At 43.6% G+C, this 72,089-nt stretch overlaps 1 protein-coding gene across 3 annotated transcripts; it reads left to right on the top strand.

Annotated features, from left to right (window-relative positions):
• Positions 1-24,810: 24,810 nt before the first annotated feature.
• Positions 24,811-63,300, top strand: LOC144797646 (uncharacterized). 3 transcript variants are annotated; one of them, XM_078668349.1, is made up of 5 exons: positions 24,811-24,926; positions 35,680-35,856; positions 43,698-43,841; positions 53,585-53,752; positions 62,832-63,300. In XM_078668349.1, exons 2-5 carry the CDS (start codon positions 35,692-35,694, stop codon positions 62,961-62,963), a joined length of 609 nt encoding a protein of 202 aa, XP_078524475.1. In that variant the 5' UTR covers positions 24,811-24,926; positions 35,680-35,691; the 3' UTR covers positions 62,964-63,300. The 3 variants fall into 3 exon arrangements, with proteins under 3 accessions (XP_078524475.1, XP_078524474.1, XP_078524473.1); XM_078668348.1 differs by lacking the exon at positions 24,811-24,926 and adding an exon at positions 25,249-25,427 and having other exon boundaries at positions 35,685-35,826; XM_078668347.1 differs by lacking the exon at positions 24,811-24,926 and adding an exon at positions 25,258-25,427 and having other exon boundaries at positions 35,685-35,856.
• Positions 63,301-72,089: the final 8,789 nt, after the last annotated feature.

Below are 72,089 nucleotides of genomic sequence, written 5' to 3'. Positions count from 1 at the left end.
GACTAAATATGCATGTACTTTATACCTCTTCCTCATGGAGTTAAGCCCCCGCACATTCCAGGTAATGCACTTCAGTTCCAATCTAGCCGCCATCAATGGGCACATAGCAGAGTCGAAGCCCCCGCAGTCTCACCGGCACACTGACAATACCCAGAAACTCAACAGCCCCATAACATCCCCAACGAACGCCCCTCCCACCCACCCCCAGAACAGGCATCAAACAGTTGTCACCCATCCAAACCCTACCCCCGAATACGAGGGAAACTCTGGTAAATACCAGAGACTCACGAAGTACGTGAGGTCGAGGAGGTGTCCACTCACCAGCCCGCCGGACAGCCAAAACCCGTCCCACCAGAGGTGTCGATCCCGGCTATGAGCAATCCTCCCCCACCCCCCCCCCCCCCCGGTAGCACCGCCCCACAGCAACCAGGCCCGGGGCCCAGCACCCTCCATAGGGCGCAGAGCGCGGCTGCCCTTCTGTCCGCCCAAAGTACAGGGCCCCAGCAGCCCTTAATGCTTTCACCCCACCGGGCCCGTAGATCCCCTTACTGTCAGTTACTCAGCGGTTCATAATCACTCATCTAGCAGGCCATCCGCCGTCTGCGGCGTGATCCGGAGCCGCTCCCCCAGGTCATTGTCCGAAGCTTCAGCTGATCCTCCTGGTTCCGCCTCATCCGAGTCCTGTCTCGAGCCCGAGTCTGCCACCTGAGTCTCAGGCACCACTCCAGATATGTCCGACACCGCTCGTAGTGCATCTCTCCTTTCCTGCGCAGTCTGAGAAGCCGAAGGAGACCTTCCGCCCTGCACTCTCCTCCGATTGCGCCTGCTCCTGCGCGGTCTCGGCCGGGCCTCAGCGCTCTCCGTCCAGGTACCCGAGCCATCCTTGCCCGCTCTGTATCGCTCCAACCACTGCCAGGCGTCGTCTGGGGAATCACAGAACGTCGCCACTCCGTCCACCAGCACCTTCAAGCGGGCGGGAAACAACAGAGAATATTGAACCCCTTCATCGCGGAGAGCTCTCTTGACAGCGATAAAGGAAAAGCGGCTGCGTTGGACCTCCTGGGAGTAGTCGGGGAAGATTGACACTGAGCCGTTGTCCACCTTGTAGGGGCCAGCCAATCTGGCCTGCCGCAATATACGGTCCCGGTCCCTGAAGTGGAGCAGCCGAGCTATCACCGGCCGCGGGGGACGACCCGGGGCAAGGGGACGAGCCGGGACCCTGTGAGCCCTCTCCAGAGTGTAGAAGGGCGTCAAGCCCTCAGAGACCACCACGTCCCTCAGCCAGTTCTCCAGGTACGCAACCATGTCGTCCCCCTCGATGTTTTCGGGTAAGCCCACCACTCGGATATTGTTGCGTCTGTTGCGCCCTTCTGCGTTGGCCGCCCTCCGTTCCAACTGCTGCACCCTACGGGTTAGGTCCACCAGGGCGACGTCCGACGCCGTCTGGGCCGGTACCAGCATCTCTATCGCCAGTTCTGTGGTTTTGACCCGGTCCGCGAGCTTTCCATGGTCCGCCTTCAGAAGGCCAAGGCTCGTAGATACCTGGGCGATGTCCTGGCGCAGCGCCTCCCTCGTGTCCCCAATAGCCTTAAGAATCTGGTCCAGCTGTTGCTGCTGCAATCCCGCCGTCCGATCACCCGCTGTCTGCGGCTGGTCCAGGGGGTCCAACGAATCCTCCACCTGATCCGGCTGCGTGGCGCCCGCTCCCTTCCGTGGCTTCCCCATGGCGTCCAGTCGATGACCGCGGCAACACCAACCCTGCAAGGCCACCTCAACTTAGTCCACGGCAAAGGCCAAATGCGTTAGCCCGTCAATAAGCCTGGCAGGGTAACAGGGTCCAGCACAGTGACGAGAAAAGAAAGAAGGGAGGGCAACCAGCCAGCACAGCCAGAACCCGGATCCACTGCCTCCAATGCGGCGCCCTTCGCCCCGGGCCCCTGCAGCCAACAGCGATGGCCACCAGGAATCCCTCGCTGTGCCCAGGACGGTACTGCTGGCAGAGTTCTGCACAAAGGTCCGTGAAGGGGGCAGAGCGGATCCAGGCCCCCCCTAGCGCCAGACGGTCTTCCCTGGAAATCCGCAGGGACAGGGTCGCAGCCGCCGATGGCCGCCGCAGGCCACGAGGGGCTCCTCCAGACAATTCCGGGGCCCCCCAACGTTTACGGCTACCAGTCCTGGCAATGCACCGCCAGAGCCCAGCGGTTCCGCCTCCAAAGCGGTGTCCCCGGGCACCAGGCCGGCGGCGCCTCGCCAACGCCGCCACAGGATCTAGGCACCAGTCGGCTGCAGCGCCGCCCTCCGTCGTCGGGCACCTCCGCACTCAGCAGCCGCTCCAACCTCCTACCGCACCGGAATCCAGGCGGCCTCACCGCCGGTGCTCGGCACTTCAGGTCCTGGTCGGCAGGTCCCCAGGATGCTGTCGCCCGCACCCAGGATCCGGGCGCTCGCCAGCGCCGCCCGGCAGCCTCCCCCAGCGGAGCAAACTCCGGCGGCTTCCAGAAATCCAGGCCGGGGATCGGCCGCAAGGCACAGGCCCAGGCAAGATGGCCGGCTGGCGCCTCCGCAGTTCCCACCGAAGGCCGCGATCCTCCACTACCGTGGGACCCAGCGCAGTCCCGATCAGCGCTAGGGCAGCCCGCGGCTCTCAGCAGTCGAGCCCGGGCGTCGGCGTCGCCGGGGGGGTCTTTCTTCAGGATAATTCCCGAGACCGACCCGGAGCTCAGGGCTCAGGCGTCCATGCTCGGCGGCTCCGTGGCCACGCCCCCCCATCAGATGAATTCTAGCTCTCCATTGGCTGAGCCACCTCATGCCATAGTAAATTGTGACATCTCCTTCCACATGTCCGGGCATAATTCACTAGTTCATTGTTCATGCAGAAGTCTTGGCAGCATTTCTTCAGGCTGCTACAATTTGTAGCGAAAGAAGTTCAAGCAATGCAATTTCTATCACGTCTCTTCCTTCCAACCTTGAGCCTGTCCGTTCTGAGCTCCCGTGGCACGTTAGCAAATTTCTCCACAGAGTCATCTTTTAGCAGTTCTTTCCAAAACCTTTCAAAATAAAAGCTCATAGGCTTTTCATCCTCTTCAGAATTATTTTCTCTTGTGTTAGTTTCATCAATAGGCCTCTTTTCAAAAAGCGTCATTTTTCTGCGCCAGCTTTGCTTGCGTCATTTTTTTAAAAGTGTACTATTTTTCTGCAGCCATCTCTAAGCTTCATTTGTATAACTAATATATAAACAAACACAAAAGAGAAATTAATGAAAGAAATACAGTTTGTTCTGTTGCCACCCTCCATTGCTAATGATTAACCCATTAATCTAAATTACCTAGCAGAAGCAAACAAATAAAGCAGCATTTATATTTACCATTCTTCAGGGTTCTTTATGCACCTATAGAGAAAAGAGTGACACCACATAGACAGGGAAGCAAAATAAGCACATGCTATTCTTTAAATCAGCCGCTATTAGTAATGACACAACAATCGACAAAATTAATTTATTATTTCCACAAACATGAGAATGCAACATAATGCACATTTATAAGCACACATGTTAGTTTCCCGCGTGTCTTTTGTGTATGCAACTTTAAACTAGGTTGAATTAATACACACACAGCACAAATTGTTAGCATAATTAATTAAATTATTATGGAAGTGTGACTTCATGAGTTGAAATAAAAATATTTCTAAATCTCGCTCCATCAACTCCCCCATCTGGTGATTTTAAAATCACCAAACCACACCAAAAATGTTAGCAAAAATTTTACCTAAGATGAACATGATTCGATTTCGCCTGTGTAAGTAATTCTAAAGACTTGTCTCATCAGTTTGTCTGCAATTCTCATATTGAGTTTTAGGAAACTCCTCCAGTTCTATCTCTCTCTCTTGTATCTTTCTGATTTTAAAATTTCTCTTCTTTTCCTCAAGTGAAAATGACAACTAAAACTAACTAAAGTAAAATTATTAGGAGCACACATATCAGGGACATCTTACAACATCCCTTAAAAATTGAGCATCTTGAGCTGTTATTTACAAAAACATGAAAGTATTTTCACTAAGCTTGCAAGGAAAAATAAAACAAACATTTTACAAAATTTGTCTAAATTTTCTAAAAATTTCTAACACCCCCCTTTTTCACATTTTTTTTTTTTTATATACCCTTAAACCTTCTAACAGTTTTTCTTCGACCTTACATCACAAGTTATTTTTCAGCTAACACAATTTCTTCGACCTTGTGTCACCTAACACATTTTCTTCAGCCTAATGCCAAAAACAGGAAACCCAAAATTTTTAACAGGTATGTACTTCAATCATTGTCACTATTTTCTTCAAACTTTTTCTGTCTGTTACTATTTACCTCCACTACATGTTTCACCTCTATTTTCTTTCCTGTCTCACTTTTCTTTTCAACATCTTTTTGACTTGATATCTCATCAATCTGTTTCTTTGATCTGTGTACCAATTTGAATTTTAGGCCTTCATTTTCTCCTGGCCAATTACCATCTTTTCTTGATAAATTCTTCTTTTGCTCGGTCACATTACATTCTCTTCTCCAAGCTCCTTTTCTCAATTTTCTTATTTGAGAATTTTCATCACTCTTATCAGTTTCACTGTCAGAAATTTTAATTCTGGACTCAGGTACTTCTTTACTCGGCAGCTTCACTCTGTTAGGAACATCATCTTTGTAGCTGGTACTTGGCAATTCATCTTCTTCTTCTTCTTCAATTACCTTCAACTTCCCAGTTTCAGAATTCCTGTTCCTGCTTTCAGAGCTTCTTTTCTGCTTTTCAATACTCTCCTGGTCTTCAATCACAATCTGATCAGATTCTTCTTCTGTTTCTTTTTCTGGCAGATCTTCATCAATTTCTGAGTCTTCAGTCACAACTTTCAAGTCTTCTTCATTCAAGGCTTGTTTTCTATTCATATTCTCCAGATGTCGACCAACCTGTCGATCTTCAAGATCTGGATTTCTTTCAGGCCCTTCTTCAGGATCTGAATCAGCAGTGGTGACACTATCCTCATCACGATTTTCAGATGTAGGTACACGAAAAGTATGGCCAGTGTCAATCCATCTCTTCAGTCTTTTGCACTTCACTGCATTTGTTGTGACAAGACTAACTGGCCTCCCTTTCTGCCACCTTGGCACTAGACAATTTCTTTTTAGACGAACCTTTTTCCTGATCCTTTCACTTGGTAACATATCATGTGCTTGCTCTTTTTCTCTTGTTTGCACTTCAGTTCTAACTTGATTAGACACAAAAGTTACTACATCTGATAAATTCCTGTAGTACTCCAAATTGATGCTATCATTAATAGTCATCATTCTTTTCACTGGTATGAAAGTCTGACTCATGACCTTGCCCATCATAATATCACGTGGACTTAAATCTATCTTTTTATCAGTAGTACTTCTCAGAAACATCAAAATAAGTGGAAAGACATCTGTCCACTGTATACCTGTAGATAGGCTCATTTTTGCATCTCTGTTCTTTATAGTACCATTCTCTTGCTCCACAACATCTGAATTTTCTGATCTATTTGTACAATGGAGCAGTCTGTTTTCAATATGTCTTTTGCCATCTGATAACTTTGCAACAGTAATTTCATCATTATGTCGCATAAGAAATGCTTCAACCCATCTTGTAAACAAACAGATAATCAAAAAAATGTAGCACAGTTTGTTATGCAGTGCAATCTCATTGAAATCCATTTGTAATCTGGTGAATGAATCACTCTCCTGTCTTTTTGTTCCCAATGCCACAACTGTTCTCTTAATTGTGTTCATTTGCTGGCAAGTCAGACACTCTTGGAAAATAAAATCCACAATTATATGGTACATTCTGTCCATGTCAGTTATCATACTATTTAGTAAAACTACTCTGCCATCTTTGTGTGTCCAAATTCCATCCTCATCTTGCTGTCTGTAATCTGCTCTCAACCACGTGTTTTTCTCCTCATGAGTTGCTTCATCTTGTAAATCTTTGACTCCCTGCCAAATTTCAACTACAGATGTTAGTATTAGTGAACTCAAAGCATGTTCATCATTCTTTTTGTATGCTGTACCTTTCACGACAGCAATCCTTTCTACCAATTGAATGTCATCAATCAATCCTTTAATTAAATTTGTATTTCTGATAAGTGAACCTGCAGAAGTCAATTTTTTAATCTGTTGATCAATTTTATCTGTTACTTGGATGTCTTCACTCAAAAGACCATCATATTCATTCCAAGATACTGGAAATACACGTATTCTTTGTGGTCTGTTTTCCTGTTCTTTATTTAATTCTGTATCTGTATTGTTTGTCTGCTTATTAATATAATTTTGCAATGGCATTGAAGCCATCTCAATCTGCTGAATCATCACTTGTCGCTGTATTTGTAACTGTTCATTCAGCTCATTTATTTCAATCTCCTTTTCCTTTGACCATAATTTTGACTCATCAGGTTGTGTCAATTCAATCAGGTCAATGTCAGATTTCTCACTTACTAGAACTGGAGTCATCACTCTTTCTTGCTGATTTGTAATCATTACCAGTTCAATTTCAAGTACAATAGAATAAACTTTTTCAGTAAAATTTTTAATTTCAGAATTTAATGGGACTGTTAAAACTGTAGAACTAATTTCATCTTTTCCAAACACAGGTACTGTCTTTGCTTCCATATTATTCATGGACTGTTTTAAATCTTTTGATGAATTCACATGATCAGGAATATTAATTCCAGAAGTACTAGGCATCTCATTATGCTTTTCTGTTAATTGAGAAGAAGTCTGAGCTGGCACTCTATCAATCTGATCTGAGACTTTTGGTGTTACATTAATCTGTTCTGGGGGTCTTCTAGAATTTCTGTCCTGATCTGTATTTACAACATCAATTTTACACTGATCAATATTTTCTACTCTGACATGTTTATTACTTACTTTCGCTAATTTGGGAATCTTTAATTTACTCTCACATTTAGCAAAAACCTTTTTCATTTTCTTATACCAGGAAGTCATTTTCTTTTTCTTTAGATAATTTGGTAAATGCACTTTCTAAATTTGCCTTACAGCATTTGCTGATCAATTAATTAATTAATTTAACAATATCAGGTGTAGAAAAATCTTATAACTTTGTCAATTTAATATTCCTCCTAATTTACCTGCATCACTAATTTTAATAAACCTGGAAAGAAAAACATTAATTTGCAAAAACAGCAATATTAAATATTTATTTTGCAACAAATAAAACACCTAAATGTAATTGAGTAATTTTAAAATGTATTTATTTGCACTTACACACCTTTTCTGCATCAACAGCTGTGGAAAAAGAAAACTTAATGTGTTTGCCTTTAATTTGAATAAAAAGTCTTGCTGCAAAAACCTTTAGACCCCTTCAACAATAATTTTAGCTCAAATCTGCTTTCTCTTTTTCCTAATTTCTCACTTTAATTTTGGGTAGTATCACTAATTTAATTGAAAACATTAATGAAAGTAGTCCAAATAATAAATCAAAATAAGGACAGAACTGGGTAAAAAATTTTTTTTAATTATTTTAGGCAACCTCTCTAATACACTTAGTCTAATTTAATAATCAATAGCTTTTACTCTGCTGCCAATAAATTATATGCAGCCTTGTACGATACAATAATCACACCAGTAATTAATACACCAACTAATGAAAGGCTAGGTAATGTTTATTTATTTAATTTTGTTGCACAACCCTTGCTCTCCCCCTGATAATCAGCTTTTAAAAATTACAGCTATGACTTTTAATATGACCCTTGTTAATTAGATAGAAGTATCTCTTTTAATTATCTCTAATATCTAGTAGATAGTGTTATAGACAAAGAATAGCGATGCACAGAACCAGAAAATGTTGCTTAGAAAATACACTAAACTTTTAAACAGAGCTTATTATTACTCAACGTGATCATATTTTCCCTATCACCAAAGCAGTAAAATAATTATAAGCTTTTATCCCTTAAAAAACAAAACCTGTTATTCTAAAAGACCTGAGTTGTTGGGAAAAACTGATGGAGTGCCCTGTTCCCACGCTAATAGATGACTTCAGGAAAGGACAGTAAAGTAATTACCTCATAACAAAAAAATTTACCAGGCACTAAGCTCTCAGAACGTTAATCTGTTCAATAACAGTATTTACTAGTAAACAATGCTCATTCCCTATCAGACGTTCTGTTCACTTGTTCATAATAACAGTTTTTAGGCACAAATCAGCAGACAAGAACAAACGTTTTAGTGATTCTGCTTTGGTCTGCGCTGGCAACCATAAAACGCGAGCGCGACGTCAGAAACGGAGACAATTGTAGCTTTGAAGGCTTAGTTTTATCATTATAAACGAGGGACTTGTAATTTAAAACGAAGTTCTGGGCACTAGCATTATGGAAATTAAAGTCTTAATACTCTCGGCAAAAGTAAACAACGCTTCAACCAATTACAGCGTCACAAATTTCTCGACCAATCAGAGCACTGCGGCTGCAAAATGCTCCAGCCAATCAGAGCGCTGCTTTCGCGACGCTCAGTCAATCTCAGCACGGCTGTAACTATAACATTACTGTTACTGCTGATGCTCTCTTTCTCCCATTGCGCTCTCGCGCTCAATTTATTTATATACACAATGCTCGCTGACAGTTGCCACAATAATTATTAGCTGTGACATCACTAACACAGCTGCAGAAAACTCTCTCAAATGCTTTTAAATGGCAATCTGTCACAGCCAATTACAATGCCCACCCGAGCCTCAACCAATCCGGTCGCGACTTTGCAGTGATGTCATAAACGCCCCAGCCTATCAAAGCACTGCTTTAATGATACTCAACCACTCTCAGCGCGACTTTTGCTAATGACGTGTCCTGTTATTGCAGTCACTCTCCCCTTGCATACAGCCCCTCGTTAGGAAATTGAAATTTAATACAGCACAATCGCCTTTATTTTATTTAAATTTTTTTTAGTGTGCACTCGCTCGTCCGCATCAGCCACTACACGCCTCTTCCCCGAAAACAACTGTACGATTGCAGTGGAAACTAAAACGAAGACCTATCTTTTTATTTAATTGTGAGTTCTGTATACACGAAATTCAAAACTCTCTGTAGTCAATAATGATGCGCACCAGCTAACTCGAGTGCAACCACTCTAAATACTGAAACGCCACTAACAAATTACAACGTAGCTCTTGCTCTGACGCTACGATACTTCAGCCAATCAGGTCGCGGCCCTGCTATGATACTGCGGCCCCCTGACCAATGGGAGCGCGGCGGCTGTGACGTAGACAGCCGCTGCAGCTGGCAGCTCTCCCCTTCGCTCTTTACACAGTAAACGGCCCCTCCCTTACAAAATGCATTTATTTCACGATAGCGCCGTTGTGGAAAAGAAAGAAACTATATCGGGGACACTTTTAAAATTAGAGGCAATTCATTCAGATGTAACACACACGTTATTTATTTGTGTTGCTTCATTCAGGAAAGTAATTTAAAACGGGGACGATGATATTTGTAAACCATACAGCAGCACTTTAGCCAATCAGAGCGCAGCTTTTGCCCTAATGCTCTGGACGCCTCAACCAATGAGAGCGCTGCTTCTCTATGATACCTCGGAATTTCAGCCTATTAGAGCGCGGTTGTTCTGACGCAGACAGCTGCTGCGGTTTCAGGCTCTCTCCACACGCTCTTGCTCTAAAAAACAGCCCCTCCTTCACAATTTTCGTTCGGCACACTTTTTAATCGTTTCTTATTAACGCACAATGCTTTAAAGTGTATTTAAATAGCGTGCAACACTTTATAAAGTCTTTGAATAGCACAGACTTTATCTTGAACGTTCCTAAGTACCTTAAAATTATTTTAGGTACAATTTATTAATTACATAAAACGGACTCATCTGCCTGCTTCTCTAAATAGGATAGTTTTACATTCATTCAAGTATTCTTAGCTTGGAATAGTCGGCGCTATTCTCATAGAATAATTTCAATTGCCAGTAGAGCAATTCTTACTCTACCCTTCTAACAGGTAATAATGAACTCATTTCTCTCAGAATGCACATCCAAGTGACAATTCAAAGTTTAACTTGAACACCATTACAAAACAATTACGCACTTCCTAACAGAAAGTATCCCTAATCAAACACACATGAAATCCGTACAGGACTCTCACCTGTTTATAGATAATCATGCACCGTTAGTAAAATAAGCGACGTTATCCCTAAAGGACTCTCACCTGTTTATAGATATTAAGCATGTTATCCCTACAGGACTCTCACCTGTTTATAGATAATCATGCACCAGCGTTATCTTACCCTTCACTCAAGCTTGAATATATACTATTACTCTTATCACAGTGAGTTTTACAACAGGCTCATTGTCCCTATACTCATGCTGCTCAAATTTCTTAGATAATCCTCACTATGCATACATTCACACCTAGCCCTAACATGTGTTGCACGGCGACAACACGATGATACACGGCGATATCACCTTCTGAAGCAGAACAAATGTGCTTGTGTAACCTGCTTACATATCAGCGTCCTGATCACAGCATTACACATCTCTAGCCATGGCTACCCTGGGAATTTTCACACTGCTGGAAAAAACCCTTACATTAAACAACTGACTAACTCAACATATGTTAAACATTAATCCTATGAATATACCAACATATATGTGTCAAACATGTAACATGTATGTCAAAAACAACATAAAACTATCCGATTGCTGCCAGGAAATTGATCCAGCGCTCTCACCAAAATTTTGCATAAATGACTCTAACTATTACCACCAAACTTACACTACAACACTAGGCCCATATCAACAATAGAGCGACTGAATCATGAAGCGATAAGATCTAAATGTGTTGTTTTAAACTATCCACAATAATCAAGACCAGCTTGTCATTTTGAAAGTTTATTTAAACACATCTAGAAAAACTCAGGTTTTGGAATTTTATTAAGCAAGCATTAGAAAATGTCATAAAGAGAGGTTTATTCAGAATTAATAAAAAAAGCATAAATCAAGAATTATTATTCATTAGCAGAAATAAGTAAAATTAAGCATTTCCAAATCCTAACTATCTCTCTGTCTCTACCCTCATCACCTAGAAATAAAGTATTTAATAAAAACTCCTGTCCTTACGTATGTAGTCCATCAGCATAACACGTCCCTCAGGAATCTCGAGCGCAAGCCAAATGTCTGTTGTCTGAGCCCATTTTTATACCCTAAATTTAGCTGAGCTAACTATTTTTCACATTCCATCAGATGAATTCTAGCTCTCCATTGGCTGAGCCACCTCATGCCATAGTAAATTGTGACATCTCCTTCCACATGTCCGGGCATAATTCACTAGTTCATTGTTCATGCAGAAGTCTTGGCAGCATTTCTTCAGGCTGCTACAATTTGTAGCGAAAGAAGTTCAAGCAATGCAATTTCTATCACGTCTCTTCCTTCCAACCTTGAGCCTGTCCGTTCTGAGCTCCCGTGGCACGTTAGCAAATTTCTCCACAGAGTCATCTTTTAGCAGTTCTTTCCAAAACCTTTCAAAATAAAAGCTCATAGGCTTTTCATCCTCTTCAGAATTATTTTCTCTTGTGTTAGTTTCATCAATAGGCCTCTTTTCAAAAAGCGTCATTTTTCTGCGCCACCTTTGCTTGCATCATTTTTTTTAAAGTGTACTATTTTTCTGCAGCCATCTCTAAGCTTCATTTGTATAACTAATATATAAACAAACACAAAAGAGAAATTAATGAAAGAAATGCAGTTTGTTCTGTTGCCACCCTCCATTGCTAATGATTAACCCATTAATCTAAATTACCTAGCAGAAGCAAACAAATAAAGCAGCATTTATATTTACCATTCTTCAGGGTTCTTTATGCACCTATAGAGAAAAGAGTGACACCACATAGACAGGGAAGCAAAATAAGCACATGCTATTCTTTAAATCAGCCGCTATTAGTAATGACACAACAATCGACAAAATTAATTTATTATTTCCACAAACATGAGAATGCAACATAATGCACATTTATAAGCACACATGTTAGTTTCCCGCGTGTCTTTTGTGTATGCAACTTTAAACTAGGCTGAATTAATACACACACAGCACAAATTGTTAGCATAATTAATTAAATTATTATGGAAGTGTGACTTCACGAGTTGAAATAAAAATATTTCTAAATCTCGCTCCATCAGTTCCACATTAAGGGGATCAAAAGGTGGTCTGACCAAGGGAGCAGTTTGGGAGCCCCTGCTGAGACTTCCTCGCTGTTGGTAAAGATGGGGTCCAATAGATGGCCTTTGACATGGGTCGCCCCAGAAACTCTTTGACTGAATTGCAGTGCTGAGAAATTCCTAACTAGCTCTGAGGCCACAAGGTTAGAGGGATCATCAAAATGCAGATTAAGGTCGCCTAGTATCGTGAAGTTGGGGGCGCGCCTAATGTAACTGACCTCTGGGCTATTTCACCTTGAGTGCACTTCAAACACGGAAATGCCAATTACCACTTACTACAAAATGCAGCAAATCTCTGGTTATGGTGCGTAATGACACTGGGTTGTAAGTACGTAGGGGAGAGATGAAGAGCTATCTGCAAGGGAATAAGCTGAGGTGGATTGTGGCCTGTTCGTAAATCGGTAGGCACCTGACCATAAACAGTATGGTCTGCTTAAAACGAAAGTAAGAGATCTGCCTTGAGTCAGTTTTAGTTTTTCTCAAAATAATAAATATACCCACTTCCCGAATAAAGGTCTACCTGCTAAATCCAGGGCTCTGATACCGGAAACTCTCCACCAAGCTGCCGACCAGACTAGAGCATGATAAGTTTGGCTAATATCTAGATATAACAATACGTTATCCGGCCAATATTTGGTGTAGGAGGAAAGACAAATCTGATATGTCTGAGAAGTTTGGAAACCAAAGAATGTTCTCCTATTGGATGGTCTGCTACCGGTGTGTGTCCAGCTGAAATGGCTGATCTACAGGAGTTTACTGTCCTGTAGGTCAGACCCTTTCCACTAGTATTGCAAAACGTTGAAAACAAAAGTCACATCTAGCCCCACTGGATCAAGATTTTGTTCACGCCCCCAACCTGACAACCTAGACCATGCTGAGTAGGTGGAATCCGGACAGGTCTTGTGGATGAAGAAGACAGCTTGGCTCGAAAGGCCTGGCATTCACTAGCATGTCCTGAAAGGTTCCATGCAATCATATGTAGTTAGTTGAGGAGAACTTAAGGGTGAGGTTGCCCTTGAGGATAAAAGGGCAGGTTCAGAGGGAGAGAAATGGGAATTGGAGGTTCCCATCATAGCACTAGGAGGACAGGGAACAATAGTTCCATCCTCCATCTCCTGATCTGCCAACTCACTCTGGGGTCATTGCAAGGGGGAAATGTATAGTTGCGCCCTCTCCATTCTTGGAGAAAGGTATCTATTAGAAGGGCCAGAAGGTCCAATCTCCAGATATAGATTAATAGTATTTGAAAAGTCAACTTGGAGGCAAACAGATGCACCTTGAAGGGACCAGATTTGTTCATCAAGGTTGAGAATAAAGGTGGGCAGAGTTTCAAATCACTGTAGTCACGGAAGAAGCCGGAATTCTAATAAGTAATCTGGTTGTGTTTGTCAGTTGGGTGAACTGCGATGTTGTTGTTTAGGTAATAATACCAAAACTCTTTTGTAATGATTGCTATGGTTAGAGATTGTGTTCCCCACAAGCAGTTGATGTAACATACCACTGTAAAGTTGTCCATTCAGAGTAAAATGCCACAATGTGAGCTTTTTGATGTGAGGTTACAGATTACAAAAGATCCGGCTAGAAGGTCAAGACAACTGATGTATGGTTGCTTCTCCTCCCAAGACCATTTGCCTCCCATAGAAAACCTAGAAGCCTTGTAGAAGAGGGACAGTTAAGTTAAGGTAATTTCTACTGGTAGGCAGTGAGGTATCTGATGCGCACGGTCCAGTGGTTTTAGTATCTAAAGCAAAGAATACGAGAACTACAACAAAGGAAACCCAAACAACCACTGCCCCACGCTATTGATTCACAATTGCAACTTGCAACTACTAACAGAAGAAAGAAATGGTACCCTGAGCAAATGAAAAAAATAGTTATATTATATCATCAAATTCCTAATCGTTGGTCCGTATACAATAATGACATCAGATGTTAGTCCATGATCTTTATTCTCATGTCTTGCGCTCTCAAGAAAACTTGCATGTACACAAATTCCTTTCTTAGGTGACACAGCCAACAGCCAACACGTGTTTCGTCTATAGGACAATACCCAAAGACCTCCTCAGGGCCTGGACTGCTTATTCAATATTGGAAACCACAGACAGTCTTCCATTGACAAGTGTAGCCACAGTAAAACCAAAATCCAATTATTATTGTGAGTATCATTCACGTAATCATAAGTCAGTAATAAATATTCTTCAAGGTAGGAAATTCACGAACAATCTTCCCCTGTCAAATGTCGCCTTAATGTATCCTAAGTTCAACTATTGTCGTAGGAAGAGTCGTAAGTTAGTAATAAGATTCCTCACTAGGACATATCTCTAATATCAGATTCAAGGATCGCAGCGTGTAGTGCCGATAAGTGTTTTGGAGTGTTTGCTACCTTGAAGAATATTTATTACTGACTTGTGATTACGTGAATGATACTCACAATAATAATTGGGTTAAGTTAAGGTGTTGAAGTAAAAGGTTTGGGTTCTATGCCATAACCAGGATGGCGCCCAAAACAGATGATGAAGCGGCTCCCCCGTTCCCTGAAGAAATGAACTACTACTTTCATCAGTTTGATGAAGCAGTAAGGGGCTAAATATAACCTAAAGGGAAACTTGTATTTCATAAATAAGATTCTTGCCATGAAATTGGAGGAAGCGTCTGTGAGGAGGAAAGATGGGGGGTCTCATTAATGATGAATGCCCTCTATACAGAAGTGTGAATAAACTAAGAAAGTTTTTAAAATGTTAGGTCAGTGGTTCTTAACATTTTAACTTCTAAGGACCCCTTAGAATCACAAAAGGAAGCCAGGGACCGCCCTCCCCCCCAAGCCATTTCTACAATTTGAATCTCAGCAAGAACACAAAAAGTACACGAACAAGAACACACTACAATCAGTGGTTCCCAAACGTTTAACTTCTGGGGACCCCCACTTAATCACTGTTGGAACCAGAGGACCCCCAATGAAGCATTATTGGAATCCGTAGACCACCCACGAGGCATTACTGGAAGCCGGGGACCCCGGCATAAACAATGTTGATGGCTTGAACCACAAAGCAATACACACAAAATACCAAAAAAAAGCATTCATCAAACAAATACACAAATGACACATTTCATTTAATTCGAAAACACATATAAATAAAAATGAAATCAAAATGTAAGTTTAATAGAAAGGTTGGAGATTTTCTAAATTCAATTGAGGCCACTCAAAGTCGGTACTATATTCTTTTTGATGCACCTGCACTGCTCCTACAAATCAATCTGAGATACTATTAATTCTTTTGCCTCCAGTTTTAAATTCCTTCACATTTACAGTATGTTTTAAAATGTTCAATTGTACATTTGGCCACTTTATTTATATACTCTTTATTAATCTGTTAATATTATTTCATTTTCAAAGTTGTCGCGGACCACCTGAGAAGGCTTTGCGGACCCCCAGGGGTCCCCGGACTTCAGTTTGGGAACCACTGCACTACATGATCTCAGGACATCTACTTTCCTCTGCAACTGCAAGTGTAAATGTGAGAGCAACTACACATAGGCACAAGACCCAGGTCGTGTTCACAGGTCTATAGGTGTTCGTGTGTAATCAAAGCAGTCAACAGAAGTGGTGGGAAAGAAATAGTAACTATTGACACTGGCCTCAGACTGACACAGAGCATCAAACAAGCTTGGTATGGACAGATAGAAATCATGCAGAGCCCTTTGTGTCAAAAGGTACCAAAGACAGGAAATGCATAAAGGCTAGAACACTAGGGGCCAGATGTAGGTAATCTCAATTTACCTATTCTTAAATACCGAATCATACCGATTCGGTATTTAAGAATAGGTAAATGGGATGTAGGTAATTTTTCGTTAAAAATTACATAATTGGTAAGTTTCGGTAATTACCGAATCGGTATTATGTCAAAGTACATGCTGTCTACTAGGAAGTGGCGCTCGGCCTGATGAAGTATTTCAGCAGAAATGTACACATTTCAATACACACAGTTTAGGTCTTTGGACTCTTTAATTGCCTGACTATTTGAAGCACTGAATAGCAGAATGTGCAGCGTGAGAGAGCCTTTAGGCAGTCTACATGTAAATGCTTGTATCACTGAGCGGTTAGAACAGCCTCTCCAAGTAGGCAGATGCGTATGACTGTCTAGAAAATCATAGGCAGTTCAAAGGTGTTTTTAGTTGGAAATGGGTTGCTTGTACAGGTTGAAGCTTGTTTGAATGTAAACAATCACTTTGCACATTGACATATGCTCTGCTCCGTTCTGAACTGGCAATCAGCTTCTGATTAAGACAGTTTTTAAATTGCGTATTTTTTTTTAACATATGTTTTTGACTTCAATAATCAGGGAGGCAATACAGTTCAAGAGAGTATTATTGTTACCTGATGAAACCATTATCCTTTTAAGAGGAACAACTTTTATATCACTATGCTGCTAAATATTCCTATGATTATGGATGAAAATAATGGTTAAAGGTCATATGAGTCAGCAAGCCCCCTGAAAAGGTACCACAGACCCCCAAGAGTAGTACATGGACGGCAGGTTAAGCACTGCTGCTTTAGGTTGATTACCAACCTGTGACCTCCTCCTTTTTTGTCCACAGAATTGTTTTTGCTGATAAACCCATTTGGGAGTTGTGAAGTGCGAGCAATCACTTTCTTCTGAAAGAGAGACTGAATTTCCAGGTGTATAAAAGACTGCTTCTCCAGTAGGAAGCGGATTGGATGTGGAAAGGTAAGTTTGCATGGTTTATAGTGAAACTCCAAATGGAATCCCTGCACTGTCTGGAGAAGCCATGTATCTTGTGGATTTGGGTCCAATTTTGAAAGAACAGTGCAATCCTACCACCTAGGTCTGATGGGGAAGAACTCAAATGTCTTCCGTGAAACTGGAGGTTGTAGGTTCTCCTCTGCATTGGCCATGGTAACCATACCGTTCCTTAAGAGATGAAGGGAAAGGAAACCTGCCCTTGCTGGTTCCCCCTCTACCATGACATCTTGAATAGCTCTGAAGGAGGGCTGATCACTGCTTCTGTTAACCTAGTTAAAAACAGACTTTCTTCAAAGCGGCTTGAGCTTTGTCTAGAGAGTTAAATGTACTAATGAATTTGGTAACAGCCTTCACAAAGGGTTCCTCGAATAGTAGACTGTCTGCTGTTTTGCCTGCCTCATTGGTGACTAGATCACATAACTTGGGGTTTAGTTGTAGGAGAATAGATCTGCGCTGTTCAATAGATACGAGTATATAACAGTGAGCAACCCGATATACCCTTGCGGGCTTGGGTACAAATATGTGAAAGGGTAGGAGATGCCTCCAAGGGAATTTGTTCAGAGAATATATCTTTATGAATTAAAGAAAACTTAGGAGGATAAATCAATGATCCTGTAGTGGAGTGACTCAATAATAATATGTTCTAATGAGTAATACACATCAATGTTCAACATAAAAGAAACATAAAACATAAACAGAAAACAGGTGTATATGAAAATCTTGATTTTATCAAAAAATTAAGAGGCAATAGAATTATGGTACATGAAGATGGTCTCGCAGATAAACACATAGGAGACCAAAACGTCGACCTTCGCTTTTTTCCTACTCAATTTATAAATTTAAGAAATAGGAAAGGCGTTATCAGAACCTACAGAGTATAATATCCATGTATTATTGTTTTTCCTGTAGGCCTGTTTATGTATTTGTACCATAATTCTATTGCCTCTTAATTTTTTGATAAAATCAAGATTTTCATATACACCTGTTTTCTGTTTATGTTTGTTTTATGTTGAACATTGATGTGTATTACTCACTAGAACATATTATTATTGAGTCACTCCACTACAGGATCATTGATTTATCCTCCTAAGTTTTCTTTAATTCATAAAGATATATTCTCTGAACAAATTCCCTTGGAGGCATCTCCTACCCGTTTAATAGATACAGCGCTGTTCATATTGCCCAGAAGAGAAAGGCCCTTTAAACCCATCCTACTGGAAGATCCTGGTCTATAGGGGTCCCTTGCTCTTTGGCAGAGAAGGCTAGATCGAGAATCTTTGAAGGGGTCCTGAGAGGCCAAGAAGTGTGTATTGACAGGATCACCAGGACCTGTTGATTCCTTTCTTATGGTCCTTAATGTATTTGCCTAAGAAAGAGGCTAGCTAGGGTCTATTTCAGAGGTGTCTGTGACTTTGCCTTCAAGAAAAGGGTGAGAGCACTTTACCTTGAAGAGTTTCCGCACCTATTAAGGGAAAGGTTTTCGAAACATGGATTGGACATAGGCCGAAGTTTTTGCAGAAAGAGCGAGGGTGGATTATGTTCTCTGATAGTGTTAAAGGACATCTTTGAAGAACCGTCCCCAGCTTCCTCTTGTAGTCTGATTCGTTCTTGTAATAGGCACCAGTCTGTTGCAAATCATCCTCAGAAGTGTCAGAGTTGCCTTTGTTGATGTCATGTGCATCTGACGCATTACAGTAGGCCTCCTCCAGATCCTCTATTGTATTACTGGGCAAGAAATCCAAATACTCCTTTTTAAAAATGTCTAAGGTGCTTGACTTAGAGGGCTACTTACCCTTAGAATTGCCTTATTTTCCATCACAGCAAGATGGAGGAAGACCTGGGGCGTTAGGCACTGCTAATAAAATAAAGGAGGTCCTTAGTTGTTGGACCAATGGACCCATGGAGGACGAAAGAAACCTGTTGACATAGTGTTGGATAGATTCGTTCAGGCTGACCATTCTCTTTTGAATATATATTGCTCAGCTCCTTCTGGAGTGAGATCTATGGTATTGCTGGGATTACCATGGGACATCTTTGCAAAGACCAAATATGGAAGTATCAAGTATGCGCCGTAACAAAGATAATATTCGACAGTATAACATTTTCAAATATATAATAGAGAAAATAGTACTAATTATGGCTGCCCAGGCATCAAGAAAAAGGAGGGAGCATACCTTAATGAGTGTCTATACTGAACATGGGACTGTGAATGGACATTGTTACGCATTTTAGGAGTTATCGTTTTTAAACTTAAGAACTATTGGTGTTGTAGCTCTTAATGTTGTTAAAGGTACTTTCAATATGGATGCTGTTGAAAATTTGGAAGGAAAAAGAATGCATAATCCAAAACCTTCAGTCCAGACATGGAATTAGAAGGCAGGCTCCTCTATCGGGAGAGCAACCTATGGACATTCATCTGTGCATACTTTCTAAACGCCTCAGTGCAAATGTTTTTTGCTGTTTTATTAGCTCAATACACAACAGATGCACATCATTAACAGTTCTGATAATGCATCTAACACAGATTTGGCAATGACATCAGAAAAATAAGCATCGGCAAAGCCAATAGGTCTTGCCTATGCAAAAGGTATTGGCTTTGCCAATGTGTTTTAGCCATGCTGTACACTAGCGTGGCTGCCGTTCAGCATGGCTAAAAGTTAGTGGCATACAGAAGAGTGGCATGGGGTGTTGTGTAGTAGAATGGGAAAGCATGGAGTAGAGTGTCGCAGAGTGGAGTGGCATAAAGTGCCAAGTATTGGAGTAGCATAGAGTGGAGTTGAGTAGAGTGGCGTACATTGCAGTGGTGTAGAGTGGACTGGTGTAGAGTGCAATGGCATAGAGAGTTGCAAAGTATAGTGTCATAGAGTGCAGCTGCATAGAACTCAGCAGCATACCATACAGTGTCGTAGAATGCAGTAGCGTAAATCTTGAATAGTAGAGTGCAGTGGCGTAGAGTGGATTGGTGCAGAGTAGAGTGGCGCAGAGTGCAGTAGTGCAGAGTAGCGTAGAGTGGCATAGGGTGCAGGGGCATAGAGTGGTGCAGAGTAGAGTGGCATAGAATGGTGCAGAGTAGAGTATAGTGCCATTGAGTGCAGTAGCGTATAGTGGAGTGCTGAAGAGTGCAGTGGCTTAAGAGTGGAGTAATGCAGAGTAATGTGGTGTAGAGTGCAGTGGCGTAGAGTGCAGTGGCATAGAATGCAGTAGTGCAGAGTAAAGTGCAGTGGTGTGGAAAGGTGTAGAGTGCACTGTGTAGAGTGCTGAGACAGAGTAGAGTGGTGCTGAGGAGAGTGACTTTGATTACAGTGATGCAGAGTACAGTGCAGTGTCATAGTGTGCAGTGGCATAGAGTGGAGCAGATCAGATTCCAGTGGTGTGGAGTTGCATACAGTAAAGTATAGTGAACTGATGTAGAGTGCAATTCAGTTGCATACAATGCAGCATCGTAGAATGTAGTGGCATAGTTTAGAGTGCAGTGGAGTAGAGTGCAGTGTGGAGTGGTGCAGAGTAGAGTGGCATAGAGTGCAGTGGAATACAGTAGAGTGGAAGAGAGTGCAGTGGCAGAGACAGGAGTGGCATAGAGTGGAGTGATGCAGGGTGCAGTAGTGTAGAGTGCAGTGATGCACAGTAGAGTGGCATAAAGTGCATTGGCACAGAGTGCAGTAGTGCAGAGTAGAGTGCTGTAGAGTTCAGTGGTGGAGAGTGCAGTGTTGCGGAGTAGAGTGGTGCAGAGTAGAGTACTGTGGCGTGGAGGTCACTGGTGTAGAGTGCAGTTGTTTAGAGAAGAGTGGCATAGAGTGCAATTGCATGGAGTGGAGTGGCAAAGAGTGGTGTAAAGTGCAGTGACTGAGTAGATTGTTTCAGAGTGGAGTGAAGTCGCAGAGTGGAGTGGTACAGGGTTGAGTGCAGTGATGTAAAGTTGAGTGGCGTAGAGTGTAATGGCGTAAAGTGATATAGAGTGCAGTGGCATAGAGTGCAGTGGTATAGAGTAGATTAGAGGGGCGTACAGTGGATTGGCATAGAGTGCGACGTGTACAGTGAAATGGTACAAAGTAGAGTGCATTGACATAGAATTAATTGGCATAGAGTGCAGTGGTGTATAGTGCAGTGTTGCAGAGTGACTAAGTTACAAACCACAAAGCCAAAGGTAACCAACAGGCGGAATCCATTCCCAGGCAAGTTTTCTGAGTGTCCCCAAGATGCCTTTAGCAAACCAGACAGCTGAACTGTCTGGTAGTCTTCGACCTAAAAACAGTGGCACAAGAAACGGTGCCAAAGCCAGTCCCACCTTTTCATCTGATTCACTACTAGGTCCTCGCTCACTGCACTTCAGCTGTGAAGTATGTTTTTGCTTGCCACATGAGCAGTATTTTAGTGGCCTTGCCTGTTTTTTACGTCAAGACAGGCTAAAAACAGAGGAAAACCATTAAAAGGCAGTTTTCCCCCAATTTTTAAACATAAACGTAAAGCAACAAAAATCATGATGAAAAAGCATCAAGCCTTTTAATCCTGTATAAACTACTCCTAAATATTTAAAAAGTAACCAGAGAAGGACTAACAGTGTTAAGTAAAAAAGTTTATGGAGAATTTTGCACAAAGAAGGTACCAATTTTAAGTTCGTGGTAGATTGGTAGTTCTTGCTTCAAAACCAGCTATTACCTTGAATTGGAAGCATTGTTAAAACTGAAACAATATGTCTAATTCAAAAAAAATACAACACTTCCTGCATTTCAAAGCCGCTAAGTAAACCTGGTACATTCCAAGCAAGCCTCCTCCCAGAATGATGGCGGAGATGTCTGATGTCTATCTCTCACTCCCATCTTCCTTCAAATTGTGGTAGCCTTAGGACGTGGGTGAAACCTGAGTCTGGATCACAAGGCTCCCAGTTTCCCGTTTTTACTGATTTTTACACATACAGGCTGAAAAAAATGTACTTACTGTCTGTATTTTTAAAAGAAGAAAAATGCAGAAAATGTTCCTTTTGTAAGAGACTTTCCATGCTGTCTTTTATGAATTCCATAAAACTGGGAGCCCTTAGTACATTCTCGCTAGTCCTTCCTTTGTTTTCATATACACACAAGACCTAAAAAAAGAAGTGGGGGGACTAACCTAGTTAATCAGAATGCAAGTGGCATCACAGCGTGTGACATCACAGTGCGTGACGTCACAGGAAATGGCATCAGATCTTGAGCCCTCACATATATGTTTAGTAGGTCTATCATGAGTACATTGTAGCACATTTCGAGTACACAGGGAAACCCTCTTGATTTAGGCAGAAGATTCATACTTTTGAAAGCTACACATAAAACAATGGTACCTTTTGTCAGTGTAGTACAAAAGGGGGTGGTGATGGACAGAGCATCTGAACCAATCAAACACTCACACCCAGTCAACAGATCTGGGTTAAATCCATCACCGTTCTTTAGCCCACTCTGCCACCCCAGTTCAGACATGGCCATATGCAAATCAGTCTGACCCTGTGCCTCATGGGAACAGTCCAGCCCGAAATGCCAAGTTCATATGGCCATGTCTGAACTGGGGTGGCAGAGTGGGCTAAAGAACGGTGATGGATTAAACCCCGATCTGTTGACTGGGTGTGAGTGTTTGATTGGTTCAAATGCTCCGTCTAGCACCACCCCCTTTTGTACCGCTTTGTTCGCCATAAATTGGCAGGGTATGCTCAGACATGAGTCCCTTGCTCACTTTGCCACTGGATTCAAGCAAGCCTGGCTGAAGACGGCTGTAATGCCAGAAACCGGTCCTAGGAAGCTTGTTTCCGGTCCAGGGAAGGCATGGCTTGGCAGTTCGGGCTGGACTGTTCCCGTGAGGCTAAGGGTCAGACTGATTTGCATATGGCCATGTCTGAACTGGGGTGGCAGAGTGGGCTAAAGAACGGTGATGGATTAAATCCAGATCTGTTGACTGGGTGTGAGTGTTTGATTGGTTCAGAGGCTCTGTTCATCACCACCCCCTTTTGTACCGCTTTGTTCGCCATAAGTTGGCAGGGTATGCTCAGACGTGAGTCCCTTGCTCACTTTGCCACAGGATTCAAGCAAGCCTGGCTGAAGACGGCTGTAATGCCAGAAACCGGTCCTAGGAAGCTTGTTTCCGGTCCAGGGAAAGCATGGCTTGGCAGTTTGGGCTGGACTGTTCCCATGAGCCACCGGGTCAGACTGATTTGCATATGGCCATGTCTGAATTGGGGTGGCAGAGTGGGCTAAAGAACGGCGATGGATTAAACCCAGATCTGTTGACTGGGTGTGAGTGTTTGATTGGTTCAGATGCTCCGTCCATCACCACCCCCTTTTGTACTGCTTTGTTCGCCATAAGTTGGCAGGGTATGCTCAGACAGAGTCCCTTGCTCACTTTGACACTGGATTCAAGCAAGCCTGGCTGAAGATGGCTGTAATGCCAGAAACCGGTCCTAGGAAGCTTGTTTCCGGTCCAGGGAAGGCATGGCTTGGCAGTTCGGGCTGGACTGTTCCCATGAGGCACAGGGTCAGACTGATTTGCATATGGCCATGTCTGAACTGGGGTGGCAGAGTGAGCTAAAGAACGGTGATGGATTAAACCCAGATCTGTTGACTGGGTGTGAGTGTTTGATTGGTTCAGATGCTCTGTCCATCACTACCCCCTTTTGTACCGCTTTGTTCGCCATAAGTTGGCAGGGTATGCTCAGACGTGAGTTCCTTGCTCACTTTGCCACAGGATTCAAGCAAGCCTGGCGGAAGACGGCTGTATTGCCAGAAACCGGTCCTAGGAAGCTTGTTTCCGGTCCAGGGAAGGCATGGCTTGGCAGTTCGGGCTGGACTGTTCCCATGAGGCACAGGGTCAGACTGATTTACAAATGGCCATGTCTGAACTGTGTGGCAGAGTTGGCTAAAGAACGGTGATGGATTAAACCCAGATCTGTTGACTGGGTGTGAGTGTTTGAATGGTTCAGATGCTCCGTCCATCACCACCCCCTTTTGTACCGCCTTTTGTCAGTGTAAACTTCCTTTACCCATAGTGATTTACAAGAATAAAATAGTGGTACTTAAATTAAATTATTTCAACGCCTCCTCAGGGGTAGTAAGCAATGTATAAATTACATTTATTTTGTGTAAATACAGAGAAAGACCAGCACAGCTGACATTCTTACAGTGCATGCGTATCTCCTAAACAGAGCCTGAACAAAGTGAAAAGCTGCCTCACTTAACCTTTATCGATGCGTGGGACGGCCCCTGGCTGTCCGACGTCACGGTAGGACATCCGATCTGCGCACGCGTCGGATTCGGCCGCACCCAGGCGGAATGTCCGCTGCAAAGCAGTGGCTAAGTATGTGTGAAGTGCTAACAAGGTGTGCGCCTTTGCTTACCCTCTGCTTCATTTGCATCGAGGTGTGAGGCTCCTCACTGCTCCCAGCCAGGAGACTCGAACTAAAGGAGGCCTGATGACCCCACCCAGATTAAGCCTTTGTTATGGGCCCAGCAGGAGTATGAAATAAGAAAGCCCCCTTCCCGCATGCATATTGTTGCGATGGAAACCAGACAACGTGCAGGAGCTGCTGAATGTGTCCTGGAGTTTGCAAATTACACAGGGACGAATTCAGCATTTTTTTCAGGGGCCCAACTTTATGGCAGGGTGGACGGTGTCCACGCTGTGAAAATAGTGGGTGGACGCCGTCCACCCGCGAGTACTCTGTACTTATTTGTGAAGAACTACGTTCACACGATGTAGTTAGTAATTAAGTTATTTATTGACAAGATCCCTCCCTGTATGTTTTCCTTAAGAGTAGGTTATGAAGTTCATAGTCCTTCCTTTGTTTTGGTATGTTCCCCTACAAGGAGTTTATAGCCTGTTGCTCAATCGGGTTCGGGGAATACCCGTCCCCGCAGGGCCTCCCAAAACAGATAGAGATTCCGACATAGAGCGAAACTCAGAATGCAACGCAAGAGACACCGGTAACGGCCGTGCCCAGGTAAGCGCTTAGGAGGGGGTCATTCTACCGCCCCCCACTATCGAATGGTACGCGCGCGCTGCACGCGCACCGTCGGTCCGTTGATAGAAGTGACGTCGCCGGTCGTTCCTGTTGACCAAGCATGCTCCTCTGGCCCATATCGCCCCATGTTGCGTGAAATCCTGGTTAAACCCATGGATCGTTCCCCTCGTTCTAGCAGAACTAATTTTGTCTGCACACACAGGGGCTTATTTACAAGCACTTTTGTGCCACCCCTACGTCACTTTTCCCAGGGGGCTTATTTACAAGCCGCGCCACTTCTGCGTCATTTTTAACATGGGGAAAGTGACGTAGGGGTGGCGCAAGGGGCTTGTAAATAAGTGTAAACGTTGCGCCCATCATGAACTTGAACAGTGCCCCGTTCCGGTATAATAAGGGCCGGAGGGGGTGCTCGTCCGTGTGTCCGCCAGGTTTCTGGGTACGGGCTCACACGGAACGAATCAGCGCGCGCCGGAAGCTGAGGTGCGTAATCATTTATTCAACGAACCTAAGCTGTATTGTACGCCCTGTAAAAGGAAAGCACAGATTTCAGCTCAAAATAGGTGCCTACACAAGCGTCGCGCCGTTTCAGCACAACCCACCGCTCTTTTCTAATGTGAATGGCGGCGCCTCTCTGGGACCCTCAGCAAATCAAAGCAGTAGCACCCCTGTGCACTTAAATAAGGTTATGCAGAAGACAGCTGCCTTGCCGGCATTAGGTCTGCGGTGCACATTGTTAAATACATCTGTGTTACATAGCAGCCAGAAGCGATGATATTCAAGAAAGGGTCCTGTGGTATCTTGGGTGTAGTCCTGATGTGGGGTCTTAGATGGATCGCGCATCAGGATTCCCACGTATCTTGATGGGTCGTAGAGAAAAAAATACATATATATTCTTCTCGATATTTAAAGTCTTAAATTGCGACAGCACTTCTTTATTTTGGAAGTCATCAGCACTGCAGCACACAGGTACTCTGGGACAAGCAGTAACTTGCACCTCTATATTTCCATTTCAAGCACTGTACCGACGGATGTAAGACTGACTTAATGTATACTTTTTTAAATAATAGTTTAGATTTTTTTTTAGTTTATGATGGTATAGTAATTTAGAAACTACCACATAAGCTGAATGTTTTTGGTAATGGTTTCATTATTTTAGGGTGCTCCGAAGTTTATAGTGTTATAGAGGAGAGAGTTTTGATGTGGCGTTTTCTATGACTACTTCGGTGATTAAATGTGGTGTAAGGAGTTTGCCTGCTTTGAGTCATGTTGTGTGTTATGATTGTTAGTCCAAAACATTGTGGTGACTTCTAGTTTTACATGGCACCAGAGGTTTCCCACCCTATTATGGAATTCTATTTTAGACTATGGTCATCACTTGCTTTTGCCTCTTTTCCCCTATGTTCTCTGTGACCTTGTGAATGTCCTGATGCATTCAGATTTGCTGTGCTACTTGGACTGTTGGTCGGATAGTTACTGCATTTGGTACCTGGGGATGAGTAGGGAAGTGCCCATACGGCTGGTACAATTATACTGAAAATATGTACTTTTAACACGCAACTGTACTTGATGTTTCCTGAACCTATCATGATGTGTCAATACATACGCTACCTCTATGTACTGTGGAATCCATGCTGGTGACTGCAGCAGAAGACTTTGCTAGACAGCATGGTTATGTAACATCAAAAAAAGGGATATCTATTTATGGCTGGCTTTATCATAGCCAAAAGTGAGATCACAGCACAATGGAAAGACTAAGCCAACCACCAATGGGTCTAGGACGAGGGTAATGCAAAATTGGATGGATATCAATGAAAAAATGATTTATGCAGCAAGATGATCTGAAAAACATTTCTAAAGTTGTGGAGAGCTAGCTTCTTTATTGACTGAGTAAATAAAAAAACCTGAATATGTTGACAAGCTGGATGAGAAAAGTCTCAAGAATAAGTGTAATAAACTTCAGTGAGTTGGTGTCTTGGGGGCACATGCACCATTCCTGTGGGCCCTTGGCCCATAGGAATCAATGGGAATTGCATGCTCAATTTGCGAGTTCCAAATTAGTACTCGCAAATTGCGCATGCAATTTCAAGGGTGATGGGGTGCCAAAAGGACACCCTGATGCACCCCTGAAGTGCAATTAAAAATCATGTTGCACACACAAGTGCCCAAAGGGCATGTGTGTGTGCAACATAGAACTTTGAAAAATGCACTTTTGTGCATTTTCAAAGTTTTCGCAAATTACCATCAACTTTAAGTTGATGGTAATTTGCATTTCTTCTAATAGGTAAATTACAAATTTGTTGTTGTTGCATTGCATTAACGGAATCACAATTTGTGATTCCCTAAATGCAAGTGCAATTTAAGTAATCGCAAATTTTGTGATTACTTAAATAGCGATTTTTGCATTTGGTATGATGCATCCCAAATGCAAAAATTGTGGTCGCAAAGGGGCAGATTCTGCAAATCTGCCTCTTTGCGACTGCAAAAAGCAATGATGTATGTGCCGCTAAATCTCTCTGCCAAGATTGGCAACCAAGAGAATGCTTGTACATATTGTTATGTGTTTACTATTCTGTGCGGTAACCAATATGATTTTATAATGCAGTAAGGGAATTAAGCACTCCGAAAGGGGCAACCTGAACAAGGCAAACATAGCTTGGAAGTGTTCTTAAGCTGGGAGATAAGAGGACTAGTCAGTGATGATGGGTTAATAAACAATACACACTCTAACTTACATCCAGGAGGATTGAAGGAAGTGGTATTAGAGAAGTTAATAATGTGACACATGGTAAAGCCTGTCCACACGTGTGAGGCAATTCAGAAGTAGAAAAGGCGACAGCCATTCAGTAAAATATATTGTAGGAGGGTGATGAAAGAGTGTGTGTGTGTGTGTGTGCCGAAACGTGTCATCTTAGTGCATACATAAATACTTTTATGCTGTCTGGAGTTGTGCCGCTGTGTTTATTCTTGGAGTTCCAGGAATCGCCTGAAGGATATTTTTTATATATATATATATATATATTATATATGTATATGTGTGTGTATGTGTGTGTATATATGTATATATATATGTGTGTGTATATATGTATATATATATATATATATATATATATATATATATATATATATATATATATATACACACAAACACTCCATCTCCGTTTAAGGCAGCTGTAGACCCTTTCAAGGCGGCCCCTGCATGCAGTAAAAGGACACTCACTAACATCACTGCCATACTCCTCCAACAAGGAAACTGCTGTACGCCAGATTTTGGAAACAATAGGCGCTTTATTAAGAATCACAGACTGGGCAGGCACCTTAATACATCTCTTAGGTGCTTTATTAAGAATCATAGACTGGGCAGGCACCTTATTACATCTCTGACAGAGATGTATTAAGCTGCCTGCCCAGTCTGTAATTCTTAATAAAGCGCCTAATGTTTCCAAAATTTGGCGTACAGCATCTTCCTTGTTGGAGGAGTGTACCAGATATGTGTGTGTGCGTGTATGTGTGTTTATACTTATTGGGCATTGAATAACTCCTCAAAGAGACCTTATTACAGCGGTGGTGCCCAGTCCAGATTAACGGCCTGATTCATCATTCTTCCGTTTTGCGAGCCCCTAATAGCGATTCATAACGAATCGCTATTAAGGACTTGCAAAACGGGATTCATGTAGGAATTGCAATAAATATTGCGATTCCTACATGTTCCTTATTTGCGATTAGCTAATTGCTAATCGCTAATAAGGAATAACTCCCCATGCATTCCTATGGGCCTACAGGCCCATAGGAATGCATGGGGAGTTATTCCTTATTTGCGATTAGCAATTAGCTAATCGCAAATAAGGATGCGATTTCAAGGGTGCAGGGGTGTCCAAAGGACACCCTGTAGCACCCCTGAAATGTAATCTACATTGGTGTTGCGCGCACACATGCCCAAAGGACATGTGTGTGTGTAACATGCAACTTAGAAAAATGCATTTAAATGCATTTTTCTAAGTTTTTGCTATTTACCGAGAGGTCTGACCTCTCGGTAAATAGCGGCCCAAAATTGAAATTTCGCAATTTTAAAATGCTTCATGAATTGCATTTAAGGAATCTCAAATAGAGATTCCTTAAATTCAATTCTTCGCAAATGTGCGAATTCTTAAATAGCGAATTTTGCATTTGGGATGATGAATCCCAAATGCAAAAATTGCACTCGCAAAAGGCAAGATTCTGAGAATCTTGCCCTTTGCGAGTGCAATTTAGCTTGATGAATCAGGCGGTATGTGTGTAGTGCGTACTTTATTAATCCCAACCTCTACTAAGTTACCAGGTGAAAGGCTCCAGTAAAGCAAAGGCCACAGAGACTGGATAAGAGAAAGCTTGTGACTCAGTCAAGATGCATTACTTGCACCCGAGTAAAAATAGAAATGTCTCCTGCCTTTTTTCTTAATTTAGAAAGCTCCTCTTTCAGCACCCTTATCAGGCTCTCACTTTAACATCAAGCCTTCGGAGCCTCTGCCATGACCTACGGAGCTTCTGCTATGAACTCCATTCCGTATTAGAATAGGTTCATGGGAAATTACCAAATCGTAACGAGGGAACTAGGAGTACTGAAACCTGCAACTTTGTATTTTGTTATTTACCTGAAGACTTTCAAATGATTATGTTTGGATTGGACTGATTTATGACACTGTTATGCAGTGAACTTATATGAAATGAAGTATGTCTACAAAATAGATGCAAAATTGAATAGGCAGTGTTTTTCTGAAGAGTGATGAACCACAATAGAAAAGACAAAAACACTCTATTAAATCCAGTACTTTCAATTTCCTCTCAGAAAAGGATATCCTTGACCATCAGGATCATGCACACACTCTGCGCCACCAAAAACCTGTAAAGATACTCTTCGGACAAACCATGCAGGGGAGGGGAGGATCATTGGAAGTAGGGTCATTCCCATTCAAGCTGAAAACCTCATTCATTAGATCACTCTTCAAATAGCAAAACCTCAACCCATCTGCAGACCGATATCTAATGGAACATTCCTATGAAAAATATTTCTAGAAGCAGTGTTTACACAACTTTCCAGGTTTTACTGAGAAAAATAACTTGATGTCGGACCATGAGTCTGGTTTCAGACCAGGCAGACAAAAAACAACCCTGGTCCGACCTCTTCTCGGAGATACTCTGCCATGCTCCTGCATTCGCCCAACCCCTGCCACTCATCGTCCCACTGCTGCTGATTTATATGGGGATCTGCAGGGCTTTAAGTGAGATGAAAAAACTGGGGGGTCTCTCAAAGGGGTGTGGCGATGTAATTTAAGGGCGTGGCTTTAAAACACTTAACGCTAAAAATATGTGTTTTGCTTAGTGTGCCCCCGACGTAACAGTCACTTCATTATCTTGACTAAAACTATGACAATATGTATGGATGCGGATTTTACATATGAGTTGCAACGGATACCAGTTTAGTTTGTGCTCCTTCAATTATGTCCCTTATGCAGGTATTATTGTTATGTAGCAGAACCTATAGTATATCCATCTTTGTTCAGTGTAATGATATTATTTGTTTTTGATGTTGAGGCGTGCCACCACCAGTATCATCCTTAATACTATGGACTAGTCTTTATAATTATTGTTGATGGAATGGAAGCTAGCCCCTATTATGGGTGTTAGAAATTCCTGCAGACTGTTTTGCAGCGACACATACCACAAGTTTTGCCTATTTGTAATGATTTGTAATTTATGATAATACATGTCGGGTCCCTCGAAATATTGTGGTATGTGTTGCTTACATTTGGAAACCTTCTAAATGTGGTTCTCTTAATATGGTTGTGTGTGTTGCTTTGCACCATGCATTGTAAACCTGTGTTGATACATTCATCTGGAAAGAGGGAGGTGGCAGTGTGTGCTAAGTCCTAAAAAAGCAAAAAAGGAATCTCGGCATTTTGGATAAGAATACCATAAATCCAATATGTCCTTGAGATAGATTCTGGATGGAATAGTTACGTCTACTGTAAGCCTCTACGAAGTGTTTTCTCATTTTGATGGGTCAGCACTCCAGAATTTCATGCATTTAAATTAGGATGTTCTTTACATTTATCCACCCACCTTAATCTGTCATTTTAAGAGGTAAAAGTTACTATTACAATAGTAAAGAGTTTATTAAGCTGTGCATCAGGTACAGCTGTTTATCTTTTGGGATACATCTCTACCACCGTTACACATCTAAATCTGGCAATTTCTGACCTTTCTTTATTACAAAACAGTTCAATGTCTCTCAGGACCCTTAAAGATCCGTTACAGATCCTTACAATCTTTATGTCACCAAACTAACAAGGCTGATCAAGTCACATGGTTTATCGGCTGTATCATACGTTGACAATATCCAAATTGTGGTAACAGTATCCAACCTAGAAAAACAGCACTAACATTACACTATAAAGTGGTGACATCTCCTACTCACTGGACCTATTTAAGTTTGTGTTTAGTGATATGGCGTGTGCTGAAGTAATTTGTGACCTCAGCATGAATGTTGCCAATTCTATTACAGCTCCACCACCTTTTCTCATGTCAGCGGGGCAACCAGCCATGGAATGGGAGGATTGGAGTAATTGTTTTGAAAACTATTTTTCTGTATCCCCTCTGCCTCATCACTTATGCCTTCTATTCTCTCTTCTCCCTCTCTCCTCGCCAGTGTTTCAGCTAATTTGTAGGTGGAGACTGTAGCAGCGCACATGCAAAAATGCAATGCAATAGCTATTGCTATTGGTGTTGCATTATTATTAGCAATGAGAATATCTCAAACTTTAATAATGTGAGACCTATTGCATTGCAAATGCCTGTTGCTCTTTAGTTGCCTGCGTTATAATACTAAGGACCGTCTATTTCTTTCATGTTGTTGGATCTGCATTAGTTCAACAGCTGGCTAGATATTCTTGCAGCTGAGAGCTCTCTCATTCTTCCGCTGACTCTTGACATAGTCTGACTGTATACATCATGATTTCCTAAGTGGAAGAGTGCATTCTATTATTATATTCTTTGGTTTAACCCATCCTGTACCTATTTCCTATAAAGGCATTTGTTCCCTTTTCGACCAGTTACCATCCATTCATTCCTTGAGATTAAAACATTGAACAAAGATCAATGAAGATTGCACAATTTGTCTGACCTGATCACTTTACGACTCCCATCTCTCTGCTTGCCATACTACCAACACACCACAATACAAAAGAGAAAACCAAACCATCAGATCCTTCAAAGGCTTCTCCTCAGACATCCTAATGCTTGAAGTCACCTCTCACCGTATCATCTCCGCATCTGATGCCAACACCATTCTAAACAATTGTAGTCATTTTTCAAAAAACAATGTGAACACCCACGTCCCAATTACAACACGCACGTGAAAGTCAATGCATTCACCATCTTGGTATTTTAAAGACCTTGCTGGCGATAAAGAATCCATTCGCCGACAGGAAAGCAAATGGAAGAAAAACAGAACTCCAGAGGACCACCTGCTACTGAATTCCCTCTTTGCAACACGCAGACAGCTTATCACATCAGGCAAAACAAATTACTATACTAACACCATCAATGAAGTAACTAACAGAAGCAGAACACTGTTTTAGACAATCAAGCACTGATTCAAACCTTTGCCAGACCACAGATTCTCACCCACCGAAAAGCGTAATGACATCAACCTCCTCGTCACTGAAAAAATGCAGAAGATCCGACAGCAGATCGACAATACTGATCCGGCTTCATCTCTTACATCCATCTCTTTCCGTACAATCCTGCAATGATCAGCCTTCAAAACCTTATCTCCCTCAGATCTCACTTACATACTGAACTCCATCAACGCCACTTCTTAGGAAGATGATGTTTTGCCATTGTGCTTCTTCAAAGCTCTCTCTAGGGATGCTCTCCTATCCCTACGTACCATAGTCAATGCCTCCCTCACTTCTGGCATCTTCTTAGAAGCGCTCAAGACAGACCATACCCCTCTGCTTCTACAGAAACCTACACTAGACTCTGATGACCCCGCTAGCTACAGGTGATTCACTCACTTACCATTCATAGCTACAGGTGATTCACTCACTTACCGTTCATCAGCAATATAATTGAAAAAGCAGTCAGTGTTCAACTTCAAGATCACATCAATGCTAACCATCTCCTGTAAGAATACCAGTCTGGCTTCATATCACACTGCATCATGGAGACCCCTACCGTACACATAGAAAACAATGCGCCCTATATCGTAGATTAAGATGACCCCCTGTCCCCTGATATTGCTGGACCTCACTGCTGCCTTAAGACACAAGCTGACCATCCCCACCCTCGTACGCACCCTTGAATCCCGAAAAGTATTCACTGGCAGTGTCCTTTATTGGCCTTCCTCCTAGCTTTCCTAGCGCCACCAATTTGCTCACATAGGGACCTCCAGATCCCTATTACCGGTGGATTCCACCAGGGTTCTATCCTGCCTACCGTCATCTTCAACCTTTACTTAGAGCTGCTTGGTGGTATACAGCCTCACGGTTCACCAATATGTGAGTGATGCTCAACAGTACTCGAAAATCTCCTCTGCTTCAGAGATCCAAGTCCTCAAACACTGCTGGCATCATCATCCGAACCTAGATGCTCAACATCTACCTGGAGCTCAACCAAACCATGACAGAATTTCCATTATTTGCCGAGAGCAACAAAGAAGATCGAATACAAACCTGGCTCAATGACCTGAACCTTGACAACTTTCACCAAATGCCAAGTCACTTGGATTCATCCTGGAAACCAAAGTCAACCTCATGGAACACACTGCCAAACAACAAAGGCAGCTAGGTACTAGCCCTCACTTCTAAAGTCAAACCATTTCTTCCAGAACGTGAATTTAGAACTCTGTTAACCCTCCTATTCTTTCATCTGGATGATGGTAATGCCCTACACCTTGGCATCCCAGGCTCCTCACTTAGGGCATCCTACACACAGCAGCACAACTCATCGAGGGATACAAGAAATATTATCATATTACCCCCATCTTGATGTAACTCCATTTGCTTCCCTTGCCAGCCTGCACCATCTTCAAAACCAGCGGCGTAATTTACACTGTCAACACGTCAAGCATCCCAGCTTACCTAGTAGAGTAGCTCACCATCTCTGGTGATCCCCAGCACGCCTGCAGCCAGGACACCATCAGACTGCAGGCCAAGAAAAATCCAAGGCAGCAGCCTTTTTCCATCTGTGCAGGCTGGATATGCAACAACATCCCCATATTCATCATGACCGTCCCAACACAGCTCCAATTTAGGAAAGAGTTGAAGACTCTCCTCTTTATGGAACACTACATCACTGTTATTTAATTATTTATTTAAAGAGTTTTATATAGCGCTGGCTAGACCCAAAGGTATCAGAGCGCTTTACATGAGAATCAACAATGTAACAGAACAAGTTCAACAAATTACACAATACATCAAAAAATAAGCAATACAATTAGGAGGGGAGAGAAAGGAGAGAGTGAAGTAGTGGAGGGGGTAGGGGAGGTGCATTACCCGTGCACATCCTAGTTTCCTCTCCTATTACTCATTGTTTTTATACTTGTCACTGACCACGTAACGCGTCCCACTGCCTGTTGGCTTGGTTTGTACTATAGAAATACCATATACATGCATATATACTTTGCTGAATCCTGGTATGCTAACATTGGACTCTAAGCAAATGGAGCACAGTTCCTCATCTCAGGAAAGAATGTATGACGTTAGAACACATACATTTACAACGCATGCCTTTACAACAAAGTTTTTACATCGCAGCATCACTTACAACGCATTCCATTACATCGCATGACACTACATCGCATTTTTAGAAACTACCTTTACAACGCATTCCATTACATCGCATTATACCTTTACAAGGCATACCATTACATTGCATTTCAGGTAAGTATTGTATAGTATAGGGGTAAACATTACTATTCTAACTCCAGGGGGTGCAACAGTAGGGTAAGTGTTGGATAGGGTAGGGGTAGAAATTCCTTTTCTAACTCCAGGGGGTGCAACAGTAGGGTAAGTGTTGGATAGGGTAGGGGTAGAAATTCCTTTTCTAACTCCAGGGGGTGCAACAGTAGAGTAAGTGTTGGATAATGTAGGGGTACTATGCCTTGTAATGGTTTGCGTTGTAATGGTATGCGTTTTAATGCCTGCGTTGTAGTGACATGCAATGTAATGTCATGCGTTGTAATGGTATGTGTTGTAATGCCTGCGTTGTAGTGACATACGTTGTAAAGGATGTTGCGATGTAATGACTGCGTTGTAAGTGTATTACGATGTAATGGTTGTGTTGTAAAGGTTGTTTCCCCACGGGAAACAAAGTACGTTTTTAGCAGTGCATAGGGGTCTTTCCTCTTACATTGAAATCAGGAGAATTGAGCCTCTCTGGGATCGAGGAAGTTTTGTCAGGAAACAAATACTTCATCATAACATTCTACATTGGGGGCTTTGCTGAAGACCGAAAATGGATTTCCCTGAGGTTTTCGGACATTGATTCAACGAATGGGCTACAATGCCCTGAGCTGCATGCTGATCCAGTGCCTACACTGAATAATTTGTAAACCATGTTAGTGACCCTAAAGTTTTCTGAGTGCATGTAGATGTGCCTAAAATTTCACAGATGACAACAAATGTCAGATCACTGATTTTCGTTTTGGAGCATCTCTCCTGACTGCATACTTCTATTTTTTTTTATTTTTGTTTAGCCTAGGTGTGACATGGCGTCAAACCACATTGACCCAGGGGCCTGTATCAGTGTCCTGGTGAATGCTTTCTACCAGTATGCCGGGAAGAAGGCCTTCTACCAGTTTGCCAGGAAGAGGAGGTTGAACAGGAAGGAGTTTCAGAAGATGGTGAGCACGGAGCTGAACCACATCCTTACAGTGAGTGAAAGCCGCCCCTCTTTTCAATGGAGCATGGTATATGTAAAGTAGTGCTTTACGTTGGATGAGAAGGTTGGGGAATCTCAACAGGGGCTGTGGTCCAAGTAGCACCATCAAGGAACATTTATAACAGACATGGCCAGTGTAACTAAGGGTGTTGCCTAATATGTGTATACTGTGTTTGATAAACGTCTAATTTAGACCTTCAGTTGTCCAGAGTAAACAATCGAAAACATTTAAATTAACCGCAAACATAATTTCTATTCAACATTTTACATATTATATACAACCAACAAACACCGAAAATAAGAGTATTTTGGAAAATCAAGGAGGCCATTTTCAGTCTTCCTCTAAGTGTATTTATTTAAAGAAGCTGGTGGTAGGGTGGTTGCGTTGCTGGTAGAACTGAGCAAAAAAGAGTGCAATTACTAGTTTTGCACACAAATGAGTGAACTAAACAATTGCTCAAAAAGTGGTGTAGATTGGAGATATTTCCCTTGTAATTCTCATTCCCCTCAGTGTCAACAAAATTCTCTTTTCTGATGGACTTTAGCTTCTGGAGATTACTTTGGAATCCCACCCAAGGCCCCTACCCAATCTGAAACTAATAAGAGTCACAGGTGCCAGGAAGGGCCACCTGGCTTCAGATGGCCATCTCACAACTTCTCTGCATGTGACGGAGCAGCCCTAGATATTGCAGCACACAAACTAGTGATATCCAGTCCTTTTTCCTGGACACCTGGAGATGGAGCCGCAGATAGATTTTTCTTGGTCATTCTCCTTTAAAGTCTTTCGGTTCAAAGCTATTTTCATCATGTCGCAGATCATGTTTGCTACTGACCCTCATACTGACTGATGGACTGAAATAAGAACATGCAGGCAAGCAGTAACCCATCGGTTGGGTAGCTCCTTTATACCGCTTATATACAGTGGAGTAAAATTTGTAAAAATAAACATGAAAGCATTGAGACAATCAATTTAGGGCATCAGCACCTTGCCAAAAAACTATAACTGGGAAATATATTGTATCAGCACTTTAGCAAATGGTTTATGTAACGTTCAAGGAAAAAACAGTAACTTCGTTGAGCTGAAGAACTGAAGGTCAAATCTACAGAAATTTGAGTTAAAAGAGTGATTAATACAAAAGAATCAAGACAACACACTTTAAAACCCGGGACAATGAGAAAGAAGACCCTCGGATTAAAATGCACCTCTGCATAATAGCACTTTAAACACTAGCTCTTGTATATTGAATAATAGGATCGCATAAAGCCCTGAGAAAAATTGACATGCACTGAGTAGCGAGTTTTTCAAATTGAGGACATACAAGAACTGCATTTATGTAATTGTTATACCTATTTTTAAAATGAAAGTACAAGTTTGTTTTAAAAGATTTGTCAGAAACATAAGTTTAGAATAACATTTTATAAAATGTAATGAATGATTGACTGTGTAACGGTTTTTATTGACCAAAAACATAAAAATAAATAAAATACAACAAAATAGACTGACTGTCTGCCCTGTGGTATTTGAGTAAGAAGCACAGCAGGGTGCTTCCTCTGCACTCAAAGGCATCCAAGACTAACTGCTAGACAAGAAACCAAGCTTTACATGACATCCATCATAAGTCGGTCTAGGACTCCACTGAAAACCAAGACCCAATCCTGTTCTCAATCCGTAACCACTCCTTCAGAGAAAGGACATACAAATATAAATATGACGGCAGATCATATTTGATTCAACTTTTTTAGATCTCGGCTCTAGACGGCGCCCATACGCTGTCTCGAACCGAGGCATGATATATCTGCTTTGTGGTACAGAAAGGATTTGGTCCGTAAACTCTCTAGATACTGCAATTGAATGAGCCTATCCTGACTTTACACCAGGAGCCATAGAACCCCAATTCAAAGGAGAGTGGAAATTACCATTCATGAGTAGAGGAAAGAGCGTGATGACAACACACAAACACAAACATCAATTGAAAAAAATTCAAATTGTATTGAAGCTACATACATATATACACACATTGAAGTGGTTGCTCCATTGTGCCCAATAGAAGTGCTTGAAAAAAGTGCTCGTTCATAGTTGAAAAAGAAGTCAAAAGGAATGAAAAATAATTTAGGCAAATTGAAACAGCGATTTATGTAGCGCCTTGGCCTGTTTGAGACCTTTACTTTTGAATCAATCAAATTCCATCCACAATATATAGGTACAGTGTTCAAATCAGTACTGTCCTGGCAAATTTAATTGCCGTATCTAGAGAGTTTCCATTAGGACCAAATCCTTTCTGTACCGCACTGTACCAAGGTCCTGCAGTCTACTGGGTTACCCCATTGTTATGTAATGTATCTGCTTTGTGGGCTTCATCCTGCCCATAGGCTTGCCATTTTCTGGCTCCCACATCGCTCTGTTATTACGTATCCTCATTTGTCCATGGCATGCATGCATCATGCCTCTTGCCGTTTTTACCACTCCCCGAGTGCTGGGACCAAGCACCCTAACCCTCCATTATCCCTCATTGTATGATTAATTAAGGGACTTTTTAATCTTCGTTTATGAGCCCTCAGGAGCGCCGTTGTTTTTATTCTCGTTGTTTTATCGTTTTTTTCTTATCACGTCCCTCCCCCGTGGCTACTTGCCTTGTGCTTCCCCACAATCACATCCCCTTTATTTTTCAAGCAGACCTGCAGCTACCACCATCATGGCCGACTTTGAGGCACATTTAACATCGGCTCAGCTAACCTCGATCACTGCTGCTAAAGAGTAAAAGAACTGAAACACAGACAGGCCCACATACCTTCTTCCCACCACAGTTATTACCCTTCTTCACCTCAACCAATACACAACACATCTATTTCAGTGAATGTCCTGAGTACTTAATTTACTCCACAGCACACCCACACACATTTCCTGTCAACAATACCTGACATTGCACCCTCCACACCATGATCCAATACCCCCCACATCACCTCACCCCCACTTCCTCACTCCACCTCTCAAGAAAGAACTTCCCTCAGAACCTGTTGCCCCTCTAGAGCAATTTAATATTCCATGCTCAGCTCTGCCCTCCCTTGAAAATAAACTAGGTTACCTCAATTCCACAATCTCTCATCTTGAAGCTACTGTCTCCCACATAAGCTCTAAAATGTCTACTGTACTCAACTCCTTACTCCCCATGATGAGCAGACAATACCCTAAACTCCTAATCCTGAGGAGTACTCTTCTCCCTAGCCCTAAAAGAGCTGCGCACAATCTCTCCCTAACAGAAATTTGCTAACTTACTTGTTAGCTATAATAATTCTAACTCTCCCACCATATCCTCTCCAGGCAGCACACATCTATGCAATATACCTACCATCTACCTGTTCCGAAGCAAATGAAGCCACTTACAACTCAGGCACCGACCTACAGAACATAACCCCTATGCCTTTCTCCGGAACTTAATGTGCAGCACTGTTCTCCTTTCAGCATCTTTGCCATTTACCACCCACCAGGTAACCGCTCCACCTTCACTGAGGAATTCACTGACTTTGAAAATAACATATATTCACAAAGCGATAAATTGATTTTTCTAGGAGACTTTAATCTTCATTGGGGCATCTCACAAGATTCGGCCACCAACCAGCTTGTCACATTCCTCTCAGGAAATAATCTTTTACAACACAACCTTGAACAACACGCTCCAAAGACTCCACACTTGACCGAATCATTTCCAAAGATGACCTGCTAACAACTGATGATTCTGTGCCAGTAGACTGGTTTAACCACCTCTCTCCTTTTGTAACCCTCGGCCAACCTAAAAGAGCATCTACCTGCTTTTGCAACACTAAAAACATTGGCCTAGACAGTCTCTGCAACACAGCCATGAAGGCACTACCCAGAATCAACCCCAACTCCAAAGTCAATGACTTGACTACCCATTGTCTCATAAATATTTACGTCTTGATAGACAATGTAGCTCCACTTCAAAGGAAAAAGAAAAGGCCCACACCCTCTGCCCCATAGTTCAATAAGTCCCTCTAGGATGAAAGGAAAAACCAGAGATACCTGGAGAAGAAATGGAAATAGCCCCCCTCCATTATTAATCTCTCAAATCTCTTTTTGCAAGATCGTGCTATCACAAACACATCTTTAGTGAAAAAGCTAATCACTTTAGAACCCTCCTCGATTCTGCCCCGAACAGACCAAAGAAACTCCTTGATATAATTAAAACTACAAGCAATGCCGCCTCATCTTCAACCATCAAATTTGATGCTCCACCTAAGAAAGCAGCAGAATTTGCACAATTCTTCTAAGCAAATGTGAAATCACTCCCTGACCAGATCCAACCCAACTTTAGGACTGCAAATCTAAAGGCTCCTGGCACTGCTTTGACTTCATCACTGAAAATGCCGTCTTCAAGAGCATTCTGAAAATAAAACCTTTGAAACATTCTATTGACCCTATCCCTAGCGACATTGCAAAAGACTTCTACACCTACACGCTTCCCTAATGGACTAATCTGGTTAACCTCTTTCTCAGCCAAGGCTCCTTTCCTGGTGCCCTCAAAACAGGTCAGGTGACCCCACTTCTAAAGAAATCCTCTGCTGATGTGAATGACTTTAACAACTTCTGCCCTATCACCAACCTCCCCTTCCGTGCTAAAATCACTGAGAGATGTGTAGTGGAGGAACACTCCCAACATACCAAGGACAATGACCTTCTTGATAAATTTCAGTCTGGCTTCAATCAAGGATGCAGGACTGAAACTGCACTGCTACACGTTATCGACGATGCCTTGAAGGTTTGTAACTCGGGCAACACCTGATCCTTCTGGACCTTTCTGCAGCCTTTGACACTGTAAACCATGAGTCACTTCTGAACACATTAAAACAAAGAATGGGATTTGAAGGCACAGTCCTCACATGGTTTGAATCAGACCTCACAGGCAGATCTCAGATGATTAAAATTGAAAACTGTCTCACCACATCAAAGGCTGTGAATCAAGGCGTCCGTCAAGATGCAATCCTCGCACCCACCCTATTCAGTTTTTACATGGAACCACTGGGAGACCTACTGAAAAAAAACTGGGGTCCATTATCCCCTCTATGCTGACGACACCCAACTCTACCTCAAGGTGTCCTCCGCACACAACATTTCATTCCTCCCCACCACCCGCAACTCCAGCCAAGAATGGATGATGTCTCATCACCTAAATCTGAACCCCTCTAAAACCCAATTCCTTCTTAACTCAACCTCAAACTCTCCACCATCTGTGCAGTCATGGATGGATAATCTGAACATTCTTAACAGCAAGCCTACCATTGTTGAAAGTGCCAAATCCCTATGTGTCATCCTGGACAAAAGACATAACCTCCAATCCCAAAACACCACAATGGCCGAGAAAGCACGCTTCCAACTGCGCTTTCTCTCAGGATCCAGCGTTTCATTCCTGTGGAAGACCTGAAAACTCTGGATCAATCTTTAGTACTCCTCCAGACTGTACTACTGTAACTCTCTTGTTGCAGGCCTCCCACCAACCCACCTATCCCTTCTAAAATCCATCTTCCATTCAGCAGCGCGTTACGTCTACGTGACCAAAAGAAACAACCATATTACACCCATACTGATTTCTCTTTGCTGGATTCCCATTGAAGCTAGGTCAGTATATAAGACAGAGTGCATCACTCGTAAAGCCATACACACTTCCACCCCTCGCTACCTGGCTAACAAAATCAAAATATCAGGCGGCTCCAAAACTTCACTCAATCCTGAAAATCTACTGCTCGAACCTCCAACTTTTAAAAAGGAAAAACTCATGGCACAGTCCTTCTCAGGTAATGAGACTAGAATTTGGAACTCGCTACCGCCAAACCTTCGCACCACCACCTCTTTCCAGTTTTTCAAAACAGGCCTTGTTTGACCAATTTGGGCACCTGCAGCTCACATCTCAGCAACTTTTTCATTCCTACAGCTGCAAAAGCTTATGCAGAGGCAGACGATCCCAGTAGTCATCTCTCATCTACTCCTCTGCTTCAATCACTATAATTCCTTACCGAGTCCTTCAGATGTTTGGGCCATATGGAGCGTCAGGTGGTTTCTCCAAATTTGTTAGGCGTGAACAGCAGATCAGTGGTTTCTGTAAATAAAGAGATTGGGTTACTCCCTGTCATTCCTCAAAACACCCACTTTTATCCTACCTCACCCTGCCACCCCACACCAGCATCTTGCTGAAAGAGGTTATTTCTCTTCTTGTGCTGTATTCAACTGGAATGCTTCATATTTATCTGAGGGAGATTATATTATCCCGGATACCTGCTTGAGCTGATGAAAGGTAGAGTGATAGACTCAACTCTTGATTTGTGATTTCTGAACAAACTTCTGAAACACAAAATGGTCAGAATAATCAACCCTGAGCAAGTCCTTTCTATTTTGCAGGAACAAGATTTGGTGGCTTCCCGAGACCTTTACGATGCTGGATTTCTTAGTTATAGGTAGTGCCAGTTTTAGGAAGGCCTGATTGAGAGAGATGTTGTCTCTGATGTAAGTAATTTGTTCCCAAAATGTGACAAGAATTCATTGCATTTATCCGTCAAGAGAAGGACATCTAAAGCTGGAGAGGCCACTCAGAAAAACTGAAATGATGATCAGATAAAGACAAATTATTACAATACTCTTTTGAGAAAACAGAAGTTGTAATTAGATAGTGATTTTCTTTATAGAGTTAATCTTAAAAAGGGATTATCTGTGATGTGCGGGTTCCAGCAACATGTATCTTATGTGTATCTTTTTATGCCAATTCAAACTAAGTTAGAAGTATATTGGTATTCCGCTTTTGGAATGGAGCTCACCTGAATGAAGTGGTTTTCAGGAGAATACATCTGAAGATACAATCTTCCTGGAACTTATCAGAATAGAAGGATTCACATTTTTTGTCCTTTAAGGTACAGACTAAGGGCCGTATATATCAAAAAGTCATTTTGCGATTCTCAAATAGCGATTTTTTGCGAATTGCTATTTGAGAATCGCAAAATGCTATGTATGTAGGATTTGCAATACATTTTGCGAATCCTACATATTCCTTAAGTGCAAATCTCAAATTGCAATTCGCAATTAAGGAATACCTCCCCATTCATTCCTATGGGCCTAGAGGCCCATAGGAATGAATAGGAAGACATTCTCAATTTGCGATTTGCAATTAGCGAATCGCAAATTGAGAATGCAATTTCAAGGGTGCAAGGGTGTCAAAATGACACCCTGTTGCACCCCTGAAATAAGCATGGGTGCACATGTGGCACATATACATGCCCTAAGGGCATGTTTGTGCGTCACATGGCACTTTGAAAAATGCAAAAAAGTGCATTTTTCAAAGATATCGCAAATTACCACCAACTTGAAGTTGGTGGTAATTTGCGATTCCCTAAGGCGAAATTGTACTTTTTTTGTGCTTCTTACATTGCATTTAAGGAATCGTAAAATTTGCGATTCCTTAAATGCAATCGCAAGATAAGGAATCGCAAATTTTACGATTCCTTATTTTGCACGCAGATTTGCTTCATACATACCATTTAGCAAAAATGCGATCGCAAACGCCGAAATTCAGCGAATTTCGGCGTTTGCGAACGCATTTGTGCTTGATACATATGGCCCCAAGTCTAGATGAGCATAGACGGTAATTCCAGGTTTCCAGGTTCATGATGCGATGTCAGGAGTTCTTCCATTGGCAATTGAAGTCTTGCTGGTTCACTATTTTATTTTTATTTAAGTCCTATTAATATTATTGGATCTTTGTGAATAAATTGAGCAACGCATAGCTGAAATATGCCCTTGTCAATCTTTTTTTTTTATTTCCTTATGCCTAGGGCACCGAAGACAGCGAAAAGGTCAATGAATTCTTCACGATTTATGATGCAAATAAAGATAGCAAGATAAGCTTTGAGGAGTATTGGAGCCTGATTAGCTCGATCGCCATCACACAGAGCGATCAAATGGCCATGCAGTCCGAAGTAAGTGGCTCGAGGAGAAGCACCAGGGTCTGTGACTAGTCTGGGCCATGAGAGATTCCAGATTTTATGGTGGTTGCAAAATTCATTCCTTGGCCATTGTTTTAGTAATGGTAGGTTAGCTTTCCCAAAATACACTCTCCCTTGGTGTTCTTAGCAATGGATAGTTGGGAGCAATGGATGCACAAATTAATACAATTTATGTGTAACATGAATATGTTTCCCTTTGGTGCATTTTTACATTTGGGGCAAGTCTGATGGAGGAAGTTGAAAGAAAACATTTTTTGCAGGATTAATCTCCCGTTTATTCATTTGCTGTGCATTTTGTATGTTTTTTTGTCTGCATATATGTGTTATAAGTGTAAAGTGAACCTATCCACAACGCAGCGGAGTGCTGTACAGCGTCTGCTTCAGACAGAAAGTGACTGGAGGGATAGCTGGTTTCTGTGCATAGAAGTGAGCTATAATTGTACCTTGATGAAGCTCTGTTCATGGCGGTATCTAAGACGAAATTTTAAATAAAATTCATGTAGTAAGATGGGTGGATGAATTTTGATGCATTTATCCGGAGTAGAGGTTAAGGGGCTTCATGTAGAAAGTGAAGATGACTGTCGACTGTTATGGGGTTTACGTCAGATTTTCAAAGCAGAGATTTGATGTACCAATACAGAGGAGCTGGCAATGACATGAAGACCAGGCACTAGCAGGGTGTAGGACAAGAAGAAGACAGATAAGGTAAGGTAACCCTAACATGTACAAGTAGGGAAAGAAACCAAAAACGGGTCAAATACATTAGATTGCCATAAGCTTTATACACTGTTAAGACTCAGAATTTTCCTAGACTGATAGGGAACTTCCACTGGGGTTTCCGACAGCAAACTCACCCGTCCCCTGCTCCTAAATTCACGTTTCCTCATCACTGGGGCTGAAGGCTGCAACTCGCCGGACCCGCTTCGCGGGTCCCGCAGCGCGGTTTCAACCGCGGGAACACCTGCACCTGAGGGGTTTGTCTGCATCCGACCGGCAGGGCTGCGAGCAGAAGGCAGGGACTCCGTGGACCAGGAGTCCCTGCGCGCCTGAATTCCACCAGCTGGGCTGCTCTCCCTGCCGGCCCCGCCCCCCCGCCAATCACGTCCCGCGCTACTAAAAGATCACCGTGTACCCGCTGCGCGGGAGCGCGTCCGGGAGAAGCCCGGGACAAGGGCGGGACCGTCTGTGGCCGTCCGGGGACGGAGGAGGACAGGACGGGCCACCCCTCTGTCATCTACCAAATACTGCAGGGCTATTGCAAGGTAGGAGCATCCTACCATGACTACCACCGCTGACATGACCGCCCCTGCTGGGGGCACTAAAGGTACCCTCGAGAACTACTTTACCAGGGTTGTCATCGACGCGGAGAAGGAGGATATGATGGCGGAGCGTAGGACTGACCGCCGCCGTTCCATTGAATGTCTCAAGAACAGACCCTTGCTGGACACATCGTCCGTAGTTACTTTGCCTGACACCATCCCAGATACCATAAACGAGGACCCTCTGTCCATAGATAAGTTCCCCATACTTCTTAGACATATTCCCCCCCCATCTGACATTGCTAACATTGTACTCTCTTTCGACACGTTGGCTCCAGGCATTACTAACACAGGACCTGTTGCCACCAATGTTTATTCCCTTCCAGCTAAGGATTTACCAAAAAGGAAGGGCAAGACGCTTCATGCACCGAAAGCTCCTGGACCGCCTCTAGCCAAAAGGAGAAGGAGGGGGTGGTACCCCAAAGGCATAAGCTTAGCCATTCAGAGTTCGGTAAATCGCTTAGAGCGAATGTGCCAGTCGCTCCCACAACCGAGACCACAGTAACATCTTCTCTAGTGCCATTGACATCCGTGGCTCCGGATTCCAATATCGCAACTCCGGTTTCTGACCTATTAAGAGAAGTAAGGTCAGCAACATCCCCACTAGAAGAGGCGCTCTTATCTGGTACCTCCTGGGATCCCATGGAGAATCTACTAAAGTCCTTTATGATTCCAATACTGGACATTTTGAAAAGGGTGGAACATCGGCTTGGGAATATAGAGTCATCATTTGGCAACAATGTCCGGCCAGAGCCTCACATAGACTCGGCCAAGCCAGTCCCTCCATTGACGCCCACAGTCCATTTTCCAACTCGCCCACTCCCCTCTACTCCCCCTGTTCCTACTACGGTTGTCCCCAAGGGTCCCAATAACAGCAACAACAAAAGTAATAATAAAGCAAATAATCATCTTGCTACTACCCAATTGAGAGTGCCGTCATCTCAGCGAGCACCAGTACAGGCCTGCCAGCCACCTGCAGTTAAACCAGCTGCCCAAGCTGTTAGTGAATCCCAAAGGGGAGGGCACAATTTAACGACCCACAACTGGCACTCAGGTAGTGGTAGGCAGAGCTGTTCCAGGAAAGAGAAAATACAGGGCGCCCATGTGGAACTACCACCCGATGCAGTGCCCTTTGTGGTCATACTCACAGGAGTCCCCCCCCCTAGAGGCGGGGAAAAGGGAGGGGTACTCACAGCTAAAAAACAAAACCATACAGTGGCTAGGACAAAATAGACCACTCCCATATTATATTAAGGGAGACATTATCCATGTCAGGCGTCTCCCCTGGCTTGGCACCAGGGAAAAAAATCTAAATGGTGACCTTATCGTAGTAAATTTCAGGGATCCTGAGGCTGCTGGCTTCATACTGAATGGGTCTATTGGTAGTAGGACTAGCCCCATAGTCCCATACGATCTAACATATTTCTACCCAAGATCCTTGGTGAACACCCCATTTTATCTAGGAGCCCAAGTACCTCCACAGCGCAACACGTTTATGCCATCTAACAAGTGCTATATGGGGTACGATTCCAGACCCACACCCATCGGGAATGACCTGGGGTGGAACACGGTTAACGCCAGGAACCATGGTACGTTTTTGGGGAGACAGGATTACTCACAGGGGAATAGGAGAATGGACCATCTGATTCCATTTACTCCGCTAGAAATTTCTAATAGATTTAATGCTTTTTCCTACCTCGACGAGTGCGATTGACAGTTGGATAGATCTATCCCTTGGGGACCCACCTCACGGCCAAAGGAAAATACAGCTGTCCCACGGGCCCAGGTACTCTCCCAAGAGTCTAACCAGCTGATGGCAGAGACTACTGTCGAAGCCTCAAGCGAGAGAACATGTGATGAGGACATATTAGAACCCCCAACAATACAGCTGAACAGAATTGAGTCCCAGGAATCAACACGACCCCTATCATTGAATCTGATCTCGTGGAATGTTGCGGGCCTGGGTACTAAGTTGGAATGCGAGGAATGGGCCTCCTTTATCAATTCAAGAAGTGTATGCCTATTCCAGGAAACCTGGGCAAGAGAAGAGCATACTCGCCAGGGCTTTGCAGTCTTCACAAAACCTGCAAAGTGGGGGGGTCGGGGTAGACCATCAGGAGGCCTGGCAACCTGGGTGGCTACCCACCTGGGCTGTAACGCCAAAACCCTAAACGTAGACTCAGATGATATCCTAGCGGTACAGATAGAATGGCCTAATTCCCACAAACTTGTAGTAATTAATGTTACTCAAGACCGGTGCCCGCATCAAGAGAGTCGAATACGATTGAAGAACTCTCTGTGTTTTTGAGCCAAATACCCAGGGAGCTCTCTTACCTGGTGGGAGGTGACCTAAATGTACATTTCGAGCCATTACCAGGTCTTCTTGATGGACCCTCCCTAGAGGAGGATTCAAGGTGGCTGGTGCCGGCTACCATGGCCCCCCCTGCAAGGGCGTGGACTCCTCTTGCCCTGCAGGTAACAGCTCTCACACTTAATTATGGCCTCAGGGCATGTAATGGCCGTACGAAATCAGACGTCCCAAGAAAATTCACTTACAATAAAATTGGAATTGAATCGAGACTGGACTATGTCTTAGTCCAAATGTCATCTTGGTCACATATCATTGACTTTAAGATAATTGATAGATGGGACAGCGACCACAATGCCCTAGAATTGGAATACGCCATACCAGGTATTACGGTTGAGGGATTGGAAAACTCAGGGCCAAAGCCAGGACTGACCCTTGAGAGTAATAGAAGGAGAGTGAGATGGGAGAAATTGGCCTCAAGTGATGACAAGTTGGCCAGACTCTATGATAAAATTATCCCCGTTCTGGAAAAGGCAGTTGCTATTGGAGACAAACCCTCTAATGAAGCCACTAGGGCACTTCTGTGGCAAACGCATGAAGACCTCATTAATGCAATGGAGGCAGACCTTTTCACTAACGGGAACGCTAGATCCGGCAGGACGCGCGGAAAGTCCTGGTATAACTCCACGTGTCGCAAGTCCAAACGCGACCTCCTGTTAGCTGTCAAAGCAGGTCATAGCAGGGAGGAAATAAAACTGAGAAGAAGGACACATAAAAATCTCCTGTCAAATGCTAGGGTGGAGTGGGATGAAGCCCACTGGGAGAAACTCACGAGAGCTCTAGGGAACAGGGACTCCCGTAAATTCTGGAGAATTGTGAATCACGGCTCGGAAGATCTTCCCACAGCTATCGAGCCTAACATTGCCCCGAGTGTGTGGGAAACTCACTTTCAGTCCCTTTATGCCCTAGAGGAAGGTGCCTCGACGCATACCCCATATACTCTTGAGACTTTACCAGCTGGTGAACCATTCACGATAAAAGAGGTCCAGGTTGCTATTGCAGGGCTTTCGGCGTCAAAAGCCCCTGGCCTAGACGGGGTACCCGGAGACCTCTACAAACAAGAGCCGGGGATATGGGCTCCATATTTGAGGCTGATGTTCAATGCGGTCCTTGGAGGAATGGGGGTTCCGGACACTTGGCTGGGAGCAGAGGTGGTCCCTATTTTCAAAAAGGGATCCCCTCTGCTGCCGGCCAATTACCGCCCAATCAGTCTGATTGATGTTTCCCAGAAGCTCTTTGGGAGGTTGATGCTAGACAGGCTACAGAACTGGTTAGAGGAAACCAACACGCTGAGCACATATCAGGCGGGATTCAGGAGGGGGGTCTCGACGGTAGACCAAATGCTTAGACTGAATCTCATCTATTGGAGAACGGCGCTGATCGAGGGCGGCACCTTGTACTCGGTATTCGTGGATCTACGTGCCGCCTTCGATCTGGTGCCTAGATCCAAGCTATGGAAGGTCATGGACGACATGGGTGTCCCAAAAGACATACTAGCAATCCTTATCAAATTGCACCAAAACAACTTTGCACAAGTCAGGTGCGGAAAAAGTGGTACACTAACTAAAAGATTCCCCGTTCGCAGAGGTGTAAGGCAGGGCTGTGTGCTTGCACCGACCCTGTTTTGCATCTTTGTGAACGGGGGAATAGAGCACCTGGCTAGGATCCCTAACATTGATGCCCCAAAACTGTGCGGCAGCAGGGTTCCGGCAATAATGTTCGCGGATGATACCCTGCTGCTGTCCAAATCCCCCATGGGCATTCAGCGGGTGCTAGATGGGTTCCTGGAATTCTGCGGGGAAAGGGGTCTTGAAGTTAACCCGCAGAAAACAAAATTTATGACCTTAAACCCAATGCCGACCAATAGACCCAACCCGAGGTTAGGAGATGTAAGCCTGGAAAGGGTGAAGACATTTGAGTATCTGAGAATAACCCTGAATCAAAACCTGACGTGGGGGGCACACCAAACCAAATCCACTATGAAACTAACCCAGAGGGCGGGAGGGATCCTAAGAATTGCTAGTAAATCATCTTACCGCCCGCTTGGTCCTGCAATACAAATCTACAAAGCGCAGGCCCGTGGGGCAGTTGTCTACGGAGGAGAGCTCTGGAGCCATATATTTTCCCAAAGCCTCTTAACTGCCGAAAATAAGTTCCTCAGGCAGCTAGCAATCCTTCCGGGAAGCACACCACTGCTCCCTCTAAGATTGGATTTGGGCGTGAGGCCAATCACCGAGGAACTTAGCCTCAAACCACTGACCTTTTGGCGCCGCCTGTGGAGCAGCCAAGACCTGACAACCTACAGAGCGGAGCTCCAGGACCTTTTATTAACATCAAAAGCCAGTAACATACCCTGGCTAAGCTATATAAAGACTATGTGTGAGTCCCTTGGAATGACAGGACTATGGACAGACCCGGAAAAAGCGAGCATTAGCATTTCCAAGAATTTGCTTTCAAAAACCTATTATGATTTTATGCTGGCTCGAGCACTGCGGAGGGTCCATGCGGGATCACTAACTTTTCATTTCATCCAAAGTAAAGACACTCATAACATGGAATGTGTCCTGAACGACATCATGCCCCCTCTAACAAGAAAACTGTTCCTACAGTGGAGGTATGGGACTTTACCTTGGAGGTCCTTCACAAAAGGATGGACGAGACAACCTAGCACTTCGGCTTGCCCCGCATGCGATAACTCACAGGAGAATGATGTGCATGTTGTGTTTCTGTGTAGGGCATATCGGAACAGCAGAAAGCGTTGGATTGTTCCTCTGCTTAAAAATCTGGGTTTTAGACAGCTTCAACCGGCATATAGAGTTTTAAAAACTGACTTATCCCCGATAACTGTCTTTGCGATGTCAAAATTTCTAACTGCAATGTGGTTTACACGCACAAGGCTTTTAAAGGTGGCCAGGCTTTCACTAATTATGACTGTTTTTAAAATCTTTCCAAGATTTGAACTGATTTAAATCCCAATTGTAATATGTTTTTATGGATGTAATATTGTGTCTATCTTTTATGGTCTTGTGGCCGAAATAAAGATTTGAAATTGGAAAAAAAATTGGATAGGGAAACTCATTGTCTATGTCAAATAAAACAAGAGGACTGAAAAGAAAATTTCAGTCAGAAGCATGCATATGGGACAGGAAGCAAAGGGGAATGGTAGAAGAGAAAGAACAAATTAGGAGCACATTAGAGAGGGCTCAACCCTGCTCCGTACTTGAGACAAAAGGAATAAAACAGTAGAGCAAAATGCATTGCAGGGCATAAGGAAATCTGCAGCAAGCTGGACTAGAACAGGATAAGCTGAATATTGGTCAGCAGACAGGCATAAGAGTTCTGCAACACGGTGTTTTAAACGACATTGCATTGACTAAGTGTTTTAGGGAATGGTGCCTCCCAGTTCTAGGCAGCAGCAAGCCCGGCGTGGATTTGTATGATTGGGCAGCACAAGACTAGCCTCAGTGTGTGTTTAATTACATTCTCTCACATGTGCTTTGAGGGAGTCCAATGTAGCGCAGCAGCCGTTCTATTGAAAGCATTGCATAGTGGTTGCTGTGTCTGTCTGAATACTTGGCAGTTCACTCGGGGATTGTGCAGTTCATGAAAACAAATGTAGATTTTCTGCGGGTCTAGGATTGAAATAGCATGCAGTCCGAGGTCATAACAGGACTTTTGGGTGAGTTCTAGTGTGATTTGCAGGCTGCAGTGGGTCCATGTACTGCATCTTCCAGAGGCGTGCAGATGGATTCTTAACATGTCAGAAATAACCTTGGAGGACTCCACAGGGGATGGGGACTGCCTGAAACCTTGGGGTGATAATGATGTCCATTGGAAAAGGAAGGAAACCAGTGAAGAACATTGCCAGTGAGTCCCATTCAAGATTGCAGGGTGGTCAATGGTGTTGAAGGTGGCTGAGAGGTCCTGCAATATCCAACGGCTGGGTCTTCATCTGGTGACAGGATGTCCTCATCTGCAATTTGTAAGGTAGCTGTCAACTGCTGACGCATACAAGTGTCGTAGTACAAGAGATGGTTGGCATTGAAGTGATCTTGATATTAAGCATAGAGTGCGTTTTTTAAGAGCTTGCCGATGGAGAGTTCGCACTCATCAAGGACTAGTGTAGATTTCTTTAGGATTGGGATAATTTGGCCTGTCTTGAGAGCTTCTGGGAAGGAGCCTTGACTTGAGGAGACTTCCTCGTGCAACAAAGCTGTTTTTGATTCATAGCTCCCAAGGTTCTGCCTGAAACCATGGCCAGCAGAATTATGTCCACTGTTATTTACTAAATGCCATGAACATCATGCTCTGGATTGGCTTATTGTCCTGTGCCAGTCAGGTTAGAAACTTGTGACCTCACCTTTTGGACTCGCTGGACAATCATAACATTTTAAAGTTTGCGTTCAGTTCGACTGGGTGCCAGTACAATGACTTCAGGGCCGGCAGGATTAGGCTGTCGGGCAGCCTTCCTGCTTGTTTTTGGGCTATTTTTTCATAACAGTGTTGGAAAAACCTATGTACATGCTTCCATGTGCCAGCACTGTGTTGCGTTAGTCTAAGTCAACCTGGAAACTACACTTACTCAAGCTTATGCCAGCAATTTGAGGAAAGGTTTTGACTTCTGTAGACATACATGCCAACATTTTAGAAGCGGAGAGAGGGGGATTTAAAACTAAAATCGTGAGAATGTGTTTCTCTTATTGACTTCTAGTGAAGGAGATACAATTTCAGGTGGGAGATAGCCGAAATAATGACAACAATTGGGAGTCTCCCTGGTGAATCGGATCTATTTGCATGTATGCACCGATTTGTCACAGAGTGCCCCTTGGAATCTGCATTTCTTGCTTATTCCCAGGACTGCTCACATGCGTCTTCACAAATAAAATATACTTTTCTTCTACTGTTCATGAAATATAAAAAGAAAATTGTTGTTTCTGTGAGAGAACATTTTCCTGTGGGGCAACCAATTGTCCAATTGCCCCATCAGTTTTAGGAGTGTTCCTTCCCCACAAGCACTCTAAAACTTTATTCCTGCATTTGACAGGGGTAAATCCCTAAACATTTTCTGGGAAGGAAGATACCTCCAAAACTTTATAGAATACTGACAGCGTGTACGTGATCACCAACTTTTGCAAGTGGAGCTACTTTGAAACGTTAACACATCTGGCTATGATGGAATTGACTTTACTTTTGAGCTAATCTGCTCATACTGGTAGAATTTCTGAGTAAGCACATCCAAATTTCGTACTGGCAATATACTATAATTCCAATTCTGTGCATCAGAAACTAAAATGTTTACCTACAAATAGTACTATTAACACACCTGTTTCACTTGTGCAAATAGCTTTATACTCGGGCCTTAGGGCTCTACTCTAACTGAAAACTGTGATGAATCTGCTAAGTTGGTTATTCCCAGGTCTATAATGGTTTGTTAAAATTGCTAAATCCACAATGTTGAAAAATTGTTACTAAAGAATATTGGGTAAAAATCCCACAAAAAGTACATTTGGTGAGAGAAAAAACACAATAAGTGCTACTTTTTGAATTCTAACCAAATATTTGTTTGCAAAATTAATCTCTTGCAGAAGCATTTGTGTGCTGTAAAATGGATGTATGAATGGTTTGATTTTTTGCAAATTGGATGTCGAAATTAGCAGTGAATGATCTTTGTACTGTGTACAGCATTGGAATACTTGCTAGAACCGAATGTGTTGGTACCAGAAAGCAAAGATCTATTCCACTGTTAGGATTTTGGGAGATTTTGTGAGAGGCCAACAGGACAGAATCAATAATATATCAGGCAGACACGTAACCAACTCTGCCACAGCCCTGCTGGTCCTTCAGTGGCACATACCTGTCATACAATCTCCTGATTGACCAATCCACTGTTGCTTGTGAAAGTTGGAGCCATCCCTTCTCATTATGGCTGCCTATTCCTAGATGTGTTCTCCAATTACTGTGTATAGTTGAGTGGAGTCCACAAAACATCTGCTGATCGCCTTCTCCTTTGCTCTCCTCTTCTTTCCTAGGTTAGACCTTCAAATGCTCAGGTCAGTCGAATAACTGATGTCGAACGTTCCATCAATAGCATTGTACGGTATTTCTATGAACATTCAACGGTGCAGGGGAACACGAAGACCGTCACCATAGAAGAGTTCAAGACAATGTTGGAGGCAGATTTCCTGGACTGCATTAAGGTAAAGGCTTATTTTTCCCCAATCTTGCGCTCTCTGTCCTTCCTCCGGTTCACATTGCTAAACCCTGTGTGGCAGCATGCTGTCCACAGAGTAGGGCTCAGGCTCCACTGGGCAAGAGGCTGGAAACTAGAGCAAGCATGTTATTAATACTGTATGCCCTGTTGATCAAATAGCTCCTAGGTCGGAGATGGAAATAGCGGAGGGGATCCAAAAGTAGTGGGGTTTCTGTGTGTGTGAGCATGCACACACATCAAAAGTACTGGAGATAGCGAGAGGTCCTTCTTACTGTTTTCTGTCTTGTAGGACCTGGTTACTCTTATCCCTGCCATGAGGATGACAAAAGAGTGTGCCATGTTATCAATAGGACCTTTACAATGAACAATCTGAAGAAACTCATGAGATTGTTATCACAATATGGGCGGAAAAAATGGGAATGTGTAAGCTAGGAAAGATGGAACAGTGTGCGGATGCATACACTGATAATATTTTTTCTATTAGAGATGTTCTTGGGTAGCTTATGGATATAGACCCTAAGAACCTGATTAACAAACCTTTTTGAATGTGTAGGTATAATTTACCTATTGAAATTCAGGTCTAAACCAGTAGTAGGTCACCTTGCTTTTAAAAGGAAAAATGGGGCCTGATTTATTTCTACTTATTAATCTGGCAAATGGGTTCAGGGCAAACTAAGGCTAAATGACTGCTATACAAAGGTAAATAATTGACACAATAAAAAATACAGTTCTAGTATGGTATTAGAGCATTTGTATAGTGCTCATACCTCCTCTTTGGGGCACCAACGCACTTAACCAAATTTTTTCCAAATTGCAAAATCGAAATTCATTAAATACTGTAGAAGCTACCACCAAACTATAAGGTACCCAAAGACGGGTTAAACCAATAAAAAAGTCTTGTGCCACCTCTAATAGAGATACGGTATAGTGGCTACAAATGGATATTAGTAGTGAATTGTTTGAGAAGCTTTGAAAAACAACAGTGCTGTTGCGAGCGATTTAGCTCTAACGATCTTCAAGCAGACTCTTTCAAGATCAAGTCTTTTAAACCAACGCATCCTGTTTTGGAGAAAACCCTAAAATTCAGAGGGAGCTCGAAAAGGACAAGATACTTACCTTCGGTAACGCCTTATCTGGTAGACATGATCTAGCCGCAGATTCCTTACCTTTTGAATTTCCCAGGCATCAGACTGGATCCGAAAGATTTTTCTTTGTGCAATACCCCTGAGCACTGGTAGGTGGTGTCGGTCAGCTCCGCATGATGTCGTTGGCGTCGTCCGCACCATTGTGGCATCTGCGTCACCTATATAGGCACCACCTCGGCGCACTGATGTCAGCTACTTTCTCGACTTTCCAAGCCATAAGTGGTGAGCCAGAAAGTGCACTGACATTGGTGTGTTTCTGAACAACTATGGCCCTAGAAGTGATCCGCCCTGACACCTAAAACCTGTCCGCAGTGCGGGGAGGATGAGTGGGTCAGTAAGGAATCTGCGGTTAGATCATGTCTCTACCAGATAAGACGTTACCAAAGGTAAGTAACTAGTCCATCTGCTAGAGACATCTAGTCACAGATTCCTTATCTTTGATTTGACACCCAAGCAATACCATCCCTGGAGAAGGGACTACGTGTACGTTTAGACAAGGAAGCCATGCAGGACAGAGCCAAAAAAGGATGTTCCTTCAGATTTGACTGTCCAGGCAGTAGTACTTGGTAAACGTGTGCAGAGATGCCGGCGTTGCTGCCTGACAAATGTCAAAGACTGGAACTCTGCGTTGCAACACTGTGGTAGCAGCCTTCGCTCTGGTAAAGTAAGCTCTGAAGCCTTCAGGAGACTGCTAATTGGTCAGAGCATAGCAAATTTTGATGCAGAGGATGACCCATCATGAGATAGTCCTCTTCTGCACCCCACAACCTTTCTTAGTTCAGCGTACCCCATGAAGAGTTAACAATCCTCCAGGAACTCTTAAGTGCGGTCAAGGTAGAAGGACAAGTGTAGTCGCTCCTTTTTGATTATAGGGGTTCGGAGGAGCATAGTAGGTGGGCAAGGTGACTGATTTCTCCACATGTATTGGTGTATCCACTTTTGGCAATAAAGAGGAGCTAGTGAGAAGCACAAACTTATCAGGGCAGATGGTCAGGTAAAGTGGCTTAGATGACAGAGCCTGCAATTCGCTCACCCTCCTGACAGATGTGATTGCCACTAAAAAGGCTGTTTTGATAGTAAACAAGTGTACACAGGATTTAACGGGCTCACATTAGCAAAGTGAGAATCAAATTAAAATCCCACTGAGCCTCAATGAAAGGGGAAGGTGGGAACATAAGTACGAGTCCTTTATGTATTATATTTACAATCAGAGATTTGAATAATGAGGGTTGGTCTGGGAGCCTCAGAAAGGCAGACCGCCTCGAAAAGTACCCTTTAAGTGTGCCCAGTGCAGAACCCTGATGGGCAAGATTCAAAATGAAAAGCATGACCTGAAAAAGGGGAGTAGAAAGAGGATCAATAGACCTTTCTGTACAATATTTTTCAAATTTTTTCCATCAGCAGACGTACACAGTCTTGGTGGAGTCCCGCCTTCCCGCCAAAATAACTTTACATACTTCGGGAGGAAGGCCTAATGTTATCAACTGCTGCCGCTCAATCTCCATGCAAGAAGACGTAGAGTTGACAGGTTCGGGTGGAGGACCCTCCCCTGCTGCTGGGACACCAGAACCTCCCAAATGGGCAGCGGTATTTGCAGAAAGGCGTATAGGAGGCCTGAGCTCCACTCGAGACGAAAAGCACTCGGAGTTAGAGCTGCCTTGGAAACTTCAGCTCCAAAATAACTGACATTTTGTGTTCTCGTCGGAGGCAAACAAATCTAACCAAGGCTCTTCTCACTGTCGAAAGAGAACTTGTGCCACCTTCGGAAGAAGACGCTATTCGTGATCCGCTAGGCATTGATGGCTGAGTTTGTCTGCCTTGGTGTTTAGCTAACCTGGCAGCTGTTGAACCACAAGGTATATGCCCTGCTGTTCCAGCCAAGTCAGAGACTCTTTTGACAAAGGGCCCATGACCCCACCCTGTATGTTGCAGTACGACATGGCGGTGGTGTTCTCCATAAACACTTGCACTAGCTCCCCCTTGATGGAAGGAAGGAAGGCATTCAATGCCAAACGAATTGCTCTGAGCTCCAGCAAGTTGATGTGGGGTCTCGTTTCCTCTGGAGCCTAGAGTCCCCATATCTCCACCTTTCCCAGATGGCCGCTCCATCCCAGGAATTATGCATCTGTCACTACTAAAGGGCCGGGACACCCCCGTTGGGGGTAGCTGTGCACTATACAAGCTCCTAAAATAAATAAATACTATGTGGTCTGGTTGGGGAAGGGAGAGGGGTCTGCCTCTGACCTAATCGTGGTCTGTTAGCCACCACTGTCCTATGCAGTTCTCTCCGACATCTAGACCATGTCGTAGAAGATTCCCCTAATGCTGCGCCCACCGAAACTTCAAGTTCCACTGCAAAGCCCACATATGTCACTACCAGGAGGCCATGAGGCCCAGCAGCCTGAGAGTCATTCATACCAAAATCCAGGATAGAGGCTTAAACATCGGTATCATAGTCTGAATTTCCTAGCCTCGCCATTCGGGAGGATAGGCCCAAAGCGACACTGTATCCAGAATAGCTAGTATGAAATGGAACATCTGAGAGGGAGTCAGATGTGATTTTGGCATGTTGATTGTTCACTGCAGAGATTGCAGGGGGCTTGCCGTAATCTGGAGGTGGGAGACAACAGCCTGGGGCAAGCTCGTGTTCAAAAGCATAGAAGAGCTTTGACCACTGCCATTATTTTGGTGAACACCCAAGGGGCGCTAGTAAGGCTAAAGCGGAGCACAGTGAACTGAAAGTGCTTGTGGCCTATTGTAAACAGCAGATTGCACCGATGAGCAGGCAGGACGGGAATGTGAAACTAGGCGTCTGCAAATCCAACGCTACCATCCAGTCTCCTGTGTCCAGAGCAGACAAGACCTGAGCTAGAGTGAGCATCTTGAACTTTTTCTTTTTGAACCAGGATAGGGCACAAATTCATTTTCTTTTTGGGTATCAGAAAGTAGCGGGAATAACAACCACAGCCTGCTTCTGGTGCTAGAACCTTCTCTATGGCTCCAATGGCTAATAGAGTCATGACTTACTCCTGAAGCAAATTCAGGTGAATCTCTGTCTGCCGGTCGTAAGTTGGAGGCATGGAGGGAGTGATAGTCTCGAAGGGAAGGGAGTAGCCCTTTCGGACTATTTGGAGGACCCTCATGTCTGAGGTGATATACTTAAATATAGAAGAGAGAGTCCCCACTACTCCAGGAGACAGGGTTCCAAGTGCAACTCAATTGTCAAAAGTAAATTCCCTTGGAGAACACAATTCACTTATTCCCATACCTCAACATCTCAAAGGTCATGCAGCCACATACACGTCTTAAAAGGGACCAAAACGACAATTTTTAATAATCAAATTTTAATATTAGTCATATCAAATAATTCATGCAAATTCATAAAAATACTTCAAATAAAATCAGTTAAAAACGAGTAAAAAATGATTCAACAAACTTTAAGACATACATCATAATAAGAGAGACAAGACATTAGTCATCAAAAATTGTTAATTTGAAAGAATCAATGAAAGTGCTTTGTCTAAGAATTTTTTTCAACATGCAGCACTTTGTTCCTCAAATCTAACAGAGGTAGGCGTTGATGCTTTTCGGTGGGAAAAATAGGATACAACCACCTTCTTCAGGACAACTAAAGATATATAGTCCCACCTTATTATTTACAGAATATTGTTCTGCATAATATTTTTCCTGCATAAAAAACATAAAACAAATATCTGAGCGGACCACATGTAATTTAAAACATAATACAAAAAGAGAATATAATACATAGACAAAGAGAATATAGCAAATGACCATCTTATTTACATTTTTCAATTTCCAGAACCAAACAGTATATATTATTCCCAATATCTACAAGATCAGAACCTTAATTCTGTAGTTCTTTTATATATAGACTTAGAATAATTGTCCAAAAGTCCCATCAAGACTGGAGTACATGAACCACCAACAAGCAACCCACCGCTACACTCATACTCATCCAATCTGGGATCTCAGTACTATCTACTCACATAATACATTTTAAGGTGAGGCAAATGCGGAGCTGTAAACACACTTCTTTAAAATATAGAAGCAGGTTTCAGTCCTGAACAAAGGTGAGGAAAAAGAACAGGTTAAAAATAGCCCCAGGTAAAACCTATCACAGCTAATATCCAGAAGATCAACCCTAAGTTTGCCTTACTGTGCATACCTTATTAGATACAACTCCGACTTCAATTTATGTCCAAATCAAGGGGTCGATTACAATGGCGGTGAATCTGCATCCTCCGGGCCGGTGGAAGCAACCGCCGGCCCAGAGGATGCGGATTCACCGCCGCGACATAGAAAACACCCACCGCCAGATTATGATGGCGGTGGGATCAGCGACGGACAGCAGGTCCGTCCGCCGCTGATCCGCGGGGTGTGGACCGCAATATGGTGGCGGTGTCTGCAAGATACTGCTAGCCACATTAGGATGGGTGCGGTAACATGCTTTTCCGCGGCGGCATTTCCGCCGTGGAAAAGCATGTGGACCTTTGCTTCTGGGGGCCCCTTGTGGGCCCCCAGGTTGTGGGGGTGCACATGGGGGGTACCTATGGTACCCGCTTTGGCATGCACAAGGTGGCAGGCACCACGCGGTGCCCGCCACGTTGTGCATGTCAAAGGAAAGCATGCATTTTTCACTTTGTGGCGGGTGCTGCTTAAAGAAGCACCTGCCATAATGTTACATATAGAGGATGTGACCGCCAGGGTGGCGGTCACATCCTAATTCCAATGGAGGAACCACCGCTGCCCCTGCGGACGGTCCCTCCACCTCGGGGGCGGCGGACGGACTTCGTCCGTCCGCCATCCAAATCGACCCACAAGTAGTTATATGTAAAAACATAAATTGGGTATTCTTTGCTGCTCAGTCAGAGCTCTAAAAAATAAAATTCTATATAAGAAAAGAACTAAATGGGCTAATATAAACACTTAAACTGACAATTGACAATCAAGATGATATTCTGCCAGTGGTGAAGGTGATGGCTGATCCTGCTACCAATTGGCTGTTCATGATCTTGAAGGGCCGGACTAGGAAAGTTTGGAGGCTGAGGTTGTGGGGTGTGGGGGAATCCGGGGGGTTTAGGGGATGTGTGACTGGACTGCGCAGATGTTGTTGCACTTGCGTGGTCTTGTGGCTGGGGTATTGCTGGCGGGGCTGAAAGCCTCTTCCGTAGCCACGAAAGGAGTGAAAGGTAGATGGGGATGTGTGGCCACTAAGAGTCCCAAGGACTTGGCCATAGCCCGTGAATCCTTAAAGTGCTCCAGTGCCATGTCTGCCTCTTCTCCGAAGAGACGGGTGCCATCAGAGGGCATGTCCACGAAAAAAGCCTGGACATCCCCTAAAAAGCCATAAGTCCTTAACCAGACGTGGCTTTGAACAGCCACCATTGATGCAATTGCTCTCTCTAGAGAGTCGGTCGTGTCAAGACAAAAACGAATGGCGAACATTGCCGCATCTCTTCCATCTGATACTGCTTTGGAGAGGATGGCCCAGTCCTCCTCCGGGACCCATGGCAGCACTAGTGCAATCGGTTTCCACAAAGTATAGGAATAACGGTCAAATAAGTATGTGGTGTTCACCAACTGCAATGCAAGGCTGGAAGAAGAAAACATTTTCTTGCCCCAACTATCCAGCCTCTTGGATGCTCTATCCGGGGGTTAAGAAGGGATGTGCCTTGGGAGGTAGAGGCTTGGTCCACCAAGCTCATCGGGGTAGGGTGGTTGGTGAGTAAATTTGGCTCGCCCGGTCCGGGGCGATTTACTTTTGGCATTTATCCTATTCACAGGAGCCCCTGAGCTGGGCTTGGACCAGGTTCCCAGTGGGACATTGGTTAAATTCCTTGTTGAAAGGCAGCTGGGATTCTGAGGAGGAGACACCAGGCTGCAGACCTCTGTCAAGATATTCGTCTTGAGTGCCACGGAAGGGAGCTGAAGGCCCAGGACCTCTGCTGCCCTTTGCACCACCATAGCATATGATGCTCCCTCCTCTGTAGCCACAGTAGGAGAAAAAAGCAGGGCAGAATCTGGAGAGGTATCCAGTCCACTGGCCTCGCCCAATTACTCATACCAGTCCATTTCCTGATAAGGCTGGTCTTGACAAGGGTCCAGCGATTCCTCCCAATCTTCCTCCATTCCTAGTCCTTCAGAATAGGGCTGAAGAAATGACCAAGAACCTAAGAGTTCTGTCAAAAGAGTTCTGTCCGGCGCCAATCTGGTCATGGGTCGTCGGGGATAAGAATGGGGCTGACGCTGCTGGTGGGCGCCGGGATTCTCAGCACCGGGACTGGCGCCGGGGAAGATCGCATGGTACAACCGGCTTCAGTCCAGATCCATCGCTGGATTCATGGGGGGTCATCGGCACCGGGCTGGAGATGCCAATGCTGAACCCGATGGGGTCCCTTGGGAGCCTCCGGGACTCCCAAGGGACTCAGTAGGGTCAGACCGCCCAAATATGAGGCACATGACATCATAAAACTCCTTAAGCGGGGCGGGGGCCGCTTCAGTGCCTGGGAAGGCTGGGAAGCGCAGAGTCGACCCAGGGGCAGGAATGCACCATGACTCCTCTGTCGCCTCTGTTGACGGACGGGCAGAAGTCAAAGCACGCTGTTTTTTTGTGCTTTTTACTTGACCGACTCAACAACTTTGAGTGGGAAGATAAAGACTTAGGACTCCCCGAGCAGTACCCGGACCTTCTTCTAGTCCAGGACCATAAACAAGACCTCTGGGGAGAACGACGCAATACCGAGCACCGGGCTGCAAGCAAGGTGGTGCCTATGTCACAACGCCTCTGATGACGCCATCACATGGAGCCGACCAACACCACCTACCGGCACACAGGGGTATTGCCTTTATTTGGGGAAATGAATGAATGTCAAAATTTCAGTTTGGTGCAATAGCAGGCAGTTAACCCAGTATCCTTTGAGTATGTGTGGGCTGATTTGCCTGTGTCTTGGTAGCTATAAAAAAGAAACATGTATAGCAAAAACTGAAGTATCATGGTAATTTCAAGAGCAGGCCATCTGAATCCTTTAAACCTTCATTTGAAGGTTTGAACTCATGCTGTGGCTCCTTTCAGCACTCTTAGACTGCACCTGCATTCTATGCTGCCAGAAGCTTTTTTGTACCTACTGGTGAGAACTGATTAAGTGGCCCATCTGACTACATGTAAGAATTTGTTCCATTAAAGTGGAGCGTCTGAGAAAGGTCTGAAGCGGCACATGAGCCTTAGTTTAGGACAGAGAAAGGCTTACATTCTAGAAAATGGGTACAAATGTAATAGATTGTGCTCTGCATTCTCTGCTAGCTTCCCGGTTTTTGAAATAATTACTTTTGGGGAGGAGTAAGGGCACGTCACTTGCCAAGCACTACTCTGATATATCGGTAAACAAAGCAGTTACTCCAGTATTGGAAATTTCATAGATTCACATGCTTGAACCATTTCCCGGCGTCGAGATGGGAGACTCCCACCTCGACTAGGGGAATGATTCAAGCAATTCGAATCTATGAAAGATTCCAATACTGGAGAACTACAGTTAGAGATGAGTAACTTATTTCCTTACTGTTTCTTGGTTTGAAGTTTTACAATTCCCAGAGACTAGCATCAACATTGGAATTGTTAATTTTAAGTGGCTGTAAGTAAATAATTGACAATTTAATAAAATCGACCATAAATTATTACAAAAATGTTTTCAGTAAACCTACTGAATCAATGAATAGGCTAACATTTCTTTAATTTGTGGTGCTTCTGCCCTTCTGGCCTCTCCCTTTCCTCTTCCCAACACCATTGACTTGTGGTTTTACTCATCCCTCAGTTCTTTACCCTACTATTCACTTTCTCTGCCTTTTGTTACACATTTAATGCTTTCCAATTTCCTATCACCTACTCTTTCTGTTTATATGCAGGAGTATTCAGATCCTGGCCAGGTGCTGAAGGACCTTGACTCTGAGAGCCAGGAAGTTGAATTTTCTGAATACTGGAAGATAATCGAAAGGTTTGCCAATGATCTAAAGAAAGAAGCAAAGAAAAAGCGTTGATAGAGCCAGGCTACAGCGCAAGATCTGGAGGAAGGCAGTCACGCGCGTGGAAAAGATGCTGACAGAGCTTTTGTAGAGAAGAGACATAGAGGAGGAAAGACAGATGGACTAGTCCACCGTGGAACCATGAGGTTTCAAGGATGAGCTGTTCCTTGGGGCAGGAGTAAAGTCCGTGACTTTCCCTCACTTTGTGACCCCTCTAAAAGTTCTTGCTTTTAAGAACATCTCTATATGCCAATACAGTATGGTTCTCAGGAAGGACCATCAAAAGCATAATATGGAGGATTTGCTTTTTCCGTGTATGGTAACCGCCAATAAAGCGGTTTCTTAAATTGTATATGCGTTTTTCATGTTTTCCATATTTTTCTTTTAGACCCACCATCCTTGCTTATCATTGTCAAAACAATTAGATACTGGCCCAATGTTTCTAGACAGTGAACAATGTATGCTTGGGGAGGCATTCTAGGTCCCTGAGGTCTTCCCAGCATAAATCCTAGATAATTCTAAGGGCCTTGTTCTGAAGGGCTAGGTATAAACGGGGACAAAACCACACTGGGAAAGTTCATTTACCACATGGTTGTGGGATTTGCCCAGACAGTGTTTGTGCCAGATTCAGATTGACTTGTGAAGGGAAATAATGCCTGGACCAATTTCTCCAACCTGTAAAGTTGCAAAGCATTCCACTTTGTACACGCTTTTGGTGGCGCCTAAGCCACCAGGTAATTACTGGAGGGATTTGTGTGGCCAAAACCCTTGGTCGGAGCTCATTTGCACCTGATTGCTGATTTTACAATATACAAATATCATTTGCCCCCAAATACAGATTTATTGTGATATTCAGAAGGAGGCTATTGAATGTACAGTCTGAAGAACATTGAACAGTAGACAGACCCCTTGAAGACCAACGAGCGATATGGGGCAATAATGGCGGGTACAGAACTCCTCTTTAGGCCTGGGTGGAGTTCGCGGAGTGAAACTTTGTGAAGTGACAAAAGAGCTCCGCCAAGCTACGTAGAGTTCTGCGAGCGGGGAAGTGCGTTACCATGCACCGTTCACGCAGATTTTTAGCGCCTGGTGTTTGTCACACACTGTAAAATCAGCGCAAAGTGCGCCATGCACAGTGTAAGAGGGTGCTGCTTCTTTCTGCCACTCGAGTTGAAGTTCTTTTCGAGCAGCAGCTTCCTCAACGTGAACGGAAAGGTTCCTCAATGCGAGCGGTAGCGAGCATCCGCGACCGCCCGTGTTGAGAAATCTCGCTGGGAATCGGTCTAGGGTTGGATTTTCCTCACCCGCCAAATTACCGTTGGTGAGCGAGGAAGCGAGGCCGATGCCCCTCCCACCACCGACCGGGGCTTTAACTACACCTTGCGCCTCACGCTCCGCGGGAGACGCTGCGTATAGCTCGAGTGGGACGCTGCAATTAGCTCGAGTGAGGTTGCTTTGTGGCTGCTTTGGGGCTTGAACGGCTTCGAGAAAGGAATTACCACCAACATCTTGCACCTCCCGCTTCGTGGGAGACGCTGCGGCCATCTGTCATCCAGGCTGCTTGGGGCGCTAGCCAATACCGCCACAAGGACCACAAGGCCCAGGAGGCATTGGGTCCAACGTGCTGCCAAGGCCCCTCCTACCACCTAGTATTTATTGGAGTACTCTCTCCCGCGTCGCGGGACGAGCCGGGCCAAGCCCGGGCCAAGGGCGGGCCCGTCTGTGCCCGTCCGAGACCGGAGAGGGCCGGGTCGGACCAGGTCTCTTGATTTTCATTCTTAGAGCTAAGTGACTAAGTGAATGCCATTGGTTGTGTCTGACACATAAATTTGTTTTTTAAACTCTGCATATACTGTAAACTTTAATATCTTAGTACACTCTATTTAGTCAGTAACTTCACGGGTAGAACAATGGGGAAAAAGAAGGTGTTGAGTCCGGGTGTCCTAAGGCCAAGTAATGACACACAGCAGACCCTGTTAAGTTATTTAACTGGCACGGTAGGCGCCATTGAAAAACAGATACAGTCGGTTGAGGAATCACTTGAAGAGACATCCTCTAGGTTAACCCATGAGTCATCTGGTCCCTCGGAACTTATCCTAGTAAATCAACATTAATCCATCCAATGGATGTATCCAATACGACTCTGATGAGCTCCTGCTCATCAGAAATGACTCCCCCACACAACCTCCCCAGAAAAAACAAAGAAAACCACCAACAAATGATATCCAACTCCCTCTACAAGATATCCCAAAAGTTGTAGTACATTCTACAACTACAACTAGAACAAAAAAGAAACCTAATTCCATTTCACAGGGGAAGAAACGCATAGATAAAAGCAAAAATCAACTGAAACATAAGGAGAGATTAAATAGTAATTCGACACCACAAACTGACTCTGAGCAAAGTATACACAAGTTGACATTATTAGTCGAGAGACTGGATTTATATGTGAGGGTCAGGCTAGACCAGCTAGCTGAAAGAATGGAGAAAATAGAAAAGTTATTAGTTAATAAATCTCCAAACCCTAACCTAGCATCATTGTCAAAGCCCACCTCTGACATACTTTCATCTAGTTCATCGCCTAACCTTCACCCTTCAAAAACAAAGGCTAGGCTGTTGAATATGCCAGCATCTTCCACAGAACTCATAGCTCAGACTGATTCTGCTCCCAAAAAGCTTCAGGAAATTAGAGCGTCTTCTTCTCATAAATTACAAACCACGTGCAATACTTTAAATACTACACATTCTGGGGAAACACAGGCGCAACTTCCTAATGCTCACCACTACCCTAAACAATTGCATCCTCCAATCCATACCCATTCTGTTCCATCAAATGCGGATAGACATTTAGATCTTCCACCAGAGGCCACTCCCTACATCATTGTTCTGGGAAATGTACCTAACACTCAAGCCTGTAATAACGAATCATGGCTAACGCTTAAGAACAAATCTCTACACTGGCTAGGTAATAAGACTGGCCTACATAGAGAACTATTCGAGGAATTTAAGATGGTCAGACGAGTGCAGTGGGTGGGAGCACGGGAGAAGACTTTACCCGGTGATTGTGTGGTATTGACGTTTAGCTCAGTAAGGTTAGTAAAGGAAATTTTGTGGAGAGGAGCAAATTCAATGGCTGATCCCATGGGGATAAATATATTACCATTGGGATTTTTTTATCCACCAATAAATAATACTTACCGACCCCCTAAATGGGGACCAACCCCCAGGGCTCAATGGCATACTTATACCATTGCTACCCATAATAGATTTAACGCTCTTTCAGGGCTGGATAATAACGATTGACTGAATCAAGAAGATAATATAATGGGAAAGGCATTAATAGAGAAAAGCATTGCGGCACCCAATGAACGTGCATCGTCAATCATAGGGAGAACAGAACATTGTCAAACATCTACAACCCGTAGCTTACCCGCCCTGGGCACTCTATCAAAACCAAATAATAAAGCCTCATTAAAAGATAATATAAAGTATCAAGTAAAAAAGATTCTACCTGTTCAGACTACGGTCCCGGTGCCAAAAACATCTGCCCCACAACTTCACATTATTTTTTGGAACGTAGCGGGCCTTTCCTCGAAACATGCCAACGAGAACTGGTTAGATCTAGTAAGGCAGTATAATATAATTTGCCTCCAAGAGACTTGGCTTAGTTCCCCAATCCACTTGGTGGGTTATAGGACATATTTCTCAGAAGCTATAAGATCGAGCTCGGGAAGATGTAAGGGCGGCCTAATTATATACATATCAAATACATTGGTATGCGAGGAAATAGCCCCATTGAAGATGGAAAAAAACTATCAGATTGTGCTGTTACAAGTAAATAGGCGATCTATTTCCTTTTTAGTAAATTTCTATAATAACTTGAATTCAACTGATCTAATCCTTGTGCTAAATGAGGTTTCCTTTTTATTACAGGACCTACGAACAAAAGATATTAATAATTCTTTTTCCTTAATTTGGGGCGGTGATTTTAACCTACATCTTTGTAAAAAGAGCAGAACCAATAACTGTGGTATTCAGGATGATGAGGAGAATACCTTAACGCATTTTACCCATATAGCTGAGGGCAATCGAATGAACGAGATTATGACCGCAATAGAGGTGGGATTTGCAAATGAGCTAATGACCCCACCAGTCACATTTCCTCAACATTTAATGGGAGAGTACTGAAAAGTTTAATAGATTTTATCTTAGTCTCAACAAGCATGGCATCTACTATCCATGCATTCGATACAATTAATAATGTAATAAGTGATCACTTCCCCATTAGCCTAGTTCTACTGATACCGACTTATATGGAGGAATTAAAGTATTTGAATTTGCTAGACCAGCAGGCCCTAAAGCTAGATAGACTGAACGGCTTTACACTAAAATGGGGAAAGATTGATCAAGAAATTGTAACGACTAAAATAGTAAAGCAAACTCTGTCGTCTATTGAAAACTGTCTCGATCCCTCGGGCACTCCGAAACAAGTACTGTTAAGTTATAATGTCATCGTTCAAAGTATTGAGAAAGAGTTAACCAGAAATCAAACAAAAACTAGAAAAATAAGAAAGGGCTGGTTTAACTCCAAATGCACAAAAACTTATTCACAGTTAAAAAATGCCCTAAGCAAGAAAAACAGGGACAGAGAGGAGGTCAAAAGACTTAGAAAGGTATACGCCCTAGCCCTAAAAACCCGGGAAAAAGAGATAAGAGATGACCTATGGAGTCAACTTTATAATAGCTGCATTATAAAGGACAGCTCAACTTTTTGGCGAATAGTGAGATCCCCTTTCCTTTCCGGAAAATTCGAAACACTGACATTAGACGTCGCTATAGACGCAAAGACTTGGGTGAATTATTTTTCTCAAATTTTTACACAGGAAGTAGATCAGGGAACAGAACAAGTACAGTGTTTGAAACAAGTAGAATACCCGATATCTCTAGATTTTACACACGAGGAGGTAGTACATGCAATAAAAGCATCGAAGTCGGGGAAGGCACCAGGACCCGATGGGGTCCCAGTGGATTTGTTTAAATATAAGATAGACCTATGGTCCCCGATCCTCACTAACGTGTTAAAAGCTGCTAAGGAAATTGGTTTAATTGAATCTTGGTCAACTTCAATACCAGTGCCCATATTCAAAAAAGGAGATCGGAACAGTCCATCTTGTTATCGACCCATCTCACTCCTGGACTCGCTCGGGAAGGTGGCTGGTCGAATCCTTCTCGAGTGAAGCCAGGAGTCACTCCATTGCAGAGATAGCGCCGCCGCCCCGGGACTGCAACTCCCGGCTGCCTCAGCGGCGGCGCTGCATTTCCACGCACCACAAGCGCCAGGAGCGCCTACAAACAGCGCTCTGCTTGGCGGAGCAGGGGGGAGGCAAACTTAACGGTGCTGGGGGACGAGGGGAGTCCTCTTCAGCCGCCGCCACCGCCAGGAGTCACTCCATTGCAGAGATAGCGCCGCCGCCCCAGGACTGCAACTCCCGGCTGCCTCAGCGGCGGCGCTGCATTTCCACGCACCACAAGCGCCAGGAGGCGCCTACAAACAGCGCTCTGCCTCGCCTCGCGGGACGCGAGCGGGACGCCGGGCAAAGGGCGGGCCCTCTGTGGCCAGAGGAGGACGGGACGGGGCACCCCTCTTTACATCACTCCGGACCTCGGAGTAGGATCACACGAAAGACATAAGGTACTGTTATTTATTGCTACTCCCCAGGCTCCTTACATGCTTCTGCAGAGCCTAAACACAGCTGATTCGTTACGCAGCCGTTCAATTCAGTCCCAATTGTAACTGGCAGAATCCTTGTGCTATGACTCTTTGGGAGGGGGAGACCAGAAATACTCCGTCCCAGAGACACTCGCTTAAGGGGACAATGGACTATTTCGTTAATAGGGTAACTCTCCCCATTTTAAAAGAACTAGAGAGAATAGAACGATCCCCCGTTATGGAATGTCACCCTAGTATATGTTCGCCTCCTGATGCTGTACCGAGCTTATCCCTTTTTGATGAATTAAATGAAATATGCAAGACTACATACGTCCCTGTGGATTCAGGTAATATGCAAATCAACGCTCCTACTTGCACCATAGCACCCATTAGTTCTGAGCCCTGTAGCCAATCCCAATCTCAACTAATTAATAACTCCCAGGCTACTCTTCTTTCTGCACAATCTGAGTCAATTCTCAAACCTAAAGGGCGACCACAGATTTCCTCCACCAAAAGGAAGAGAGTTGGGGTAATACAAATGGGGAGTCAGGCAAAGCAACAGAAACTAAAACCCAAATCTTCAATGCCCTACACTCCCATCACTGTCAGTACTGCCCCTACAGCACCCGCTGAGGCTTCTCTATTGGCCTCAATTGAAAGTATGTTGGTAGCGTTAATATCACCCCTGATAGAAAAAGTAATCAGCTTAGGGGATAGGCTCAAGGGTGTCGAGGATGCGATTAAGGCTAACTCGCCACCCACAAAAAATCTGCCAGAACCTTCCCAGTCACAGCACCCATCTGCCACAGAAACACCTGAATCCGTCACACAATCCAAGACTACCCACAATCACCTAGCCTACCCACAAAAAACAGCTCTGAACCTCCCGAAAGGAGGCTCAACTACTCGGAGCTCCTATTACAGATTAGGGCCAAACAAAGCATCTAGGTTGCATAAGGGGCTATGGGCAAACAATGAGAATACGTCACACAAAACTAATCTCCTACATTGGCCACCGGAGGCCGTTCCTTTTGTGTGCGTCCTCGCAGGAGCACCAGAATTGACCAAAGGGAAAAATGAAAGCCAACAGGAGCTAACAAATAAAGTCACGTTCTGGCTAAGCAAAAATAGACCTCTGCCAACCAACATCGATGGTACTATACTATCTGTCAGAAGGGTGGGCTGGCTAGGACCTTTACCAAAAGACATTCCAGGAGATCTGATACTGGTAAAATTTAGGAGCAAATATGTCATCCCACATCTCGATTTATGGCGGCCACAAAGAGGGGATGGACCCATTTCCACCTGGAGCATTACTGATTTTTACCCCAGAACACTATATGTCCCGTCTCTATGTCAATAAGCGCAAAGTAATCACATGAGGGGTAGATTGGGACTTCTTTGGAGCGGCTATTTTTCCCCACTTTTAATTACTTTGGACCACTCTTGGGTCAAATCCTGATTAACTAAAAAGCATGGTCAGAGACACTGCTTGCTTTTCTTTTTTATATTTTACTTACGTGAGACAATGATTATGTGATTTCCTTTTTGCAATTTTAACCCTTGGCCTATGTATACATTGTGTATATTGTCTTTCTTTTTCTTTTTAATTAATGTTAATTTCTTTTTTGATGAAGTAATTTTTTATTATGTGATCTGACGTACTTTTATGGTTATGAAATATAATCGAATAAAGTCTTTGATGATGATGATGATGATGACTCTAGGAATGGACAACCGATCAAAAAGTAATCTCGGATTTGCAGTATGGGTTCCGAGAGGGATTGGGCACAGTTGACCAGGCTCTGAATCTGACCCTGCTGATAGGAAAGTATGTTCCAGCGAAAGGGGGCTCCCTACATATGGTTTATGTTGATTTGACCGCAGCTTTTGACTGTGTTAGTCACTCAAAACTGTGGTCAATTATTTTACAATTGGGAGTAGATCCTACACTAGTGAATTTTTTGCGAGAATTATACACAGGGGCCACAGCAAGAGTCAGGTATGGAACTAAAGGAGAGTTAACAGAGCCCCTCCGGGTAGAGAGGGGGGTCAGACAAGGATGTGTTCTGGCCCCTTTCTTATTCACCCTCTATATCAATGGACTCGAGGTGGCAATGCTGGAAGGGAGCAAAGATTTGCCCGCTATAGGTCGTCGGCAAATTCCAGCGTTATTATATGCCGACGACGCGGTAATTTTTTGCAAGAACCCCATTACAGCTCCAACGGGTCTTAGATAAATACTGTATGTTCATGACAAGTTTGAACCTTAAAGTAAATATAAAAAAAACATTTGTGATGCATGCTGGTTTTGGGAAAAAAAGCTAAAGACATAATTGTCAACAATGCTGTATTAGACTGTACAACAACATATCCCTATTTAGGGATCCTAGTCGATAATAAGCTCAAATGGTCAGAAGCCATTAATTCAAGAAAACTATCATTCTTGAGGGCCACTACGGCATTAGTAGCGTTTGCACAGAAACTGGGAAATAAATCCCCTACAGAAATGCTAAAGCAAAATGTGTGAGTGTTGCAATTTACGGGGCGGGGGGTTGGGGATATGCAAATGTTGACCAGTTACAGAAAGTTGAAAATTCCTTTCTAAGGTATCTACTTGCAGTCCCCAAGAGCACTACAACGTATGGCTGTCATCTGGAACTGGGGTTGGACTATATATCCGACATAGCAAAAATCGAACCAATCATGCTATGGCAACGGATTTGGTCCACTGACCAGTGTGAGCTAACAAGATTACTTGTCCAGGATTGTATGACCCTCGATAATATGGAGAAGATTAAATGGCTGGCATATGTCAAGACATTTTTTATTGATCTAGGCTCTCCGAGATTTTTTACCGAGCCCAAAACGATAGCTGAGATCTCAAGAAAAGAGTTAAAAAATGCTTGTTTAACACATTTGGGCCAGTTGCGACTAGCAACCGAAATAGGGAAATCGTCTGTGCAACACCACGTATTAGCTCAGACTAATATTAGTATTCAACCATATTTAGTGTATAATCTAAACCAGTTTGAAAAATTTTTGTTGACTCGTTTTAGGTTCAACATCCTGCATTGATTGATTTCTTTCCCACTCCAGAATGACTGGTCTTCGACCTTACCCCTCTGCCCTTGTGATTCCATTTCTACACAATCTACTATCCACGTACTCCTTTTTTGCAAATTTTATGTAATACCGCGTAGGCGATGGATAGTTCCTGTACTGAAAGTATTAGGCATACAGAGTGTCGGCCAGCTTTTTTAGTGCTCCAGTACTTGGAAAACGAATCATACGCTAAATCTATAGCCTGCTTTTTAAAATTTTGAGTAAAGCTTCGCCCCAATCTGTGATAAAAAATAAGATTAAATATAATTACATACAGAAATCCAGTACATTTTAGTTGGAATGATGAGGTTTAATATGATGCATCT

The sequence above is a fragment of the Lissotriton helveticus genome, chromosome 12 (assembly GCF_964261635.1).
Source record: "Lissotriton helveticus chromosome 12, aLisHel1.1, whole genome shotgun sequence".
NCBI classification, from domain to species: domain Eukaryota; kingdom Metazoa; phylum Chordata; class Amphibia; order Caudata; family Salamandridae; genus Lissotriton; species Lissotriton helveticus.
This window is presented reverse-complemented; position numbering and strand designations above follow the sequence as displayed.

Excerpts from the sequence above, each read along its gene's own strand:
- LOC144797646 (XM_078668347.1), top strand. The coding sequence starts at position 25,306 with ATGAACTTGAACAGTGCCCCGTTCCGGTATAATAAGGGCCGGAGGGGG. Across the intron at positions 25,428-35,684 it reads AGCGCGCGCCGGAAGCTGAG|GTGTGACATGGCGTCAAACC; the intron begins GTGCGTAATCAT and ends TGTTTAGCCTAG. Across the intron at positions 53,753-62,831 it reads ATTTCCTGGACTGCATTAAG|GAGTATTCAGATCCTGGCCA; the intron begins GTAAAGGCTTAT and ends GTTTATATGCAG.